General features: G+C 39.7%; 1 protein-coding gene across 2 annotated transcripts; it reads left to right on the forward strand.

Moving 5' to 3' along the window:
- The first annotated feature begins 12,914 nt into the window (after positions 1-12,914).
- Positions 12,915-47,684, forward strand: LPL (lipoprotein lipase). Of its 2 annotated transcripts, XM_066350989.1 has the most exons (10): positions 12,916-13,229; positions 22,853-23,022; positions 33,301-33,480; positions 34,745-34,856; positions 35,631-35,864; positions 37,375-37,617; positions 39,459-39,579; positions 40,298-40,480; positions 42,627-42,731; positions 45,730-47,684. In XM_066350989.1, coding segments are annotated over exons 1-10 (1,434 nt in total). In that variant the 5' UTR covers positions 12,916-13,144; the 3' UTR covers positions 45,731-47,684. The 2 variants fall into 2 exon arrangements, with proteins under 2 accessions (XP_066207078.1, XP_066207086.1); XM_066350981.1 differs by lacking the exon at positions 45,730-47,684 and having other exon boundaries at positions 12,915-13,229; positions 42,627-42,735.
- Positions 47,685-72,089: the final 24,405 nt, after the last annotated feature.

Below are 72,089 nucleotides of genomic sequence, written 5' to 3' on the forward strand. Positions count from 1 at the left end.
TGCTCTGCCCATCCTGGGCGTCGCCATATTGCGACCAGAGCCACTCTAGCGCTTGAGGCAGAGGCCACAGAGCCATGCCCAGCGCCCGGGCCATCTTTGCTCCAATGGAGCCTTGGCTGCGGGAGGGGAAGAGAGAGACAGAGAGGAAAGCGCGGCGGAGGGGTGGAGAAGCAAATGGGCGCTTCTCCCATGTGCCCTGGCCGGGAATCGAACCCGGGTCCTCCGCACGCTAGGCCAAGTTTTTGCTTTCTTAAAAAAAGGTAAAGAGACCTAATCCAATTGTCATTTTTAATGTTAGGTCAGTATATGATTTTTATAGTAACTATAAAGGAATTCTAAGAACAAAATGACATTAGTATTATAAAAATGTCTCCATTTCTACATATTTAGTCATATGAAAAAAGGGTTCTTAAGGCTTATATATATAAAATTTAAAATAAAAATATAATTGAAAATAAACCTTGAATCATTCTAGCAATAACTGACCTTTAATTCATATATATGTAAATTAAAATTTAAAAGACCCATCCATTCATTAAAAACTGTTTTCCAATAAAGTTGTATTTTTACTTTTACTATCTATTAACATTTGTAATATCTTTTATTAATTTTGTAATTATATTTTAATTAAAATAACAATTTTAACTCTTGGACTCTTACTCTCTCCAGAAATTAAGAATATCTTAATTTTAAGTATATATGAAAAGTGATCAATAAAATCCCCATATAAATCTCTTTTAAGTCCTTTGCTGATTTCTGAGCAAGGGACAAGAGTTCAAACAACACAGAGGAAAGATGAGAGCTGGGAGGCATGAAGAACAGTGCTAAACAGACCCCCAGGAGATCTAGGTATTGAAAATAACAGAGAAAGATTTAAAAATAACGATGAAAAACATGTTTAAAACTCTGCAGAGAGAGATGGGTGTATGTGGATAGAGTAAAGAGTATCAGGGGCATAAGACAACTGTAATAAAGGACTAAAAATTTTTTTTTTTTCTTCATTTTTCTGAAGCTGGAAACGGGGAGGCAGTCAGACAGACTCCCGCATGCACCCGACCGGGATCCACCCGGCATGCCCACCAGGGGGTGATGCTTTGCCCATCCGGGGCGTCGCTCCGTTGTGTCCAGAGCCATTCTAGCGCCTGAGGCAGAGGCCACAGAGCCATCCCCAGCACCTGGGCCATCCCTGCTCCAATGGAGCCTCGCTGCGGGAGGGAAAGAGAGAGACAGAGAGGAAGGAGAGGGGGAGGGGTGGAGAAGCAAATGGGCGCCTCTCCTGTGTGCCCTGGCCGGGAATCGAACCTGGGACTCCTGCACGCCAGGCCGACGCTCTACCATTGAGCCAACTGGCCAGGGCCTAAAAATTTTTATATAGGAAAAGTACAGTCTCTTAGATTAAAAAATTGATTAGAGGGGATTAATAAAAGATTTTATATAAAGAACAAAAGATAAATAAACTTGAAAATGGAAAACCAGGAAGGTTTTTCAAGATGTTAAATCATCATAATATACAGAAATTAAAACTATATATGATGTAGACATCTACTGAACACTTTATTCAACAATAGCAGAATTATTCATTGTTCTTCATTCTTCTCAGGTGCACATGGAATACTCTACAGGACAGACCATATGCTAGCTAGACCATGACATAAGTGTTAGTAAATTGAAAAGAATCTAAATTATACAAAGTATATTTTCTGATCACAATGGGATAAAATTGGAAATCAATAACATGTGTAAATTAAAGGGACCCAGATAACCAAAGCAATGTTAAAAGAAAGAACAAAGTTAGAAGATTCTCTTTTCCTGATTTCAAACTTAGTACAAAACCATAGCAATCAAGATAGCGTGATACAGGCAAAAAAGTAGAAGTGTAGGAATAGAATCAAGAGTCCATAAATACATCTTTGCACTCATGATCAAGTGACTTTGGACAGTGTTGGGAAAAGAATAGTCTTTTCAACAAATGGTACTGGGATGCAGGATATCCATGGCCAAAAGAATAAATGTAGACCTCTATGCCACAGTATACATAAAAATGAACTCAAAATGAATTGCAGATGTAAATGCAAGAGTTAGAACTAGAAGAATACAAGGGTAAATCATTGTGACCTTGGAGCAGGCCATATCAAATTCTTAGATATGATACCAAAAGCACACACTATAAAAAGTATATATAAATTAGACTTCATCAAAATATAAAAACTTTTGTGCTTCAAAGGATACCATCAAGAATGTAAAGAGACAATTCACAGAACTGGAAAAAAATTTTCACATCATACATCTGATAAGGAATTTGTATCTGGAATACCTAAAAAAATTTTACAACTCAATAATAAAAGACAAATAATCCAACTAAAAAATAAACAATAGATCTGAACATACATTTCTTTAAAGAAAATATACAAATGGCCAGGACACACATGCACATACATTGCTTAATATCATTAACTATTAGGTAAATGTAAATGAAAATCACAATGAGATACCACCAACTAGGCTGTCTATAATCCAAAAATACAGATAATGAAAAGTGTTGGTGGGGATTTGGAGAAGTTGGCACCCTCATACACTGCTGGTAGAAATGTAAAAATGGTGCAGCCACTTTGGAAAATAGTCTGACAGTTCTTCAAATAATTACAGTGCGTCCGTAAAGTCATGGTGCACTTTTGACCGGTCACAGGAAAGCAACAAAAGACGATAGAAATGTGAAATCTGCACCAAATAAAAAGAAATCCCTCTCAGTTTCTGCAGGATGATGTGGCAGCATGTGCACATGCACAGATGATGATGTAACACTGTGTATACGGTGAAACAGCCCACGGCCATGCCAGTTGAGATATGGATGGTACAGAGGAAAGTTCAATGTGTTCTGTGGCTCGCTAAATTTGAATCCATGACCAAAGTGCAATGTGAATATCAGCGCATTTATAACGAAGCGCCACTACATAGGAATAACATTACTCGGTGGGATAAGCAGTTGAAGGAAACTGGCAGTTTGGTGGAGAAACCCCGTTCTGGTAGGCCATCAGTCAGTGACGAGTCTGTAGAGGCTATACGGATAGCTACCTAAGGAGCCCTAAAAATCTGTGCGTGAACCCACATCGAACTGCACTGAATAGGTATGAAACTGGGGGAGTTTTCCTTTTATTTGGTGCAGATTTCACATTTCTATCGTCTTTTGTTGCTTTCCTGTGACCGGTCAAAAGTGCACCATGACTTTACAGACACACTGTATAGGGCTTCATAAAGGCCCAAGGAGAAGAATAAGAAACGAAGGGCTACCACTGAACTCTGCAATTCTACTCCTAGCTGAAAGCACATGTTCCCACAAAACCTTATACTTCTAAATGTTTATAACAGCATTGTTCAAAATAGCCAAAAGAGTGGGAACAACCCAAATGTCCATCAACCGAAAAATGGATAAATAAAATTTGTCATATCTATATAGTGGAATATTATTCAACATGATCATAAAAGATCACATAGGATATAATTCCATTCATATTCAATATTGAGAATAAAATATATGGAAACAGAAAGTAAATTAGTATTTACCTAGGGCTGGGGAGCTTGGGAAAAACTAAGATTATTTTTTAAGGTGATGAAAATGTCTGAACATTGCTTGTGGTGATGGTTGTGGAACTCGGTGAATATGCTAAAGGCCATTGAATTTATACTTTAAATGAATGAATTGTATGATATGTGAATTATATCTCAATAAAGCTGTTTTTTTAAAAGATATTTGCAGAGGTGGGTTGAGGTTGGTTGCATGTAGCAGAATATCTCCAAAATAGGTTGAAAGAGGCAATGAGACCAAGTCATGGGGAGGTGCGCAAGGCTACAATATTAGTAGATATGGCTGATGCAGAAGAAGCAACAAGAGTTTATGTGTGAAGTGCCTGCAAAGTTAATTTTTTAATACATGGGCATTTTAATAGGGAAGGAGAGAGTAATAACCGGGATGGTCACTTCCATCATGGGGAATCTATTTTGGTTTTAATGAGTATGGCCTATCAAGAATCTCTACTTTCTCAAGGTAGACTCCAAGGTTTCTCAACCTCAGCAATATTGACGCTGGGGGATGGAGAATTCTTTGTTATTCAGGGTTGTAGTAAGATGTTTAACAGCATCTCTGACTTCTACATACTAGATGACAATAACAACTTCTACTTCCTCCCATTTGTGACAACCCAAAATGTCTCCAGACATTTGCCTGAAGGTCAAATTCACTCCTGGTTGAGACCCACTGATTTATATGTAGGTTTTTATAGGGTAGGAATAATAATTATTTACTGGTAAATAGTTGACAGCCAACTGTCTTGGGGAAAAGGTCTTAGCTTGTACTCTTAGCCAATTTCCATGGTGTAAATACTCCCTTAGTGGCTTCTTTCAAGTTATAAATGCCATTAACCAGCTTGCAAAACTGCTAAAGATTTAACAATCAGCTTTTAGCAAGTCGATATATGCTAGTTTCAGCACATTGCAGAGCGAGATTTACAGTGCTTGAGAGTGAACACAGCATTTCATCTCAGGTATCTAAGACTGCTGAGGTCAAAGTGATCCCTGAGGCCAGAACCGAGCAACCAGGAACAGGCCCAGAGCTCCAACATTCATTGTGGACCTTGCCACATATTCTCAATCTTCTCTATCAAGTTCTAAGGAGATTTGCTTTCCTTGGAACTCCCCAGTGTAGTTGCTAGAGCTGAAGTCTGAGATGAGAACATGTTTCTCATTCAGGCAGGACTGAGCCCAGAAGGCTGCCTATTTTCTCCTGGCCAGTCAAGCAGACAAATTGGGTTCAAGGCCTCTAGAATAGCTTTTATAATGTAGACTCAAGGTCCTGGCAGATTTGTGCTCCTCTTACATTGCTATTAGGTAATAAGTCAACTGGGTTGAACTTCTGTATCTTAAAATGGTCTAAAGAGTGAATCTAGGGTAGGATACATGCCATAGGGTTAAGATGGCTGTGTAGAGTTTTGGACAAGGGTCAATCAAATCCCTGTTTAGTGAGAGGAAATATAATGATTGACATATGAAGGCAGAAAATAGAGGTTTTAGAAAGAATTCCAAAAATCAATTTGTGTGCTGATCTTCCCAAGGGTTCTTTGAGAATCAGCCCAGGTCTGAGTAAATTCTTAGTTCTGAGTATTAGGCCTTAACCTTTACAGCTGTGAAGTGTGCTAGTGGGTGACATGTTGTGTTATCATTAGACTTTAAATATCTTGAATGGAAGGTATTGGAATATAGAGATAAGTTTTTGATAAAATAGTACTATAATGTTAGCAGTAATGACAAAAAATAGCAATTAGTTACACTAAAATATCAAGTAGGAGAAAAAATCACCTATAGAAAATATCAATTGCTATAACATATCAAAGTCAAATTATAAAAGTAGAAGCACTACCTATAATCACAGATATTTAGGACAATGCAACTCAGACCTGGAGTCTTCTGATTTGGTTCTGACTTCTGGCATTTACACTTACTTTCTTTGTGAATAGCAGCACCAGTGTCATGCTCATTTATACATAAACTTCTTTAAGACTTCAAAGCTTTCAATTTATCTTTTTAATTCTGTTTACTTAACTGTTTTGACAAGAAAAGTAGAAAATAAGATTTGAGATCAGTACCTTGCCAATTTTCTCCTTTCCTTTCCTTTCCTTTCCTTTCCTTTCCTTTCCTTTCCTTTCCTTTCCTTTCCTTTCCTTTCCTTTCCTTTCCTTTCCTTTCCTTTCCTTTCCTTTCCTTTCCTTTCCTTCTTTCCTTCCATTCTTTCCTTCCTTCTATTCCTTCCTTCCTTCCTTTTCTTGTCTTCTTTCCTTCCTTCCTATCATTTGTTCACATAGATATTTGAGTATCTACTCTGGTACCAAGCTCTAGGTTTGGTGCTAAGGATATAGAGGCTATAAATGGTTTCACCCCCAACTTTGTGAGTATAATAATCAAGAAATGAACACTAATTTGCAATGGTAGGAGGTGGTGCCAAACTGTTAGAAGGAAATCTGGTAAACTATAAAGAAGAAGATACTTAACAGCCTGGCAGTTCTTTAAAGATTTAAACATAGTTACCATATGACACAGCAAGTCTATCCTCCATGCATACCCAAGAGAATTAAAAGTATTTTGTCCACATAAAAACCGTGTACACAAATGTTCATAGAAGCATTCATTATTCACAGTAGCCCAAAAGTGAGAACAACCCAGATATACATCAACTGATAAATGGATAAATAAAATGTGTTATACCCATGCAATGAAATATTATTTGGCAATAGAAAGAAATATACTGACTCATGCTTTAACATGGATTAACTTGAAAACATTATGCTAAGTGGAAAAAGCCAGTCAGAGAAAGCACATATTATATAATTCCATGCATATGAAATGTCTAGAATACGTAAATTTATAGAGACAGAAAGTAGCCCAGGACTGGGGAAGGGGGAAAGAGGTAAGAGGAATGATAGCTAAAGAGCTCCTTTGGCTGTAAGGAAAATGTTCTAAAATTATTCATGTTTACACAGCCCTGTGAACATACTAAAAACAATTTATTTGTATACCTTAAATGAAAGTTTTGTGTGATATGTAAGTTATATCTTAATAGAACTGTTTTATATTACATTAATCATATATGTTAAATTCTTGGAACAATGCCTGGCGAATCGCAAGTACTATATGAGAGTCAGCAGCTATTATTATTATTTATAATGAAATTAAAACAAGAGAACTGTTTTTACTTTCCACATTGGCAGAGATTAAATAGTTTAGTAATATACAGTCATGGCCTGGATGTACACGATCACTCAGCTGTTCTACACTCTAAGTAGACATATAAATTTATGCATATTCTTTAGAGAAACTAGTGAATTTACTTATTAAAATGATAAATATTTATACTTTTTGACTCAATAATTTCAAAGAATTTGTCTTTGTTCATTATAACATGGTTTATATTACCAGAAGACCTAAATAACTATTTCCCCCCCCCCAAATAACTACTAATAGATGTCTAGTTTAAGAAATAATGGTACAACTATAGAAGAGAATCCTCCATAGTTCTAAAAAGAAAGAAAAAAAAAAGGAGCCCTTCTGCCTGGCCAGGCGGTAGTTCAGTGGATAGAGTGTCGACCTGGGATGCTGAGGACCCAGGTTTGAAACCTTGAGGTTGCTGGATTGAGTGCGGACTCATCTGGCCTGAGCACAGGCCCACCAGCTTGAGCACAGCATTGCTGTCTTGAGCATGGGATCATAGACATGACCCCACGGTTGCTGGCTTGAGCAAGGGGTCATTGGCTTGGCTGAAGCCCCAATGTCAAGGCACATATGAGAAAGCATTCAGTAAACAACTAAAGTGCCACAATTACAAGTTGATGTATCTCATCTCTTTCTCTTCCTGTCTGTTGGTTTCTATCTTTTTTGCTAAAAAAAGAGCTCAGCTCTAAGGTAAAAAAAAATGCAGAACAGCACTTATGGTATGTTGACATTACTGTAAAAATTAAGTTGTAAATGTGTGGATGAATATATATTTATGCTTGTAAATGCATAAACTTTTCTAGAAAATACACCAGAAAGGGAACTAGTTGCTCCTGGAAAGAGAATAGAGCATTGAAAGTCTGCAGTTAGAGAAGGACTTCTGTTTGATTGCACACACTTCTGTAGTGCTTGAAATTTTGTCTTTTGTGGTTTTAATTTGGTTAAGAGTATATTAATTAAAAAATTTAAAATTATTGATTTAGATAGAGTGAGAAAGAAACATTGATTTGTTGCTCCACTCATTTATGCATTCATTGGTTGACTCATATGTGCCCTGATGGGGGATGGAACCCATAACCTTGGCATATAGGACGATGCTCTAACCAACTGAGCCACTCAGCCAGGGCAAGAGTATATTAATTTTTAGTGAAAAAGTTAATTAAAAAGAAGAAGAGAAATATATGCAGCCAGCACAAAGCTACAGTTAAATGAAGTTATCGTCCGTATTACTAACCAGATAGATTTGGTCTAAGTAGACTAGATTATGACAAGGGGGATATGTGTGTTTGTGCCCGCATGCACACACATTCAAGTTTCATAATTACTAAAGCTCATGAAAATTTAAAATAAAAAATACTCTGATTCCTCCCCCACTTAGCACTGGATCATCTTTTACTCAGTGTTATTCATTCACCTAACAACTATTAACTAGGAGCCTCCTAACTTCCCAGCTGGACGCTGTAGGAAGTACCACAGAGGTGAGAAGAGCAAACCATTCTTCTTTCATGGTTACATGTAATTTAACAAAAGAAACAAGAAAAACTCCAATACCAATACAAGAGCTTAATGATTATTCGTCAATGGTTTCAAGCCTCTGAAAAAGCCTTTCTGAGATGTTTCACCAGGAAGTCAGCAGGGGGCACTTCAAACATATCTGTGTGAAGTCAGGCTCAGCGCATTGTTAGTCCCGGGCTTTGATGAGTCATTTGAGGTCATCTTAGAATAGGAAGCCCTCAGCAACATACATTTGTGGTCTTGCAAATTCAAGTCATCAAGTAGGTCTCATGGAATGTATCCTTTGATTTCCTACATAGACTTAAGTGTTTAGGTTTTGAATTTTTTTGTTGTTGTTTGTTTTAAAAAGGGGAAAGAAACTACAAGGGGTCCTCAGGTTATGAACAGTTCCATTTCTACGGCAGTGACCTAACACGATTTTTGGTGTAGGCAGAAACACACCCTAGTCTGAGTCATTTACCTATCCTAGCACAGTTGTAAAATCATAATCTAGAACATAAAAAAACATAAAAAGCCACAGAAAAAGGAAAAGAACATAAATATACTGTACTGTACACTGTACTGTAGTAACAGACAAAATGACAAAAAACAAGTAAGCCGAAACACTCACATCTCAATTTTTTAAAGGTTTTATAAGAGTGAGTGTTGTAAACTCAAAACACCATATATTGAGACTGTAGTGACCCGAGGACCCCTTGCATTTATAAATAAACGTGTTATATGTTTATCTTGTGGGTTATTTGTGGGCCATTCTTTTTAGTTTGTCTGAGCCATGTCCTAGGACAGGCCTGCATCCTTTCCCCCTCTGTCTCTTGCAGCTCCTCTGTGACAGCGCCTGTCTCTCTGGGGTGTTCTGATGTGTCCCCCTCACCATAATGCCTTGTCTTAGCACAGGGCATTGCAATACATTGACAGTTTTAAAAAATGCAGTTTTTGAATAAAAAGTCTTTTATTTCTCTTAACTTTATTTAATCAAATTTTTTAATGCTGATATTCAAATATTTCTTTCTCCTTGTTTTTTTGTTTCTTTTCTTTTGCTTTTTGGAAGAGGGGAGAAGAGGAATAGTCCCAAACCAAGAAAACTAAAATCCATAAAATATAGTTGGATTATTTAACACCACACTTTTGTCATTTGCAACAATTCTCTTCACACCCAACAATTCCTTCACCCCCAGAGCTAAGGGCAGTAAACCTGATCCCTTTTCTCAGGCATAGTGAAGGAAGGCAACAGTAACAAATTGGCTAAATAGAATATTTAGTTTTATTTTAACTTTTCCAGAACATGATTCCCAACTTTACCAATGGAGAACTATATCCTGTTTGGGTTAATTTTTTTGAATTGCTAATTGAAATTTCTTAATATAGCTCCACTGGGTAAGGAATCACAGAAGAGGTCTGCAAGACCAGCATCTCCACTGAACAGCACAGTAGGGGCAGCTTCTCCTCAGGCACCAGATCCCAGAGTCACGGCTTCGCCTCATTCTCCCTCACTGCTACATTCCCGTCTCTGTCCAGATGCATCTGCTGTTCCTCCCTGTCTACAGTTTGATGTTGGGATATGATTGAGTAGCAGTGGAAAGTCATTTATGGCAATTTTTAGTAAACATCTTGGTTTTTTGAAATTAAAAATCATTCGATTATAAAATATTTTCATATTTATGATTTTGTATTTGTAAATTTGATTTGTATTAGCCATACTTTTTTTACATGAAATATAATTTTGTGACAAACACCAGATCCACTTCAGTACTGATGATCTTTTAAATCCCAGACATTTTATTATAATTTAGCAAAAGGCCACAAAATAAAATCTGCACTGAACCATGCATGTACAAAAAACATCTACTTTCCACACTTTTCCAGTTTGCAACTATAACAACATTAAATATAACACATCAAATACATTCCTTTTTTTCTTGGGGTCACCAAACATAAAACACTTGATGATTTGTGGTTACTGTTATTTAATATTTTTTGCATCTTCTCTTCCTTCATCTATGCAATGGGAATTTGTACTGATTAAATACAGAAAGGGATGAAAAGTGCCCAGTGTGTGCAAAGAGAGGTCCTCTATCTAAATAATAGACAGATAGATAGATGATAGACAATAGATAGAACTTCCCTATATGTGGAGTTCTGGAGTTTTTGGTTGTTTCTTTAGGTATGATCATTTAACATTTTACTTATGTCATTTTAAACTTATGTTATTTCCCCATGTATAACATGCACCCTTTTTTGAAAAAATTGGGGTCTAAAAACTGGGTGTGACTTATAAAGTGGTTATAGATTTTTCTACTTGCATTTCCCACCTTTTCTTGCTTGTTGTCTTTGTGCTCATCGTTTCGCACTTGTTACCAGACGAGGCAATATATGAAGACAGTGATACATCATCAGACACAGATGAGGACAAACTAATGGATAGGAGTTTTGACAGTGATGAGGAGTTGTATGAATTTTATGATGAGTAAAACTTGAGTCCAATAACTTTATGTAATACATTTTTTTTCCAAGTTTCAGGCCCCCAAATTAAGGTGCATCTTATACATGGGAGCGTCTTATACATGGGGAAATTCAGTATACTAGGAGCAAGTGCCCTGCCGTGAGTACTGATTTGTTAAACGTTTATATAAAGCTTAGCTTCTTTTAACCTGAAGCTTTTAAAGTTTGTTATAAAGGAAAAGTCAATTCTGGAAAACGTCAACCCTCATGCTATTGGTGATCAAATAACCTTGCTGAATTCTGGTGGAGACGCCTCACTAACGCACATGCAGTCTGGGCTTGGAGATCATGTGAACCTCAGCCCCAGAACGCAGGCACCTGTCCGCTCAGAGAGCAGCCAATCAGGAGAGCGCATTACCACCACACCCACCTGCCCACCGCCAATCTCGGGATTGGCGCCAATCTGTCTGCTTTTCTAGCAAGCTGAGCTACTATGAGTTAATTTTTCCTGGAAATCTCTGCAACCCTAATGGGTATGGAGTGTAACACTACAGGCTACTCCAAAACTGGTTTCATATTAACAAAACAACAAAATATAACTGAGTACATGCAATGGAATTGTATTCATCTTGTGTCACTTTTTAAAACGAGAATGTACTATATAATTTTTGGAGCACTGCCACATCATAATTATTCATTCTCTGCATGGTCTGTTCTCTACTTATAAAGTTCTTCTGAAGGGTTTAATTCTTGGCAGGTTTCAAAATTCCTCCATGTACTTTGTAGGATAGAAGGAATATTCACAAGGTATTGTTTTAAAATCTCAACACAGGCAATTTATGGTGTTGTGCCATTTAATGCATCAACTTAAAAATAGAACTCTAGTCTTCAGAATAAAATACTTTGAATGATTTGAATGTTATCAGGTTTATTTCATTTTGAGATAAATTTTAAATGCGAGCCTAGTTTAAATAGTATGGTCTTACATCCTTCTAACATACAAATGTAGATTGTATTTGTGTGTGTGTGTGTGTGTGTGTGTGTGTGTGTGTGTGTGTGTGTGTGAGGGGGGAGATGGAAGGAGAGATGGGCAGAAAGCATTAAAGATATTCAGAGAAATAATCCATTATAAGACAGTGAATTAGAGGTTTTGATTTTTGAGCCCATTTCTCAGATATAAAGTGGAGAGGATAGAGTTAATTGTTCTTTCTGGCTAATGCAAATCCTTTATACTTAAAAGGATATTTGATAGTATTCTGGACATTTTGGCAAAAAATACAATTTTCAGTGTGTTTTCATTCTTCTTATTTAACTGCATACCTCAATACATCTTTGTTAATAAATTTATTAAGATATAAATTATATACCATAAAATCACTGACTTAAAGTGTTCAAATCAATTTTTAAGTATATTAACCCAATTGTACAACAGTCACCATACTGTAATTTAAAACACTTTTTATCACCATTCCCCCAAATTTCTCCATACCCCCATTTCCTATTCCCCTGCTCCAGGGAACCCACTAATCTACTTTCTATAAGATTTGCTTATTTGTGGATATTTTACAATATGTATCTTTCGTGACTGGGTTCTTTCACTTGGCATAACAATAGTTTTAGATTATTTGGCCTCAATATTCTGCCTCTGAGGATAAAATCTTATACTTGCATTTTTTAATGAGTTTGGCATGAGGAAAAAAATTAGAAACTAGTTAGAGCAAAAGGGCTTTCCTCCACCAAATCTGCTAGTCCATTTTGTCAATGTTAAAATACCAGATTGTTCAGGCACAAGCTACAGAGCCGTGTGTGTTTAGGGGTCCCTAAATTGACACTGTCCTGGAGAATTTTGGGAAAAATAAACCCTGCTAGTTACAAACAGGACCCATCAAAAGAGGAGTGGGTTTAAGTTCGGATCAAACGTAGTTTAATAGTTTAACTTCCTCGCCTTGAACAACTGTTGATTGCGGAGTATTTGATAAAAATCCATATAAACCTCTGTTTGGTGCTTGTACAGGGGGCCCTAGAGAGCTAGACCCTTAGGAAAAGCGAATAGTAAGCTCACAGAGAAAGCTAATTTCCCTTCTGCCCTTTCACCCTCTTCTCGCTGGCAAGGTTGATCTTCATTGCAGTTTGCTCAAACATTTGGAAGTGAATTTAGAGCCCTCCCTCCAACTTATGATATTATAGCCAATAGGTGATGAGGTTTATTTGCATATTTCCAGTCACATAAGCAGCCATGGAGTGGAAAGTGTCACACTCGATTCCACTTCCTCCGAGGAAACCGGCTTCTTCTAAGCTGCCCGGCTCTTCCTTTTAAAAGGCGACTTGCCCCGCGCAGGACCGAGGCTCCAGCCCGCTCCGGCCTCCGGTTCCATCAGTGCGTCCGCGCTCGCGACCGTGCCCTTGTAGCTCCTGCGGAGGGACAAGCCCCGAGATGGAGAGAAAAGCGCTGCTTCTGGTGGCTCTGGGCGTGTGGCTCCAGAGTCTGACTGCCTCCCGAGGAGTGGTGGCCGCCGACAGTAAGTTTTGCGCGCAGACTCCCCTCCACCTGCAGACTCGGCTCAGGGGCCGCTCCTACGCATCGGGAGGATGGGAAGGAGGACATCAGAATGGGATGCGAATGCGCACCGGGTACTCCCAGAGCCCGAGAGCTGCCCGGGGAAGTCACCGGGCCGGGATCCGGGAGTGGCTGGGAGGGATTTCTCCTTCTGATCTCGCAGTTCCCGCTCTCCTGGGTTCCCGCGCTGTCCCCTCCGCTCCCGCTGAGGCCGTGTTCCAAGGCGCCCAGGCTCAGCCGAGACGGGAAGGGGGAGTGGGAGGGGCAGGACGAGGGAGGCGGGAGAAAGGGCCCAGATGGCTGTGACACGCAGTAACAGCTTGGCTTGGGGATGGAGGGGGGCGGGGCCCTGGAACGAAAGGCACGCGGGCCAAGGTGACCCTCTCTTGGCCGCGGCTACAGCTCAGTCTCAGCCTGTGGGAGCGCGGGCAGAAGAAAGTGGTCCGTCTGGAGAAGCCGGCCCAGGGCGGGGGGAAGGGTTTTCTACATCCCAGGACACTCTTCACTCTATGCGTCGAGGTGGGAGTAGGGATCGGGATCGCGCAACGCGAGGCCCGGGGACGCGGCATCATGCAAGCGTTCAGACCAAGAAGCTCTCCAGCGGCTACTCTCGCACGCTCGGCTTTTCTTAGCGTCCAGCAAATCGAGCGAAGGGGTGACTCTCCTGAAATCGCGGACTTGGCGATTGCCAGGTTTGCATCGGCTATCCTTACTGTCCTCTGAGCTGAGCCTCGTTTTGGGCGCCGCCGGTAGGCCGTGCTTGATCCCCAGTCACTGCCCGGGAGCCTTCCGCTGGTAAGGGTTAAGGCGTTGGAGGCCAGATGCGAATTTCTTTATTGCGACGGGGGTGCGCGTAGGGTTCTGGGAAGCAGCGCCCAGCCCCAGACTTGTGGATCACAGAGGCAGCCTGCTTAACTTGAACCTTGGTTCAGGTAACCTACAACAGCAACTGAAAAGGATGAACTATTCGGTCTTACTGAAGCCAACACAGAACTTGCTGCTGTTTTCCTTTAATGAAATAAAATACTTACAGAAAAAAAAGAAAAAAGGCAACTGAAGCAGATCATGAAGGGAGGCTGCGTTTTCCTCATCTTCCTGGTGGGATTGCAGCCACCGCGGTGTCGCCAGGTGGCATACTTTCAGTGGAAGTTGCGCCGTAGAGTCTAGTTTGTCTAGGACTTCTTTCTATTGCAGCTGAAAGTTTATTTCAGTACTGAAGTGTGTGAAAGAACATTTTTAATAGGTTAATAAAATGTAGATTGCATCAAAGCTAAATTGGATAAAAAGATGACAAGTATCTTCTCTCCCAAATCAGTTTGAGAACACTAGAGGTCAATTAGAAAGTCTTAAACATCTCGGGTGGTAACATGTTTCTCTTAACAGAGTTTAACACTATCCAAAAAGATAGTAGGAACAAACTCTGAATTCTTGTTTTAAAAAGTACACCATAGTGTAGTATTACTTTTACCATAAAACACACACAGATATGTGTCATCTAGAGTTTAAGTTTTTGCTAGGCTCCCTTAGAAGTTCAGGACCCTAAATTCCTGAGCTAATCAATGTCACCTCTCAAGGTTTATCTTTCTCAACTCTAAAAGACGAATCTGGACCAGACTCAAATTTCTCTTAGGACCCTCTAATTCTTACTCTTTGATTTAAATGAACACTTAAGTGATTAATGAATTAAACTGGGTTTTAACCAGCAGATGGTTTTCCTGGCTGTACATGTAACGAGGAATCTCATTTTTAAGTAGACTTGAAATTAGTCCCTCTCATCCTCCTCTCTCACTCTCTCATTCCACCCACCCCCTTTATATTATGCCTCTCCTGGCACAGCCACTTGCCCTCCCCCCCCCCTTTCTCCTCCAAATGAATTCATCTAAGAATGTTGCATTTTCAGAGTAGAAAGACACAGGCGAGGCAATGTTAAGCAGCACCTCCTCTGGGCTCGGACTTTACTTACTCATTCTAGAGTTAATTCTCAGAATATGAGGATAGGAGGCACTGCCCCATTTCGTTGTTCTGGGAGCCACCTTAGTCTCTGTGTGCCTCATCAGGAAACTTGAAAAACTAGGAGATGAGCATTTGGGTCTGTGCTCAGTAGCTGAAGTTCTTTTTCTTTCTTTTTTTGAAATATTTTTTTTATTAAAAAGTATTTTTTATTTATTGGTTTTTAGAGAGAAACATCAGTTTGTTGTTTCACTTACTTATGCATTTCTTGATTGATTCAATTTTTTTATCCTTTGGGGTATTTTTTTAAATTTAGAAATTAAATTTAATGGTGTGACATTGGTCCACAAGATCACAAAGGTTTCAGGTAAACATCTCCATAGAATTTGAACTGTTAATTGCGTTGTGTGCTCATCACCCAAAGTCATTTTCCATCACCGTATATTTTGTCCTCTTTACTCCCCTGCACCTGACACACTCCCTCTGGTAACCATTTCACTTTTGTCTATGCCAGGGGTCCCCAAACTACGACCCGCCGCATGTGGCCCCCTGAGGCCATTTATCCGGCCCCCGCTACACTTCCGGAAGGGGCACCTCTTTCATTGGTGGTCAGTGAGAGGAGCACATTGACCATCTCATTAGCCTAAAGCAGGCCCATAGTTCCCATTGAAATACTGGTCAGTTTATTGACTTAAATTTACTTGTTCTTTATTTTAAATATTGTATTTGTTCCCATTTTGTTTTTTTACTTTAAAATAAGATATGTGCAGTGTGCATAGGGATTTGTTCATAGTTTTTTTTTTATAGTCCGGCCCTCCAACGGTCTGAGGGACAGTGAACTGGCCCCCTGTGTAAAAAGTTTGGGGACCCCTGGTCTATGTCCAGATTGATTTTTGTGTGTGCCCTGTCCAGGGACCTTGGAGCTTTGTGTGCTCCTTTTAGTATTGGAATCACACTCTATAACCAACTGAGCTACTGGGCCGGGACTGAAGTTCTATTTGTCCAGTCATAGTGAATTTCCAGGCTAATATCTGAATTAAACATGTTGGATAATGACAGCAAAATAGCAGATACCACTTGGAATGCAGCAGAGCTGGATTGATTGATTAATAGCTGTATTAAAGGGTGGGAGTCAGGCACTGGGGAAGAGTTACAACGGAAAATGTTCATTTTCAGGCCGTGTATTTTTAGCTCAGCCCTCCTTTCTTGCTTTTATTTTTGGAAGAGAAATTGGGCTATACAGTTTTCTACCTCCATTTTTACAAACATATTTTTCCTATAGAAATGAAAAGCAAATCTGATTGTTACGTAAGTGAGGAGCATTGTCAGCATTGGAATATCTGAAAAGACCAATCAATTCAGTCAGATAACAATATTGATTTTCCCCCCTCACCAAAGTTTTTTTTTTTTTTTTTTTTAACAGAGACAGAAAGAGAGTCAGAGAGAGGGATAGACAGGGACAGACAGGAACAGAGAGATGAGAAGCATCAATCATTAGTTTTTCGTTGCGCGTTGCAACACTTTAATTGTTCATTGATTGCTTTCTCATACATGCCTTGACTGTGGGCCTTCAGCAGACCAAGTAACCCCTTGCTTGAGCCAGTGACCTTGGGCTCAAGCTGGTAAGCTTTTGCTCAAACCAGTTGAGTCCACGCTCAAGCTGGCGACCTCAGGGTCTCGAACCTGGGTCCTCTGCATCTCAGTCCGACGCTCTATCCACTGCGCCACCGCCCGGTCAGGCCAAAGATGTTTTTTGTTTTCACCAATTCAACTTGTTTTTTGGCATTCTATAGAAGCTGCCTTAATCAATAATTGGGATCATCAGTCTTAAGAGAGCAGTGAATTACTGTTGAGGTCCTTTAGGAGTGTGTGCGTGCGTATGTGTGTGAATGTGAGTGAGAGAGAGAAAGAGAAAGTAGAAACTTCAGAGCAAATTGCATTATAATTGCGCTCTTGTACCTCATGTCTTCTTATAAATGCCAGTTAAATTCATCTGATAACTGTGAGCTGCCTTTAGAATATCTTTTCTGGGATGCTCCATGCATTTCCTTTTCTAGCAATAATAATGTGCCCTCTCTAAATTTATCCTTAAAGTGCATTGACTTCTCAGCCTATTTTCACCTCTGTGAGTTATTATTCACATTAGATAAGTTCCTTGTCTTTACATACACACTTAAATTTTTAGCTATCTATTTAGGAAATTAGTAATAAAGATTACATAGTCACAAAATGTATTAATGTGTCATTTGTCCGGCACCCCAAAATTTCCCCTAAGTGTTTAATAAGGACATGTCTGATCGGGATTGGTTGGCTTGGTAATACTGATAATGATAAGCTGAATTCAAGATGGGGTTCTTTTTTTTTTTTTTTTTTTTTTTTGTATTTTTCTGAAGCTGGAAATGGGGAGAGACAGTCAGACAGACTCCCACATGCGCCCGACCGGGATCCACCCGGCACGCCCACCAGGGGCTCTGCCGCGACCAGAGCCACTCTAGCGCCTGGGGCAGAGGCCAAGGAGCCATCCCCAGTGCCCGGGCCATCTTTGCTCCAGTGGAGCCTTGGCTGTGGGAGGGGAAGAGAGAGACAGAGAGGAAGGAGGGGGGGTGGTGGAGAAGCAGATGGGCGCTTCTCCTGGCCAGGAATTGAACCCAGGTCCCCCGCGTGCCAGGCCGACGCTCTACCACTGAGCCAACCGGCCAGGGCCAAGATGGGGTTCTTATAAAGAAATATACCTTAGGTAACAACCCCCCTGCCCCTTTTTGTTACTTTTTTTAAGATGGCTTTTATTTCTAAGGGGACCTGGTAAAAGGTCCTTATCCTCTTAAAAGGATAAGTGCAGAGTCACTAATATCATTTAAGAAAGTAGTAAGTTCCTTAGTAACAATGAAGTCATATTAGTTCATCTGCCAGCCAGCTGCAATCCCATCGTATGCTGGACAACTACACATATCGACAGCTCACCATCAAGACCCACATTTCTCCCTATCTCTACGTGGCCTAAGTCTGTCACATGAGGGCTGATACAGGTTTATAAAGTGCATTTGTCTTTAGGATGCTGAGACATCCTTTAGGGATTACAAACACCTGTAGTGTGAAGATTCCTATCAGGACATCAGAGAGAAGGTAAGGCTTACATTTATGATTTCATCTATAGAACTGACATAGAATTGAGTGCATCCCTAGCATATACAGTGGTAGTGTTTTCCTGTCCAAGGCTTCATTATGTTTTCTGTTACTTAAAATGAAAAATAATTTCCTTAGAAAGTGAAATAAAGGTCTTCAAATACAAATTTGCTTGGGAATATATGAATTTCCTATTATTTTTCTTTGCAAGCTATATAGCCAACATTAAATCTTGGTTGTGGGAAATTGGAGCTCTCCGTGAGCTATACGATAAATGGACTGAATAGACGTGTGTGTGTGTGTGTGTGTGTGTGTGTGTGTGTTTAAATGTACAGAGCTAGTCTTAATAATTACAAAGAAAATTCTTAATGATTTCAAAATTACCAGCAACACCAGGGCCAGCATGTTGCATAATTCCAGAGAAAAAAAGACAAAAAATGAATGGGTCTTCTGGAGTTGTGCCAGGCAGGAGTCTCCAATATCAGTTTGGCAAATAGGTGGTGGGTGATATCTATCATCCAGGTTGTTCAGATTATTCCTGCTTTAAAAAGACCGCTTATTGAACATATTAAAATAAGACCATTAGAGGCCTTATCTGTGGTGGTGCAGTGGATAAAGTGTCAACCTGGAACACTGAGGTCAACAGTTTGAAACCCTGGGCTTGCCTGGTCATGGTACATATGGGAGTTGATGTTTCCTGCTCCTCCCCTCCCTTCTCTTCCTCTCTCTTCTCTCTAAAATGAATAATCTTAAAAAAAATGGCCCTGGCAGGTTGGGTCAGCAGTAGAGCGTTGGCCTGGCATGCGGGGGACCTGGGTTCGATTCCCGGCCAGGGCACATAGGAGAAGCGCCCATTTGCTTCTCCACCCACCCCTCCTTCCTCTCTGTCTCTCTCTTCCCCTCCCGCAGCCAAGGCTCCATTGGAGCAAAGATGGCCCGGGCGCTGGGGATGGCTCCTTGGCCTCTGCCCCAGGCACTAGAGTGGCTCTGGTCACAGCAGAGCAACGCCCCGGAGGGGCAGAGCATCGCCCCCTGGTGGGCAGAGCGTAGCCCCTGGTGGGCGTGCTGGGTGGATCCCAGTCGGGCAGATCCCGGTCGGGCGCATGTGGGAGTCTGTCTGACTGTCTCTCCCCGTTTCCAGCTTCAGAAAAATACAAAAAAATACAAAAAAAAAAAAAAAGACCATTAGATTAGAGAAAGACAAATACCCTTTGACCTCACTTATATGTGGAATCTAATGAACAAAATAAACTGAGTAACAAAATAGAAACAGAGGCAGAGTCACATGGAACAGATGGACCACTGTCAGAGGGGAGGGTGTTGGGGAATGGATGAAAGCAAATGAAGGGATTAAGCAAAAACAAAAACAACAACAACAAAATGTCACACACACATATATATACAACACATAGACACAGACAACAGTGTGGTGGGAGCCAGAGGGAAAGGAGGATTGGAGGAGAAGGTGGAGGTGAGCAAAGGAGGGAAAATAAGGCTGGAAAGAGACTCTGCTTGGGGCAGTGGGCGCACAATGCAGTGTGCAGCTGATGTTTTAGTGAGTTGCACACTTGAAACCTATGTGGCTTTGCAAACCAATGTCACCCCAATACATTCAATAAAATAAGTAAAAGAAATTACATGAACAAATTCTTCAACAGAAAATTTACAGCATTCCTTTTTCTCCTTGAACTGGTATTTCCACTCATTTCCCCCCATGAAATTTTATACTAATATAATACATATTAGGCTTAAAAGCATTTTCCTTATCATCTTACGATAATTATTTGCAACAATAAAAATGTACTCAATCAAAAAAAATAAGATTGTTAGAGAGGAGGCATGCGTTATTTGATGTGGAGAGATGTGGGAGAAGGAAACTAATTTAGTTTTAAAATTTTTAAAGCACTTTCTAACAATAAGAGAAATTCTTGAATATTGAAAGCAAAATCAGATTAAAAATCTACAATATACTCTCCACTGTCAGGTAAATAATAAGGTCTCCAGAGTGCTTTCTGGTAGGAAAGAAAAGGAAGACCTGCATCTTCATGTAAGATGAGAAGCAGAGTGGGTTCTTGATGGATGAGTGCATTCTAAGAATATTACTGTATGAAATGAGAAAAAAAAAGCTTTAAATATCAATCTCTTATTTTAATAAATTATCTTAGAATGTTTAGGTCCTAGAGATTGTGTGTGTGTGATCAACTTGTTACATATAATGAATCACTTGGCGAGAAGTCATCACAATATATTTTTAAAAGATTTTATTTATTGATTTTACAGAGAGGAGGAGAGGGGAAGTGAGAGGTATCAACTCATTGTTGCTTCACTTTAGTTGTTCATTGATCACTTGTTATATGTGCCTTGATCAGGCAAGCCCAGGGTTTCCAACAGATGACTTCAGTGTTCCAGGTCAATGCCCTATCCACTGTGCTACCACAGACCAGGCTAACCACAATATTGTTTAAGGAATTTTGAAAAATAATTGAAAAGGAAAATGTTGGCCAGTCCTTGGATAAATCTATGACAAATTTGGTTCAGATGCTTGTTTTTCTGTGTACGATATTATTCTTATTTTTATTTTTGGCCTCACTTTAGCAATGTCATTTATTTTTATTTTTTATTTTTATTTTTTGTGACAGTCAGAGAGAGACACAGATAGGGACAAACAGACAAGAAGGGAGAGAGATGAGAAGCATCAATTCCTCATTGTGGCACCTTAGTTGTTTATTGATTGCTTTCTCATATGTGCCTTGACCGGGGGTCTACAGCAGAATGAGTGACCCCTTGCTCGAGCCAGTGACCTTGGGTTCAAGCTGGTGAGCCTTGCTCAAACTAGATGAGACCGTGCTTAAGCTGGCGACCTCGGGGTTTCAAACCTGGGTCCTCTGTGTCCCAGTCTGACACTGTATCCACTGTGCCACCACCTGGTCAGGCAGCAGTGTTATTTAAAATGACAGATTTTCAGCTTTTGAGTTGTGTAACGAGAGTAAGTTTAAATGAAGAAATCATAAGTATTTCTAAGCAACCTCAGTTATTTATTTTCTGAAAGTTTTAAATAGTGAAATCTGAACTCTATAAGTTATTACCTTAAATAGACATTTTTTTTCCTTAAGTGAGAAGCTGGGAGGCAGAGAGACAGACTCCCACATGCATCCTGACTCCACCCGACAAACCCTCTATGGGGTAATGCTTTGCCCATCTGGGGCTGTTGCTCCGTTGCTTGGCAACTGAACTATTTTAGCGCCTGAGGCAAGGCCATGGAGCCATCCTCAGTGCCCAGGGCTAAGTTGCTCTAACCGAGCCATGGCTGCATGAGGGGAAGAGAGAAAGAGAGAGAGAGAGAGAGAGAGAGAGAGAGAGAAGGGAGAGGGGGAGGGGTGGAGTAGCAGATAATCACTTCTCCTGTGTGCCCTGAGCAGGAATCGAACCTGGGACATACACATGCTGGGCTGAGGCTCTACCACTGAGCCAACTGGCTAGGGCCATCAGGTTATTTTTGATTTGACAAGAAATTAAATATTTTCCCTTAATATGATTTCCTTTTGACTGTGTTTGCTTTGTATAACAGTCTGATTTTATCTGCAATACAGTTTACTTCAAGTGTTCAGTGTGATGTGATAGGTACTGTTTACAAATACTCTGAAGGTTTATCAACATTTAGATTTATTGTCCAGGAAAAAGAGGTTAAAGTTCTCTTTCTCTTTTTGGGATTAATGATGAAGGACCAAAGTGGATTCTTTCTAAAAACAGCTTTGTGGCAGTTTTTTAAGTTTTGACTTTGTGGAAGACTACAGGCATAAGTGGAAAAAGAAATATTTGGGGAAAGAGTTAACTGTGGCTCATACATAGCACAGGTATTTCTGAACAACCCACTAAATGATTTTTAAAACTATCCTAAACTGATGTGTTCTGCCCTGAGAGGGAACTATTCCATACAAAAGCTTCCTCATGTTGCCAACTTTTCTCATTGCTAATAACTTAAAGAACTATACTGGCAAAAAGGAAACAATCTTCCCTCAAACAAGTTTTATTGTATCCTATTGTGGGAAAACCTTCAGAGATTCAAGAAGCGTGAAATAACATGAAATAAGTGGAACTATTCAACTCGAGAGCCACGAGTCAATATTTTGAAACAGAATCAAGAGACCTGAGTTCCAGTCCCCACTCTCTTGCCTGTTATTAGCATCACGACCTTGGCCAGTTCGCATTTTGAGAGAAGATTGAATTAACTAAGAAATTTTAAATTGCAGTCATACACATACATCCTGACTGAAGGAGAGAATGGAAGAGAGGAGAGATTAATATTGCTTTACTCAGTTATGTTAAAGCCGTCTCTGTCAACTTTGATCACCTTGGAGAATCAGTCAGTCTCTTACAATCCATTTTCATTTTTTAAAAACTTTACAAACAAAAATAGTATCATGCTGGTTGCTTGTGAACCTAAAACATACTGACCTTTCCATCAAAAAAGATAACCTCCAATTCACCTTCTATCCATTTTTTCCTTTTCAGAAATTATAGGAGGAACAGATTTTACAGACATTGAAAGTAAATTTGCTCTAAGGACCCCTGAAGACACAGCTGAGGACACTTGCCACCTCATTCCTGGAGTAACAGAGACTGTGGCTAACTGCCACTTCAACCACAGCAGCAAAACCTTTGTGGTGATCCACGGTTGGACGGTAAGAGAAGCTCTTTAGGAAGGGGTGGGTCCTGCATCCTGACCTTTCCCTAGTTGCTGGGAACCCAATGATGGGTCTCCACATCCCATATTTCTCCTGCTTTCCAATGGTTTTGCTTTACAATTGAGTAAAGGTAATTCTGGCTCAAGCTGGGGATTGTGGAATATAAAGTCACAGACTCATAAGCACTTCCCATAGATAGTGCCGACCTTCATTTTACTTTGGTACCTAGTGGGTGCCCTTGAACCAGCGATTCCTGTGAGGTGGAAAATGAGGCTTTGTTCAATTACAGAGCAGAACGTAAGTTATCATTTTGGGGAGCTAGTGGAAACCTGCATGATCCTGGTTTATTCAGCACATCTCCTTAGGTCCTTTGTTTTGTTTTCTTTTTTGTATTTTTCTGAAGTTGGAAACGGGGAGGCAGTCAGACAGACTCCCTCATGCGCCCGACTGGGGTCCACCCAGCACGCCCACCAGGGGGCGATGCTCTGCCCATCTGGGGCATTGCTCTGTTGCAACCAGAGCCATTCTAGCACCTGAGGCAGAGGCCACAGAGCCATCCTCAGCGTCCGGGCCAACTTTGCTCCAATGGAGCCTTGGCTGCGGGAGGGGAAGAGAGAGACAGAGAGGAAGGAGAGGGGGAGGGGTGGAGAAGCAGATGGGCACTTCTCCTGTGTGCCCTGGCCGGGAATCGAACCCGGGACTCCTGCACGCCAGGCCGACACTCTACCACTGAGCCAACCGGCCAGGGCCTCCTTAGGTCCTTTCTTAAGGAAGACAACCTGTAACAGTGAAGAGAAGGCTGGAGTGGAGTGAGGAGGTGTTGGTTCCAGTCCTGGTTTTGCTGTTCTTCTGCTCTGTGATGTGGATCAAGCCTTTTCCCATCTTTGGGCCTCAATTTACTGAACCGTAAAACAAACAGGTTGGACTAGACATCCTTCCACTTCCAACATTCTTCACTTACAAAGTTTAGGAAGCTTTTCTAGAGACAAAAGAGGTCTAACCAGGAGACTGTCATGCAAGATGATTAGAAAAATAAAAACCTCAGTTAAACTTACTTTTAAAGAATATGAATAAAGTAGTTTTCTCTAAATATGCCAGATAGTCATTCTACATGGTGCAGTTCTTACTTAAATACTTCAATTTGTTCTTAATATTTTAAATCCCTAGTGAGAAGATTTCATTGTTTATTAAAAAGGACTTAAATAAAATGGATGGTTGAGAAAAATTGTCTTTCCATTATGTCAGAGTGGTAATAGGTACTCAGTTCTAATGAGATGAATAGCTAATGATTGACATATTTCTAGTCCCAACTGCTATTTGACAATTGCTAAAACTTTTATGGAGATGAAGGCAACTTCTAATAGAATTTACATGAATGTTCATTTTAATAAAAATAATATCTGTTTACTAGAGTTAATATAGTGAATTACATAGCTTTTGATAAATATACAGATACAAATTTCTAACATAATTCTTCTTTTTTTTTTTTGTATCTCAAAAGATTTAGATAGGAAAAAGAATCTTTGGTGGTTTTAGGCACATTTTGGTTGTATTTAGAACTTGGAATTTAATACTTTTCAAAAAAGTTGAAACTTAATAAATATTTATATGACAGGAATTGACTATCTTACACATCTTATCCCTGAAAGAATTTTATACTTTAGGAATTAAAAAAAACCATGTTTGGCCCTGGCTGGTGGCTCAGTGGATAGAGCGTCAGCCTGGCATGTGAATGTCCAGGGCTCAATTCCCAGTCAAGGAACATAGGAGAGGCAGCCATCTACTTTTCCTTCCCCTCTCTCTCCCCCTTCTCTCTCTCTTCTCCTGCAGCCAGTGGCTCGATTGGTTTGAGCATGGCCTGGGGAGCTGGGGATAGCGCTGTTGGAGTGCATCAGCCTCAGGTGCTAAAAATAGCTCAGTATTCGAGCATCAGCCCCAAACAAGGTTGCCAGTGGATCTGGGTTGGGGTGCATGCGGGATTCTGCCTTGCTATCTCCCCTCCTCTCACCTAAAAAAATGTCAAAAAACAAAAAAAAACCAAACATGTTTTTTTCTCATCCTGAGATGACACCACAAACCCAGTATCAGAGATGATCCTCATTTCTACCACTGGTTCTGCTGCCCACCATGCCCATCTGTGTTCTTTCCATCATGGTCCCGACATTTTGAGAGCCCGGGCTCAGGGGCTTGGTCATGGCTGGGGGGCTGGGTTTCACCGCATAGAGCTGCGTGGGCTGCACCATCCAACCATGCGATTGTGACCTCAGCTCATCTCCTCAGGTCCCTGGCTGGTTCAATTGTACTCCCAGGTACAGGTGGCAAAACGGGCTTCAGTTCAGCTGTGTGTCTGATGATGAAACATTTAAAAAATTGGTACTACCTGACCAGCGGTGGCGCAGTGGATAGATCATTGGTTTGGGATGCAGAAGACCCAGGTTTGAAACCCGGAGGTTGCCGGCTTGAGGGTGTGGGGGACTCACCAGGGTACTCACCAGCTTGAGCGTGGGGTTGCTGGCTTGAGCGTGGTATTATAGAAATGACCCCATGGTCGCCGGCTTCAGCCCAAAGGTCGCTGGCTTGAACAAGGGGTCACTCATTCTGCTATAAATACCCCCCCCCCCAGGTCAAGGCACATATGAGAAAGCAATCAATGAACAAGCAATCAACAAACAACTAAGATACTGCAAAGAAGAATTGATGCTTCTCATCTCTCTTCCTTCCTGTCTGTCTGTCTCTCTCTGACTGTCTCTGTAAAAAAAAAAAAAATTGGTACTGACTTAAGGGGCCTCAAAAGAAAAACATAGAACATTATACCTTCCCAGAGCTGCAGAAGGTGGGCACTTAACTTGGATTTTCCACCCTTTGGGGTCAGTTACAGTATATGTGTTAAAATTTTTTTTTTTTTTAATTTTTTTTTTTTTTTTTTTTTCACTTTTCTGAAGCTGGAAACGGGGAGAGACAGTCAGACAGACTCCCGCATGCGCCCGACCGGGATCCACCCGGCACGCCCACCATGGGGCGACGCTCTGCCCATCAGGGGGCGATGCTCTGCCCATCCTGGGCGTCGCCATATTGCGACCAGAGCCACTCTAGCGCTTGGGGCAGAGGCCACAGAGCCATCCCCAGCGCCCAGGCCATCTTTGCTCCAATGGAGCCTTGGCTGCGGGAGGGGAAGAGAGAGACAGAGAGGAAAGTGCGGCGGAGGGGTGGAGAAGCAAATGGGCGCCTCTCCTGTGTGCCCTGGACAGGAATCGAACCGGGTCCTCCGCACGCTAGGCCGACGCTCTACCGCTGAGCCAACCAGCCAGGGCTATGTGTTAAATTTTAAAAGGAATGATTAGTTTAGTTGATGGGAAGTTCATACCAGTATCAGTCACGGTAGGAGGAAGTTGGGTTATTGCTCTTTGACAGGTTGCCTCACTTGGAAACATCCATAATACAGAAAATCTTATAGTAAGGCCTTAGAGCAAACACAATTTGCTGCCTCATTTGAGGAAAACTGCTTGGCCACTCAAGGGTTGAGGACTAAGGAGAGGGAGGGGTTCTGCAGCTTTGTCACGGGAAACCCAAAGGAAGGCTTGGCGTGAATGTGCATGGGGCACATCTCAGAGGGCAGTTCCGGTGCAGCTGTGCTGGAGTGTTGCCACTTGCTTGGTTTTCACAGACCCGGGCTGCAAGCACAGGGTTCTCATGGTAATGTGGGGGGTCCTTGATCCTGGCTGAAAGGAGGAACAATTCACATTGCTTTCTGAAGGAATGACATCCTCCTTGAGAGGCAGCTGCACAGGGTGACCCTTCATCTCGAACAGAGAAGGGGGCCGGGACCAGTTGCTCAGGGTGCCGAATGAGGTGGGTATTCCCGCTGGTTCCTGCCAAGGCCCAGGCTGTGCTAGACTGGCGCAGACTCACTGAGACACTCTCAGAGATGTACTGAAGCTCCTAATGGGCAAACATCACTTTTGTACTTTTTCTTCTTTGTTTTCTCCTCAGGCTTAAAATAGCTATAGAGTTGGGATTTCATCACTGCAACTGGCTTTGAAACCAGAAGGGTCCCAAGAAGAAGTTTATGAGAGCACCCAAGTCTGACCCCTTTGTTCCGTAGGTGGCCTAGTAAGGTTACAGCAGTGCCTACGTTGGTCATAGAAGTAGTGAGTGGAAGATCTGGGGTTGGAACCAAGGTCTTCTGATTCTCAGGCCTGCTTTTTCATACCACAGAGCACAGCAATGCGGTGAAAAATTGTGCAGTTTGTTAGTTTCAGGAGTGAAGCAAGTGATCATATTTTGAAAGTGTGGTTTAGAAAACAGACCAAACAGAATGGAAGCATAAATCTGAAAAAAAACCCCCACCATATAACTCAAAGTTCTAAATGAAGTTTCTTGGTTTGGCAATTCAAGAGTCCTGTTTATTTCTATTCGAATGAACTTAGAAGAGGAAAGGTTTTACAAGCCTCCCTAAAAAGCTGCCTTACACACAGACTGTAGAATCTTGGTTGAGTACCTGGTGACTAACCTTTACTGTGGCTGTGTTTGACCTGCTCTCAGCCCCTAGGGAGGGTGGGTGGATTTGGGGATTTAAATCAGGTTGTTGTTATGTACGAGTTTATGGCAGGATGGTGTGTGATTTCATAACCCGCAGTTTATAAACGTGTTTCTATTATTTTCAAGTGTGCATCTTTGCACAGGTGTCCAATGTCTCCTCTCTGAAAATGTGAATGAAAATTCTACATAGAGAGAGTTAATTTGAGGACCCCATAGTTCTTTTGAGTTTGAGTTTTGGGGACTTTATTAACCAGAAGCAAAGGATTACTGTTGGCAGTCTGCTTATCTCCAGACAGGACAGGTCTAATAAATAGGGAAATGCGACCTTAAACCTCATTAATTTCCACACTGATAATAAATAATTTGAGAGTCTTGTGAAAAAGTCTGAGCTGAAGTTGATTATTTTCTTATGTATTAAGAAAGAGATTGCTAAGCAGATACCTTCTGTTAAGAGAAAATAGTATGTTTAAAACTTCTTTTTTTCCATCAGCACATCAAATGTTGTATGTAACCTTTTTATAAGGAAAAAAGCACACTTATAGGCCCCCAAATAATTCCATTGGGAAACATTCATTAGCCTAATTGATAGTATTTTTTTAAATTAATTTTACTAGGGTGACATCAATAAATCAGGGTACATATGTTCAAAGAAAACATGTCCAGGTTATCTTGTCAATTAATTATATTGCATTCCCATCACCCAATGTCAGATTGTCCTCTGTCACCCTCTATCTAGTTTTCTTTGTGCCCCTCCCCCTCCCCTTTTCCCCTCTCCCTTTCCCTCTCCCCCCCACCCCCGTAACTACCACACTCTTGTCAATGTCTCTTAGTCCCTTTTTTATGTCCCACCGACGTATGGAATAATGCAGTTCTTGTTTTTTTCTGATTTACTTATTTCACTTTGTATAATGTTATCAAGATCCCACCATTTTGTTGTAAATGATCAGATGTCATCATTTCTTATGGCTGAGTAGTATTCCATAGTGTATATGTGCCACATCTTCTTTATCCAGTCTTCTATTGAAGGGCTTTTTGGTTGTTTCCATGTCCTGGCCACTGTGAACAATGCTGCAATGAACATGGGGCTGCATGTGTCTTTATGTATCAATGTTTCTGAGTTTTTGGAGTATATACCCAGTAGAGGGATTGCTGGGTCATAAGGTAGTTAGTTCTATTTTCAGTTTTTTGAGGAACCACCATACTTTCTTCCATAATGGTTGTACTATTTTACATTCCCACCAACAGTGAATGAGGGTTCCTTTTTCTCCACAGCCTCTCCAACATTTGCTATTATCTATCTTGTTAATAATAGCTAATCTAACAGGTGTGAGGTGGTATCTCATTGCAGTTTTGATTTGCATTTCTCTAATAACTAATGAAGATGAGCATCTTTTCATATATCTGTTGGCCATTTGTATTTCTTCCTGGGAGAAGTGTCTGTTCATGTCCTCTTCCCATTTTTTTATTGGATTGTTTGTTTGTTTGTTGTTGAGTTTTATGAGTTCTTTGTATATTTTGGATATTAGGCCCTTATCTGAGCTGCTGTTTGAAAAGATCATTTCCCATCTAGTTGGCTGTCTGTTTATTTTGTTGTCAGTTTCTCTTGCTGAGCGAAAACTTCTTAGTCTGATGTAGTCCCATTCATTTATTTTTGCTTTCATTTCCGTTGCCTTTGGAGTCAAATTCATAAAATGCTCCTTAAGACCAAGGTCCGTGAGTTTAGAACCTATGTCTTCTTCTATGTACTTTATTGTTTCAGGTCTTATATTTAGGTCTTTGATCCATTTTGAATTAACTTTAGCACAAGGGACAAACTATAGTCAAGTTTCATTCTTTTGCATGTGGCTTTCCAGTTCTCCCAGCACCATTTGTTGAAGAGGCTTTCTTTTCTCCATTGTGTGTTGTTGGCCCCTTTATCAAAAATTATTTGACAATATATATGTGGTTTTATTTCTGGACTTTCTATTCTGTTCCATTGGTCTGAGTGTCTATTTTTCTGCCAATACCATGCTGTTTTGATTGTCATGGCTCTATAATATAGTTTGAAGTCAGGTATTATAATGCCCCCAGCTTCATTCTTTTTCTTTAAGATTGCTTTAGCTATTTGGGGTTTTTTATACTTCCATATAAATCTGATGATTTTTTGTTTCATTTCTTTAAAAAATGTCATTGGGATTTTGATGGGAATTGCATTAAATTTGTATATTGCTTTGGGTAATATGGCCACCTTGATTATATTTATTCTTCCTATCCAAACACAAGGAATATTTTTCCATCTCATTGTATCTTTTTTGATTTCCTTTAACAATGCTTTGTAGTTTTCATTATATAGATCCTTTACATTCTTTGTTATGTTTATTCCTAGGTATTTTATTTTTTTGTTGCAATCGTGAAGGGGATTATTTTTTTGAGTTTGTTCTCAAATGTTTCATTGTTGGCATATAGAAAGGTTATGGACTTTTGTATGTTAATTTTGTATCCTGCGACCTTACTGTATTGGCTTATTGTTTCTAGTAATCTTTTTGTAGATTCTTTGGGGTTTTTGATGTATAGGATCATGTCATCTGCAAAAAGTGATATCTTTACTTCTTCTTTTCCGATATGGATGCCTTTTATTTCTTTGTCTTGTCTGATTGCTCTGGCTAGAACCTCTAGCACCACATTAAATAAGAGTGGAGAGAGTGGACAACCCTGTCTTGTTCCTGATTTAAGGGGGAAAGCCTTCAGTTTAGTGCCATTTAATATGATGTTAGCTGATGGTTTATCATATATGGCCTTTATCATGTTGAGATATTTTCCTTCTATACCTATTTTGTTGAGAGTCTTAAACATAAAATTGTGTTGTATTTGATCAAATGACTTTTCTGCATCTATTGATAAGATCATGTGATTTTTGTTCTTTGTTTTGTTGATATGGTGTATTACGTTAACCGTTTTACATATGTTGAACCTTCCTTGAGATTCTGGGATGAATCCCACTTGATCGTGATGTATTATTTTTTTAATATGTTGTTGTATTCGATTTGCTAGTATTTTGTTTAGTATTTTAGCATCTGTATTCATTAGAGATATTGGTCTGTAGTTTTCTTTTTTTGTGCTGTCCTTGCCTGGTTTCGGTATGAGGGTTATGTTGACCTCATAAAATGTGTTTGGAAGTATTGCTTCTTCTTCAATTTTTTGGAAGACTTTGAGTAGAATAGGAACCAAGTCTTCTTTGAATGTTTGATAGAATTCACTAGTATAACCGTCTGGGCCTGGACTTTTATTTTTGGGGAGGTTTTTAATAGTTTTTTCTATTTCTTCCCTAATAATTGGTCTGTTTAGGCTTTCTGCTTCTTCTTGACTCAGTCTAGGAAGGTTGTATTGTTCTAGGAATTTATCCATTTCTCCTAGATTGTTGAATTTAGTGGCATAAAGTTTTTCATAGTATTCTACAATAATTCTTTGTATATCTACGGTGTCCATGGTGATTTCTCCTCTTTTATTTTGGATTTTGTTTATATGAGTCCTTTCTCTTTTTTCTTTGGTAAGTCCTGCCAAGGGTTTGTCAATTTTGTTGATCTTTTCAAAGAACCAGTTCCTTGTTCTATTAATTTTTTCTATAGTTTTTCTGTTCTCTATTTTATTTATTTCTGCTATGATTTTTATTATCTCCTTTCTTTGGCTAGTTTTGGGTTGTCATTGTTCTTCTTTTTCCAGTTCCTTAAGGTGTGAAGTTAAGTGGTTCACTTGGGCTTTCTCTTGTTTGTTCATATAGGCCTGAAGTGATATGAACTTCCCTCTTATTACTGCTTTTGCTGCATCCCATAGATTCTGATATGTCATATTGTCATTTTCATTTGTCTATATATATCTTTTGATCTCTGCACTTATTTCTTCTTTGACCCATTCATTTTTTAAAAGTATGTTGTTTAGTTTCCAAATTTTTGAGGGTTTTCTTATTATTTCCCTTTTTTTCCCTCACTCCTCTCCTCTCCCCTCCTTCTTAAGAAAATCTTGTGGTGAACTGTGAATTATATTGTGCTAAATAGAACAAAAACTACCTATAATGGAGGACCTGAGTTGGAGAGAAGTGATAAAGGGGCAAAAATGGGGTATGGACCCACAAAATGCAAAAAAGGAAAAAATTTGGGTCAAGAATAAAATGATTTGCTTTTAGGTGATGGTTAACTAAGAGATATAATGAGAGGAATAAGAGGGAAACAGGAAAAATGGAAAAAAATATTTAAAAATTACTATTGTATTTAGTGGAGCAAAAACTAGATAAAATGGAGAGCCAGGGTTGGGAGCACTGCTAGTGAGTTAAAAAAGTGAAGTAACAAACCCCAAAGCTCCACAAAGAAAAATTTTAGTCCTAAATAAAATAATTTGTTTGTGATTGAGGATTGAATGAGAGGAAAAGTAAAAAAGAAAAGAAGAAACTAATATAGAGGGAGAAAAAAAGAAAGAGGAAAACACAAAAAGAAGAAAAAAGAAAAAAGAACAAAAGGAGAGAGAGAGAGAGAGAGTTAAGGGTTTTGGAGTGCAACCCTCATAGAGAGAAAGGAAGAGGAAAAGAATGATAATGGGAGATGTAACACTTATGGGTAGTGTAGTTCAAGGAGAGGAGAGAGTAAGACTGGCAGAGAATTAAACAGCCAAATTGGAAGAGGAAGAAAATAAGACAAGAAAATAAGAGAAACAAACAAACAAATATAATAAAATGAGATAGGTTATAAAGTCTGCGGATTATTCTTGATTTTGAAAGGTTATCTTCTTGCTCTTTCTTTTCTCTCCCTCTTCCTGGTCAGTGACTCTGTACCCCAGGTTCTGCCCCTGTGGCATGCTTAGGTAGAGGTTTGCAGTTGATAAGTCTCTACGGCGATGTCATATATTGGGCTTCAGTCTCTTTGGCAGTCGAAGCTCATTAGCATTTGCAGGCTCCGACAATGAGAGAGTCCGTTTTCCCAGAGCCTCTCTCCTAGTCTTTCCTTCCTGAATTAGCAGCCTGATGATCCAGCTATGGGGTTGCTGCTACCTCTGCCTTTGTGTTTAGTGTGGAACTTCTGGAGGCTCCAAGGATAGATTTTTCTGTCTCTGGTTGAAGACCTTGTTGAATTTTTGGGGAGATTTATTGGTATCACTCCTTACAGCACCATTTCTCTGACATCCTAATTGATAGTATTGAAACTGGTATTTAAAATATCGTCTGCTGCAAAATTTTATCTTGTTCACATTAATTTTTTTTAAGTAATATTGATATTTTACTGAATTCATAAAATGTACTTTTATTTTATTTTATTGAAAGAGAGAGACAGACAGGAAGGGAGAGAGAGAGAGAATGAGGAGAGAGATGAGAAGCATCAACTCATACTGTTACGTTAGTTATTTGTTGATTACTTCTCATATGTGCCTTACTGGGAGGTTCAAGCTGGTGAGCTTGTGCTCAAGCCAGCACCCTTGGATTTTGAACCTGGGTCCTCAGTGTCCCAGGTTGATGCTCTATCCACTGGACCACCACTGTTCAGACTATATAATGTGCTTCTAAAATTGAGGGTATGATAAGCCACAGTATGCCATCCTTCTTTGGGCATGTCTTAAGAAGGGCAGCCACAAGTCCTAAACAGTTTTTTGTGTGGTTTGATTCTCTTGTCTGGACCTATGGGTTTCCTTGTGGGTTTGATTTTCCACTTATTGGGCTGATATATCTGTGACAAGTTGTAGGGGGGTATTCTAAGAAAGCTGTGTCCTCTTCAGGTGACAGGAATGTATGAGAGTTGGGTGCCCAAACTGGTGGCTGCCTTGTACAAGAGGGAACCCGACTCCAACGTCATCGTGGTGGACTGGCTGTCACGGGCCCAGCAGCACTATCCAGTGTCTGCGGGTTACACCAAGCTGGTGGGAAAGGATGTGGCCACATTTATCAACTGGATGGCGGTAAGACTGGGAGAAGAAGCCATATGTGTCCAAAACAGAGTTCTTGGTTAGAACTGGACAGATTTCTGATCTTTGTTCCTTTTCAATTAGATATAGGTATTTTGTGGGGCAATTCAAACTTTAGGATCAGTGTTGCCATCATTTTTTATCCAAAAGCAGCATTATGATAAGAATGATAAAACTGTAAAACCAAGACATCATCCTTCCCTGCTCTATCCTTTGATATTTTCATAGTAAATAGATGTGTTGACACCAAGAACTGAGTGGCCAGAACAAGGAAAAGTGTTATTTTTGGGCTTAAGGAAGATGTCACGTTCAGGCTCTTCCTTTCCTACCAATTGGCTGGCACATGAAATCTTATCCTGGCTTTGACCTGTTAAGATACTGATCTCCTTAATAAAAATATTAATAGTACTTATTCTTTAGTGTGGATTAAGGGTCTAGATTTCTGTTGGAGTTGAGCTAAGAAGAACATGGCAGGGATAGTCTGTAGAATGTGAGGTGACTAGGGTCAGGAGTTTCAACTTAGCTGCCAGTTTTATCCACACATCTCTCTGAGGCCATTCTTTGAAAATATCCTTTGAAAAGTTTCTTAGAGTTGAAAAGAAGCTAATTCTCTGACAGGGCCACATTGCTTAAATCACATGATTGGAGGTAAACAGTAAACTATGTTTATGGGACTGACCATTAAAAGGTTGACTATTGACTCTTGTTAACCAAGAGAGTGAACTTGGACAAATCGAATCACCTCCTTGGGCCTCAGGCTTCTCATCTGTTGAATGAGGAGGAGATTGGACCATATGTGTCTGCTCCTTTCCTCCATAATATTTTCTGATTTTTAGTCATTGCTTGGCTAATCTTAAAGTATAATGTGGTGTATTTAGAGTAGGGAATAATGGGTTAAAGTTAAATCTGTATGTGTGTGTACCTATATGTGTACATATGTGAGTATCTATACACATATATGTCTATATATAAATCTACACATGCATAGACATGCAGACATATATTTTCAGATGTATGGAAATTAAGGCTTCCATACATTTAATTTCAGATGTATTAAAAAGCTTTCTAATTAAAATATACTGTTAATGAAAAAAAATTTCAACATAGTATATATGTCTTTCTCATCTGTAACACAAAGTTAAAAAAAGAGAATTAGTTTTCAGATTTGAAAACAATGTTTATATTCATTTTATTTCTTTTAGCTTTGCTCTTTCACAAAGAACTGTAAGAACCTTTTTTTTCTTTCTCTCTTCCAAAGGAGGAATTTAATTATCCTCTGGACAATGTTCATCTCTTAGGATACAGCCTTGGAGCCCATGCTGCTGGTGTTGCAGGAAGCTTGACCAATAGGAAGGTCAACAGAATTACTGGTAAGACAGCAGTGCCATTCATTTTATAACAAAAGAGTTGAGATGCCTGTCATTCTGAAAGAGAATGACAATGCTTGTCAAATGCCCATAGGTGTGTGTGTTCTTCTGGGTCTGGCAGGGCAGACCCAGAAGAACACACACACCTCCATTCTTTCCTGGGAGGGCTCTTTTTCTAGAGTGAGATCAAATGTAGGCCCTCACTCTCATGGCCAGATTGTTTACTGGCTGAAGAGAAACAGAGGGGAGTTGAGCACAGAGAATTCACTAGTGTCCCTCATCCCTTCCTCCTGGGCTTTGGCGGTGTGCTGCCCATATGTCACTCTTTACATCACTACTGGGAAAATGGAAAAGGACCAACCCCATTTGGAAAAATGAAAACATTCAGTTGAGCCAGTGGTAACAGACGGCCTGGCACATGCAGCACGGAAGGATCACCACTGGTTAAGGTCCCCTCACCAGCTTAAAAAATGATTTACAAAAGGAACTCAAGTCATTCTGAGTGAAAATGACTAATTCATGGCTAGTGCAAGAGACTCAAAGTCCATTTTAGAAGTTGAGCCTACTTTCTGACTCTTAGTAATTTAAATAATTACTCAGTAATTTAAATAATTTCAATAGTGACCCAATCACTATTGAATAGGAGCTAATAAGAATCTGTGTGGCTGCCGGTTATATTCAAATGGTGAGTGATGGAGTGCTAAGTAATACTGATGGAGACCAAAAACAAAAGGAATTAAAAAATTGATAAGGCCTTTCTTCCCCACTCCCATTAAGGCCTAGATCCAGCTGGACCTAACTTTGAGTATGCAGAAGCTCCAAGCCGCCTCTCTCCGGATGACGCAGATTTTGTAGATGTCCTACACACATTTACCAGAGGGTCGCCTGGCCGGAGTATTGGAATCCAGAAACCAGTAGGGCATGTTGACATTTATCCTAATGGAGGCACTTTTCAACCAGGCTGTAACATCGGGGAAGCTATTCGTGTGATTGCAGAGAGAGGCCTCGGAGGTAAATATGATTTAGAAGTTAGTTAAACATAAGTTGTGTTCTTTTCATTTCTCTATTTTTCTTCAGTGAGAGGAGGGAAGGCAGAGACAGATTCCCGCATGCGCTGGACCAGGATCCACCCTGCAAGTCCACTAAGGGGGGATGTGCTGCCCATCTGGGGCATTGCTCCATTGCCCAGCAACTGAGCTCTTGTTAGAGCCTGAGGCAGAGGCCATAGAGCCATCCTTAGTACCCAGGGCCGTGAGAGAGAGAAGTGAGAGGGGGAGGGGTTGAGAAGCAGATGGGCTCTTCTCCTGAGTGCCCTGACTAAGAATCAAACCTGGGACATCTGCACATCTGGCTGATGTTCTAAGAGCCGTAAGTTATATTCTTAACTCTTATCTTATTGCCCCTGTGTTCTGCCATTTCCACGAATATGTTATTTTAATATCCACATTGAGCCAAAGTTACGTTCCTGGGGAAGTGTCATGCTCAGTATGATTGCCTTCCTGTAGTCAGACCTTTATCTTTCATGAGCTATGACCTAGATGACATTGACTATGTCACTTACAGTAACAAAAGACAAAAAATGTAAGGTTTAGACAAGGATACTCTACTGCCTTTGATAATAGCAACGTAAGATGTTATCTGGCTATGCGTTATCAAACTTTGAATGCAGTGGCAACAGCGGTAGAGTTATTGTGACTTTTACAGAAAGTAAAAAGAGCGTTCATTAGTCCACATTTCTTTTGTCAGCATTTTAAAGAGATGCACTAATCAGAAGCCAATCCCCATTCCCTAACAACACACACTCCAAAATTTTAAGAAGAAAATATAATTTTGGCTTAATATTTACTTTAATAATTATGCTCACTTGTGTTGTTTATTATGTGTTTTAAGGGAACTTTGCATACTTTATGCACAATGGGACATACCTGTAGATAATGTGCTCAAGACTTCTGTGCACATTAGAAAACTTCTAGCATAATATTACTATTTTCAATAATTATAAGAGTTTATGGTAATAGATACTTTCTTATGACTTTGGTGATTATTTCTATAATTCATTTAAATGTAAAAATCATTAGTAGTAACAAAGCCCTTGAATTTTACATAGCATCTATGATAAAGAGCTATTTATTTAATAACTATGCTCTTATGATATGGTTTCTAGAAGCAACTGAAAATAGATGCTTTAAATATAAGATTAAGATATAATAAACTGGGAAAAATCAACTTTTACCTTGGATATCTCTTATTATAGCTTCCTTAACATACTTACAAACATAAGACAGCAGTAAAATCTAAAGTTCCCTATAAATGTGCAACTTTGACATTATTGGAGCTAGGTGAGAAGCTGCCACCAAGAACAACCCCTTAAATAGGATATGAAGTCAAAAAGCCATAGGCCCTAGATCTTGAGGTCATTCTATTCCTAACATCACACCTAAACTCTCTCACACATGCTAGATGAGACACTCATTGAGGATCTCTACAAAGTTGGAATTTTCTTTGCTTTCTTTCCCCACAGATGTGGACCAGCTTGTGAAGTGCTCCCATGAGCGCTCCATTCATCTCTTCATCGATTCTCTGTTGAATGAAGAAAACCCCAGCAAGGCCTACCGGTGCAATTCAAAGGAGGCCTTTGAGAAAGGGCTCTGCCTGAGTTGCAGAAAGAACCGGTGCAACAATGTGGGCTATGAGATCAATAAGGTCAGAGCCAAAAGAAGCAGTAAAATGTACCTGAAGACTCGTTCTCAGATGCCCTACAAAGGTAAGCTCAAGACAGCTTTAGTTAAGGAAAATCAGTTTGATCCTGTTTTTTGTCCCTGCTTATTGCATCACATGTACCGATTCTGTTCATTGCAACAGAGATGACCAAATGATGTCACTAAGCACTGAGCCCTCACTCGTGTTTGTTGGTAGAAAGGGAGTTGTACTGATTCACTTTACTGAAGCTCCGAGTTCCCATTGCCAATAAGGCCCAGTACAGCAGCCCTGCTGGCCACCCTCCTCTGTAACTGTGGCCATTAGTATGAACCAGCCCATTAGCACCAGACTCAGAGCTAATTGGAAACCTTCCATTCAGGGTCAGCATCCTATGGCCCATGGACCATATCCAGCTACCACCTGCTTTTGAAAATAAAGTTTTATTAGAATAAAGTCACATGCATTTGTTTCTGTATTGACTAAGGCTGCTTTCCTGCCAGCGCAGCAGACTTGAGTAGTTGGGACAGAGACTTTTTTATCTAGAAAGCCTCAAATATTTACTATCTGGCCCTTTGCAGAAAAAGTTTGCCAGCTTTAAGGTGTGCTTTAAGTGAAAGCAAGAACCACCTATATTTTAAAATACTGTACAGTTATTCCTGAGAGGGTAGAATATACCAAAACTGGTAAGGTATTTCCATTTCATTATGAAGCTGTTCACACTTGAATTTCAAACTTGGCATCTTGTTTAGAGAAAAACCTACAGGAACTGAAGGGAGATAGAGAGACAGACTCCTGCATGTGCCCTGACTGGGATACACCTGGCAATCCCGTCTAGGGCCGATGGTCTGCCCATCTGGGACCATGTTTGATACCCAGCTATTTTTAGTACCTGAGGTGGAGGCTACATGGAATTATCCTCAGTGATCAGGGGCCAATGTGCTCAAACCAATGTAGCCATGGCTGTGGGAGGGGAAAGAAAGAGAAAGAGAGAGGAGAGGGAGGGGTGGAGAAGCAGATGGCCGCTTCTCCTATGTGCCCTGACTGGGAATTGAACCTGGGACATCCACACACTGGACTGACACTCTACCACTGAGCCAAAAAGCCAGGGATTCAAATTCTGTTTATCTTTACCCTATAGTAGCTGTGTGATAAGCTTGCTGCCTTTCCTATCCCCTTACTTTCTCCCCATCCCATCTCCTTGGGGTTTTTGGTAGAGATGGGGTAGAGCAGGGAGAGGTTCAAGTTCAGGTACCTGCCTCCAGATGCTGTCTTTAACACAGGATGCTTCAGGAACCTGCAGTCTTTACAGCATCACTGGTGATTCAATGAAACAAGTTTTATAGTGAGAATGCCATACATCTACCTCATCCTAGATGATGTGGGAACAGAGAATAAACATGAGCCTCTGACCTGAAAGAGCTTAAACATAAGGTAGGGAGGTTAGACATACCAATGAAACATGAAGAAATGCAGTCACATACACTGACACAGTAATAAATGCCAGCGAGGCTTGGTATAGTTGCTAAGGGACAAGATGGCCAAGAAAGAGGTAGAGTTCATGGAGAAAGCATCCTGGGTAATTTGGCCTCTTGATTTAGTCTCCAGTACCCCACCAAAGATGACTGCTTTCTAGGACTGCCTGGCAATTCAGATACACCTGGATTTTACCTATCTACAACAACTATACTTGTCTGAAAGGGAATAGAATTCAAAGTTTGGATTTTCTAGTGGCCATCTCTGCACAGACATGAAGAAATCTTTTTAAGCCACACTGATAATCATGTGTGAGTGCTTCTGGTTAGATCACTAGTGAAATCCGGTCTGTGGTTCTGAAGTGCGGGCTTTTTGGTGGGCTGTGGTGTTTCCACAAAGACTAATCAGCACTTGTCGATTTTTTCTTTACAGTCTTCCATTACCAAGTAAAGATACATTTTTCTGGGACTGAGAGTGACAAACAGACCAACCAGCCCTTCGAGATCTCTCTGTATGGCACTGTGGCTGAGAGTGAGAACATCCCTTTCACCTTGTGAGTAGCTGCATGACATGACCTCCTGCATGTGGCACTGCCACCTGCCATGGCACTGCTACTTGCCACAACCATTGGTCTGAGGAACATAAGAAGACTAAGATACCTAGAAAACGAAATAGTAAAAAGAATGAAAAAAAAAAAGCTATATGGCAAAAAAAAAAAAGTTTTTTACAGTGGTACATATAATTAGACACAAATTAAGTGTCCAATGTTGAGGCCATGGTTAAGTGAATTGTGACTTAACAAATCAACAAAATCAATCTGGCCTTTAAAAGCTATAATTATATAAAACTAGGTGAAACATGGCAAAAGTGGAAGTTAAAATATGAAGTGAACAAATAAAGAAGACAGAATGGCACACCCATGGAGACTATTAAAAATTAAATGTTCACATATCAGTACAAATGGAAAGCATGCGTGAAAATGAAAATAATATCTCTGAATAATTGGCTAGTGGATTTTTTCTCTTAAAACTGTATTAAATAGTTTATATTGTTAGGATAAAAATTGGAATTGATTAAAGGGGTGGAGATATCTTTTGAAATACATTAAATGCCATTGACATTAATCTTAGGTATTTTGTTGGACATTTTTTGCATTTTTAAATACCCCCCCTAAACAATAAAGCATTTACATCTCAGGGGGAAGAAAAGGGGAAACAACAGCAACAACTGGATTCCCAGAACTAACCAAATATGTTGATTTTTGCATTTAGGCCCGAAGTTTCCGCAAATAAGACATACTCCTTCCTCATTTACACGGAGGTGGACATTGGGGAACTGCTGATGATGAAACTCAAATGGAACAGTGACTCGTACTTCAGCTGGTCCGACTGGTGGAGCAGTCCTGGCTTTGCCATTGAGAAGATCAGAGTAAAAGCAGGAGAGACTCAAAAGAAGTAATTTCATTTATTTTTCTTCATTCCTTAGACTTATTCTAATGTCATTACCTAGAGGTTGTATTTTTGGCGCCATCAACACTCATGAAATTTTAGTAAGCTTTGTCTTTATAACTATATCAGCTAGTTAGTGAAATAAGTCAGACAGAGAAAGACGAATACCTTATGATTTCACTTATATGTGGGATTTAAAGAACAAAATAAACAAAACAGAAACAGACTCATGGATACAGAGAACAAACTAATGGCTGACAGATGGGAGAAGGACTAGGGGACTGAGTGAAAAGGGGGAAGGGATTGAGAAGTACAAATTGGCAGTTACAAAATAGTTATAGGGATGTAAAGTATAGCGTGGGCCATGTTTTTCAGTTGCTGGGGTGTGGACTGGCCCACCAGAAATTTCATGCCGTTCCATGAAAGAGTTAACCACCCTGTTGTTGTATGAAGATTATTTACCCAATATGCTCAGGGTGATTTCTGCCATAGCAGTCCCTGAAATAATTCTCTTATTTTCACCGGTCCCCAAGTATAAAAAGGTTGAAAACCACTGGCATAAGAAATATAGCCAATAATATTTAATAACTACGTATGATGCCAGGTGGGTACTAGACTTAACAGGGCAGTTACTTTTTTTTTTTTTGCATTTTTCTGAAGCTGGAAACAGGGAGAGACAGCAGTCAGACAGACTCCCGCATGCACCCGACCGGGATCCACCGGGCACGCCCACCAGGGGGCGACGCTCTGCCCATCCTGGGCGTCGCCATGTTGCGACCAGAGCCACTCTAGCGCCTGAGGCAGAGGCCACAGAGCCATCCCCAGCGCCCGGGCCATCTTTGCTCCAATGGAGCCTTGGCTGCGGGAGGGGAAGAGAGAGACAGAGAGGAAGGTGCGGTGGAGGGGTGGAGAAGCAAATGGGCGCTTCTCCTGTGTGCCCTGGACGGGAATCGAACCCGGGTCCTCCGCACACTAGGCCGACACTCAGGGCAGTTACTTCTTAAGCGATATGTCCAACCACTGTACTATACACCTGAAACTAATGGAATATTGAATGCCAACTATAATTGAAAAATAAAAACTATATAGCTATATAATTACACTTTTAAGTTTTGGGGAAAGTGTTCCTTAATTATCATACCTAGGAAGTAATAGTATTTCTGACTTTTATGGAAAGACAATGTAAGCCCCCATGGTCACTGTTAATGAGAGCTGAGAAGTCAGGAATCTCAGCTTCACGTTTTGCACTACTTCTTGCAAACACAAAACGATTATGGGGAGAATCTCGGAGATGTTACTTTGACATTCACAGATTAGAACCAACCTCTTCAAGAAGGACGGGATGCTGAGGTAAACCTCACCCAGTCCTTATACTCACCCAACACATACTTAGAAAATGAATTGCCTAGAGAGTCCTGTAGGATTGGAAATGTTTATACTAAATGTACAGAGATTTTGCAAACTCCAGTGTTAATATAATATTGTTAATAAAAATATGACTTCTTAAATTAGGATTGACAAGTTATTATTTCTCTTCGGTCATTTTCTTTCATTAAAAAAAAAAGATAGGTCCAGTTGGAGGTTGGTTTATGAATTCCCTAAGGCAGACTCAGAGGCCCTGAAGTTGATCTTGTATTATTTCTTAGTGAAAACCTTGTGATTTTAAGGCTACTCCAGGCTGATTGTGTGCCTTCTAGATCCATTAACTGGCTTTATTGCTGAAGAGTGGGTTGGGCCCTCAAATAACCCTCTGATTCAGATGTGTTGCTGACCACAATTAATGTAAACAGTTAATTATTGGAAATATCAAAACAATTAATCAGATCAATCTGATGGGATTTAAACAGCCCTGATCCAACCACACATTTAAAAATTTTTTTTCCCCATTAATATTGAGAATGAGAGGCAGGGGAAGGGAGAGAGAAAGAGAGAGAGAAGCAGCAAGTCATTGTTTCACTTAGTTGTTCCATTTAGTTGTGCACTTACTGACTGCTTCTTGTATGTGCCCTGACCAGGGATCGAACCCATGACTTTGACCCATTGGGACGACACTCTGTCCACTGACCCATCTGGCCAGGTCCCCAACCATACATTTTTGAACAGTTTTTCACTGTTGCATATGGCATGTTCACATCTCTTTTTCCCCCCACAGGGTGATCTTCTGCTCCAGGGAGAAAGTGTCTCATCTGCAGAAAGGAAAGGGATCTGTGGTGTTTGTCAAGTGCCACGACAAGTCTCTGAATAAGAAGTCTGGCTGGTGAGCATCATGGGCCGAGCTCCATGGAGACTCTGAGCTCCTGTCCTGAGGGGTGCTGCTGCCTGCTGTGCTCTTCGCCCCGGAACTACAGGCCTGCACTGATCCTTGTGATCAGAACCCTACAGTGGTCTTTAGCCCTTCCCTACACAACTGACACTGGTCCAGTTGATCTGGGCAGTACTTTCTTTTTTTATCTGTCTCTTTCTGTTCTTTCTGCTAGCTCTGACCTTCAGCCCTGGCACGCTTTTTAGATTTTATTTAACTTCTTGAACAACTATGAAATCTTTAGCTGTGCTTTTCTTTGTACTGCATCCCTGCTACCTTACAACCCCACGTGCAGAGTGCACAGCAGTGCGTGGTCATGTGGCTGTGCGTGACGCTCCTCCCAGGAGGTACTCAGGACAGTGAAACACTGGCTGTGGCCACACCGTCCTTGCTCTAAGTGCCAGTCGACTCAGGGAGAGAAAGCCAAAAGGGCAGCCACCAAGCATACAAAGGTGGGGGGTTAATGGAGTCAGAGTGCAGGAGACTGTTCTCTTTCCATCCCAAAACAACTCCCTAGTTCTTTCCTAACCTTTAAAGCTAATCCACGTGACAACTGGCAGCTGAGTCTTTCCATAGTGTCATTCCTCAGTGGAGACTAAGCATGTGACCTCCCCAGCCCTCCCTGAATTCCTGCACTGAGCCGCTTTCATTCCTCATTCTTTCCCTTGCCAGATGCCTAGTGCTACTGAGAGGCAGGAATAAAGAGGAGAAAGCTTAGCCTGACCTGTGGTGGCACAGTGGGTAAAGCATTGACCTGGAATGCTGAGGTCACCGGTTTGAAACCCTGGGCTTGCCTGGTCAAGGCACATATGGGAGGTGATGCTTCCAGCTCCTCTCCCCCCTTCTCTCTCTCTCTCTTCTCTCTAAAATGAGTAAGTAAAAATCTTAAAAAAAAAAAAAAGGAGAACCTTAGAGCATGTCTGACAAGCCAGTGACACAAGAAACAATGGGAAATGCTGGTGACAATGTCATCTGGATACAGAAAAAGCAATTGCATTTGGCTTGTCTTCTCACAGTTACATTTGTAGACAACAGAATAAAAATTGCCTAGTCAGAAAAAAACATTAAAGACTCTTTATGGAATATCTCTATTATTTTTAATTTTTAGTTTATAGTGTAATTTGTCCATGGATGATTATGGATTATGGCTAGATTAGAAAGATGCAAAAAGGAAATAAAATCACTGGGACTCTATCACCCAGGGACATCCCCTAATTAACATTTTACTATATAGGCAGACCTCGCTTTATTGTGCTTCCCAGATATTGCATTTGTAATAGACTGAAGGTTTGTGGCAACCTTGCATCAAACAAGTCTATCAGTTCTGTTTTTCCAGCAGGCTCGGATGATGGTTAAAATTTTTTAACAATAAAGTATTATTTAAATTAACATATGTGCATTGTTTAGACATAATGCTATTTTTTTCTTAAGTGAGAAGTGAGGAGGCAGCACTCTGCCTCCCACATGTGTCCCAACTGGCATCTACCTGGCAAGTCCTCTACTGGGCAGTGGTGCTCTGCCCACCTGGAGCTGTTGCTTTGTTGCTCGGCAACTGAACTATTCTAGTGCCTGAGGTGAGGCCATGGAGCCATCCTCAGCGCCCAGGGCCAACTTGCTCCATTCGAGCCATGGCTGCAAGAAGAGAAGAGGGAGAGAGAAGGGAGGGGGGGTGTGGAGAAGCAGATGGTAGCTACTCCTGTGTGCCCTGACCGGGAATCGAATCCGGGATGTCCATATGCCGGGCTGACGTTCTACCACTGAGCCAACTGTCCAGGGCCAACATAATGCTGTTACACACTTAATAGACCAAAGTAGAGTATAAATTTTTTATGCCCTGGGAAATCAAACACTTTGTGTGACTTACTTCATTGTGACACTTGCTTTATTGCATTGGTCTGGAACTGAACCTGCAATATCTCAGACATGCCTGTATATATTTTAGACTTTCTCTATGCATATATAATATTTATATATTTTTATTATTTTGAAAAAATAAAATTATGACATAATGTACTTTGAGTGGCAAGGTGAACCCATCTGGATTAAAAGCATTAATGTAAGTCTCTCAAGGTAAACTTGAATGGAGACTAGTTACTGACATTGATCCAGGCAGGGTAACTGACTTATTATCTAAGTGGAGATTGTTTTACTAAGAGGTTCATTGCTTTGTTTTTCTTTATCACAAATTTGAGGCAATTTCACATTTACTTTAACTCTTGGAAACGGCTCTTATATGAAGTTTTATACATAAATTTATGTCACATAAAAACATATACAAATACACATGGACACATACATTCTCCCAAAATTATTCACAACTTTAAATCTATATGTGAATTTAAAATAAATTCCAAATTAGGAAATAACTCCATCTGTTTATAAGGTATTTCTGGTTATATTACTTATCAGTTACAAGAATTTACCTGAGAAAGTCTAATGACACATTCCTCGTCTGATTATAGCATTAGTGAGACAACAGGTAACATAGGCAGCTTTTTAAAAATGCATTTGAACTTTATCTAGGAGGTAATTATGAATCAGACTAATGACCCTCTGCATTGTTCTTTATGATTAAATTAATTAAACAAAAGTTTCTCTTTCTCTCATATACATCTTTGGAAGTCTCCTATCACAAGAAAAAAATAGGGATTTCATTTGGCAAGTTTTAGAAATAAGACATCTTCCTAAATTTCCAAACCATGTGGTCAGTCTTTTGAAAATGATACTGCTTATTGGGACTTGGCTAAGTAAATGTTAGAGTGCCTTTCCTTTCCAGGAACCTGCCGCTTTCTCTGACCTGTTATCCAGATCTCCCTTGGGTTTGTTCTCACAACTTTTGTTCTGAATTTCCAGATGAAATCTTTTTCATCCTGAAGGTGGTGGTGGAGGGAAGAAAGTTGTAAAACAGTAAGCAGATCATAAATCGCCTCTTTCTCTCCTTTTTTCCCCTCAGAAACTGGGCACATCTACAGAAGAGAAAAACAGCACATGAATTCTGTGAAGAATGAAGTAACTTTTACAAAAGATACCCAGAGCTTTGGGTGGTTAAAAGTGAATTTTCCTGAGTATTAATCCCAGCTTCCCTGTTAGTTATTTTAAGAGACAGTCTCAAATTCTAAAAAGTGGCTAATTCAATTTGAGGAGTACAGTGGTCAAATGCATCTTCCAACATTAAAAAAACAGCAGATACGAAAAGCACTGCATTTTGTCCTTTGAGGAAAAGATAAGAATTGTTTGGGCTGGAGGTAAAATAATAAAGCTTCGCTATGTAGTGAGTCTAACCATAGCCTACAATTAATCAGAACCTCATGTTTTCATTGGGATTCTGCATTTTCTGGATTGACACATTCTCAAAGTTTATGCTAAATCTGAAGGCAGAAAATAATTTTTTTTTGGCCCGAGTCTGAAGTGATTGGGAATCAGACTGACTACTGGCCGAAACACCTGCCTTTTTTTGGAATGGCTTCCCTCTTGCCATTGGATGTAGCCCAGGAGTGAACCATGAACCAGTGACTGGGCGCGAGGAATGGAGAATAAAATAGAATTGAACCTTTAGATACTCCTTATGGCTGGTGGCATAATAACTAAGTTACAGATGAAAGGAGATAAAAAACTTAGAACAATTAAGTATTAATAGGCTTATTTACAGTTTATTGCTTCGTCTCCTCTCCTTTTCTTGCTTTATTTCAAAGTTACATTTTAACAGTGTTCCCTGGGTAGGTGTTAAAATAAGCTTGTCATACTCAGCTGACATGAAATTTTAACTATGGAGAAAGAAATTGATCCTATAATTTTAGTATCAGATTTTTAAAACTATATTCATTCATTGGAAGTAATTTACTAACCACTGGTTTCTATTCAGTTTGAGGCTTATCTCTGCCATACTTTGAGCATGTCTCTTTTTTCCCTGGTTTTGATAAGAAAACGTGTTCAAAGTTAAATTTTGCATTGGGCAAATGCCTACATATTTTAGACAAGGACAATTTTTACTAAGTAGAGAGATGGAAACATCACTGGGATATATTCATAAACAGTGCTTCAAACCACTGAGGGTGGTAAAAAGAGTCTTCAGTTGCCATAGCCACATGAAATGTCATGAGCGCTGTTGTTTTTAACAACAGTCAGGAAGGAGTGAGCGATTATTTATACACTAGATCTCCTGTGTTCAGAGTGCTTTTCTATATATTAATATAACGTGATAAAGAAGTCAGTCTCAGAGGCTATTTCTGGGAATCCAAACTGTGAACCTGTGTGAGCACCTGAACATGTACATACTCACATATGAAGCCCTGCGTGTATGTGAATTATTCAGGGTGCTTGGAAGGTCAATGATCAAAAGGCGTATTGGAATTTGTTGGTGTAGAAATTGTTCCCGAGGAGTCAGGGTCAGTCCTTCATCTGAGAAATATGACTGCCTACACAGAGTGGGACGGGTGTTGTGATTGATATTGGCCAGCTTGGCATGAATTCTCTCTAAAAATAAAATGTTGTGCGATTGCTGGTTGGCATCCCCCTTTGTCACTAATTCATTAATTTTCTGGATTTGGGTTTTGAGCAAAGGTGCATAAACTTAACATATGAATCATATCATTGTATGGCCCTGGGAACTCTGGCTTCCATAGAATTCACGATCTATTATATATTAACAATGCTTTGGCTTTAAGCGTTATTTATTAGCTGTAAATATATGTGTGTATGTGTAAATGGGGGTTGTACATAAAGGGGCTGTGGCTGTCTGCATTTATTGATGTGTGGTGCTGACTTTGTACACGTCTTGATTCAGTGACAGTCTCACCGAGCCAACTTGCTCTGATGAATTAATACAATAAAATGGGCTTTAAGAAAAACAAACGTACTTAACTCTGTGAAGTTTTAATAAAATTGACAAAATTTTATTACAACACTAAATCCCTATTTTGTATCATTTTAGTTCCCTAAAAGAGAAATGTATTCTTAGGGCAGATTCATCCAACAACTTTTTACTCAGTAACCACTATATTTAGTCAAAGTGTGGCTTCTAAAAATAATATTCACATTATGTATATATTTTTATATTTACATTTGTACAAGGCCTTACTTCGAGATTCTTCATTTATTTATTTTCAACAAATGACAGCCCGTGGGTCATACAAATCTACTGTGATCTATTTTTACATGGCCCACAAACTAAAAACTTGTTTAAAATATATTTTTTATTTTTCAATTAACATTGACATGCAATATTATATTCGTTTCGGGTGTACAATATGGTGATGAGACATTTATATAACTCACAGTGACCCCCCTGAGAAGTCTAGTACCCATCTGACACCATACAGGGTTATTATAATATATTGCTCACAAACATTAGGGGATATTTCAAAAATGAATTTGAAGCAATAAAATATCCCCTAATGTTTGTGAGCAGTATATTGACTCTACTACCTATGCTGAACTTTATATCCCATGACTATTTTTGTAATTGTCAATAAGTACTTTTTAATTCCTTCACCCTTTTCATCTATTCCCCAACCCCCAACCATCAAAATGTTCTCTGTATCTATAAGTTTATTTCCATCTTGTTTGTTGATTTATTTTTATTTTTTACTTTTTTAAAGAGTCCACATGTAAGTGAAATCATATAGTATTTGTCTTTCACTTACCATATTACTATCTAGGTCCATCCATGTCTTAAAGATCCTTTAAATTAACTACAGAAGAAAATGATATAGAATTTTTCCTAAATAAAACACATAGGGCTTTTCTTGCCTGCAGGATACCTTTTCATAAGTAAAATGTTAGGTTAATATAAAAATACCTTTGATCATTTTATGGATCTACAAGGAGATTGGCATTTACGCAATAAAAGGAATTAATTGAGATGGGAGGTGTATTTTTTAGAACTTTGCTTTGGGTTGTCTTGATAGTGAAAAGAACATACAAGACCACCCACACAACTAAGTGGGAACCACTTTGTACAATCAAAAACAATTGTGTCAGTGGTCACTGACCCACAATTTCATTGTCAGTTAGCCATAAGGTCTTCTGGCACTGGGGTCCCCCCGGCAGGGAGAGACTCCCCAGTCTACACTTTCCTTACTGCCCATCAATACTTGTTGGTAGAATAAAAAAGACATCTAATAGAGGATTTGTCAAAGGATGTGGAGACACATAGATCTGCACATGCTGCTGATAGCAATGTGAAATGGTTTAGTCTCTCTGGAAAATAGTTTGATAGTGTTTTGAAAAATTAATTATAAGGTTTAGCCCATATGACCCAGCAATTCCATTACTTAGGTATATACCTGTAAGAAATGATAACATGTCCACAAAGATTTGACAGAAATGTTCACAGCAGCATTATTCATAACAGACCCAAAGTGGAAGCAACCCAATGGTCCAAACATTAGTGAAGAGATAAACAAAATTATACAAATGAATATTATTCTAAAATTAAAAGAACACACTGCTGATGCATGCTACAATGTTGATGCACCTTAAATACCTTTTGCTGTATGAAAAGCCAAAATGCAAAAGACTATTGTATGATGCCATTTGTATGAAATTTCCAGAGAAGGCAATTTATAGAGACAGTAGATTTAGTGGTTGCCGGGGATAGAAGTTAAAAGAACAACTGACAATTAATGGATATAAGGGATCTTGTGTGAATGATGGACAGTAGATTGTGATTATGATTGCACACACTTGAAATAGGTGAATTTTATGGCATATAAATTGTGCCTCAATAAGGGTCTTAAAAATGTATATACCTAGAGCTGTGGGGATAGGCATGACATGCTGCATATGTGACCTATGGAAACTATACTTTGGGGATATCTCTCTGGCCCCTGTGGGAGGAAGCTCTGCAGTGCCTATCCCCCCCCCCCCATCCTCTGACGCCAGCCTTGAGTATCCCAGGGTCGCACACAGCAGTGGGTTATAAGTGAGTGGTGTCAATAATCTTGTTCTATTAAAAATGTCTTATTTTACCACTGTTGGTAAAAAAAAAAAAGTCTTATTTTAAAATGCCCTGATTCAATTAGATTACAGGCCCATTTGTGACACATTTGTCTTATTGTAGAAATATTATTGTCTAGAAAAATGTACTCTGAAATGTATCTTATTAGAAATTTCTCATAATTAGAACATCATTAAATGATCATTTTTAGAAGTAGCAAAATAGTTAGAAGTCATCTAACAGAACACACTCATTCTGAGTTGATATAATCAGCTCAGAGTGGTTAAGTGACTTGCCCAACGTTGCAGTTCCAGTCAGTGACACATGGACTTAGAACTCATTTCTACTGATGAATGCTCCATGTATCCACATTCGTTTACCTCATTCTGTCTGTTAAATACATTAGAAACTATGAGCTTAATTATGAGTTTGCTTCACATACAAACACAACACAATTCACTTACCATTAGAAGGTGCACACCTTGGACTTCTAATAGGATAAATGAATTTGCATTAAAACTACCACGTCATCTCATTAAAAATAATTTTAAAAAATTAAAAAAAAAGATAACATAAGCTAGTGCCTCTGGGTTCAAATTCTGGCTCTTCCACTAACTGTGTGACCTTGGGTCAGTTACATAACCTCTCTGGGCTTCTCATCAGTACAATGGGGACTATGCCTTCTTCAGGTTATGAAAATTAAATGTAAAAATACATAAAAGTGTTTTGTTTGAATCGAAAAAAAACAAAAACAACTACCACGTGTTGCCTGACCAGGCAGTGGCTCAGTGGATAGAGTGTCAAACTGGAACATGGAGGACTCGGGTTTGAAACCCTGAGGGCACTGGCTTGAGTGCAGGCTCACCAGCTTGAGCGTGGGATCGCTGGCTTGAGCATGGGATCATAGACGTGACCTCATGGTTGCTAGCTTGAGCCCAAAGGTCACTGTCTTCAAGCCTAAGGTCACTGGCTTGAGTAAGGGGTCACTCACTCTGCTGTAGCCCCCCCAGTCCAGGCACATATAAGAAAGCAATCAGTGAACAACTAAGGTACCGCAATGAAGAATTGATGTTTCTCTTCTCTCTCCCTTCCTGCCTGTCTGTTCCTATCTCTCCCTCTCTCTGACTCTTTCTCTGTCTCTGTCAAAAACAAAACAAAACAGCAAACACACACCAACCCCCACCCCCCAAAAAACCTCTATCACATGTCTGTGTGACCAGTGACTAGTGTATAGTGGTAAAAGACTACCTCTGAGGCACTCTGTCCTGTGGATACCAATCAGTTCATCACACCTCTAATCTTTGTCACCACAGTATTCTTCTTTTTTAAAAATTTTTTCTTAAGTGAGAAGTGGGGAGGCAGATAGACTTCCACAGTGCTTCAACCAGGATCCACGTGATCCACCTGGCAAGCCCCCTACCAAGCAATGCTCTGCCCATCTGGTACCATTGTTCTATTGCTTGACAACCAAGCTATTTTAGTGCCTGAGGCAAGGCCATGGAGCCATTATCAGTGCTCAGGGCCAACTTGCTCCAACTGAGCCATGGCTGTAGGAGGGGAAGAGAGAGACAGAGAGAGAGAAGGGAGAAGAGGAAGGGTGGGGAAGCAGATGGGTGCTTCTCCTGTGTGCCCTAACTGGGAATCAAGCCTGGGATATCCACATGCCAGGCTGATGCTCTACCACTGAGTCAACCAGCCAGGGTTATCACGACAGTGTTCCAGACAGACAAACTATGTGGTAGCTGACCAAATGTGTAGAGCAACTGGAATAGTGTAGTAACCAGCCATCAACTTGGTCCCAAAGATCTTCACTCTTAGTATTTGTGTGCTTGGGAAGTCTCCTCCCACACAGATCTGTGTGATCAATACCACACAGCAGTGATGGTTATAACAGGACCATGACTTGTATTTTGGTTGTTGTGCCATCTCTCTTGGGTCACTTGCTCTGGGGGAAGACATTCTGTGAGCAAGTCTATGGAGAGGCCCATAGTGAAAGACTAACACCTCCCAGCAACAACCACAGGAAGCTCAGAAGTGGCTCCACAAGACCCAGGCAGGCGTTGGAGTCAGCAGCCTCATCAATAGCTGGTCTGCAACCTCATGAGACATCCAACGAAACACTCCCAAACCTCTGACCCACAAAACCTGTGAAATAATGTTTATTGTTTGAAGCTGCTAAATCTAGGAGTATTTTGTTGTAAAGCAATAAATAACCAATAAATACCTTTACCTGAGGTGACCCTTTATCAGTTATTTATAAATTGAAAATTGAGAAAACCATGTTTCAGAAGAACCAGGGAAGGTTACATTTTGAAAGAACCCTCTCTTCTTCCCTCTCGCCTTTCTTTGAAGGCAAACGATCATAGGGATCAGCTCTTTGATTTCTACTTCTGTCGTGTTTCACTTCTGTTTTTAAAAAATTGTACACTTTCTCCACATAATAGGATTATTTATAGTCATATCCGATGAGATTTGGGGCTAAGAATAACCAAGTAATTTACCAACTAAATTCCTTCTTTCCTTCTCACGGCATTGCCTTCCAGAACACTGGTGTCACACAAAAAATCTTGTGAGATTCCTGTGGCTTAGAAATTCTTTGTGTTTGAAGGAGTTATCCTCCTTGGCCATATCAGTCTTTTCCCAGTAGCATGACTGTTGGTCAGTATGTGGTCTCCCTTCTGCTACCACTCCCTTCCATTCAGGAACTAGGAGCTTTCTGAAGAGGCATGCCAAGTCTTTGTCATGATCTCTCCGAGAAAATCAAGGTGAAGGGACAAAAGAGCCAGTCAGCATTTGCCTCACAGGTGCTAACTATGAGTACTAAATACCTTTTCGTGTTCCAGGTACATGGAACTATGCTACATGTGGTAAATATTTTCTCCCTGAGAGCCTGGCTGCCCCAGAGATGGGGGGCAACCTAGAGCAAAGCTGAGCAGGTCTCAGGCTCACAGCTATGCAGAAACCTAGACTTGGAATGTAAAGAGCGAGTGAGAAGAGATTAACTTAAAAATTGGTGCATTGGCTGGGTGGGTTTTCCCCATGTCCGTGCACATGCTAGCACATGACCTCCACAATTCTGGCTACAATGCCGCTAAGCACATTACAGCATGTTTCCTGTTGCCTGGGACAGGCTGCTGATTCCTGCACCAATTTCTAGACCAGGGATTTCTCACCTGGGACTCAGATTAGCTTCCTCTTGGTTTGATTTCCTAATCTATACTTTCTTCATTTAAAGTGTTATGCCCCCTCCCAAAATGTTATGAACCATATATTTTATTTTCCTAGTTACCTTAAACTAAAATAAGGAAGGTTTTATAAAATCTGTAATGATTTCTTAAGATATTTAGAGTCAGTTACTAATGCTCTAAAAACAGCCTCTCTTCTTCTCATTAGCGAAAGACTTTTGGAAAACAAAGAATTATTATAATTGAATGACACCATTTCATAAACTACTTATCAGTTATACTTAGAAGCTACTTCTGGGATTACCCAAGCCTCCCACCTACCTTATTAGCATTCAAATCATGCTGACTGAATTTCAGAAATGCAAGATCTGTGCCTGATTGTTCTCATTTCACTCTTCAAATTACTCCAGCTGCTTTGGGGCCTTGCTTATTCTGGTTGAGGAACTAGAATTTGGTGAAGCCTTGCAATACATTTCCAATTTAGCATTTCAACAACAAAAAATATTTTTCCATTGATTTTTCTCAATTGTCTCACCAGAAGATGTGCGGTAATAAGCCTGTGTATGGCCAGTAGCCGCAGCCACCATCACAGCTGTCTGGCCAATGCAGGCTCCCATTTAATTCGGACAGACGGTAATGAAACAATGGGGCCAAGAACTGGTGGGCCATCCTTTATTCCTGCTCACAACTGATGGGCAAGAAAAATACACACAATAGGAAACCACTTCTCTTTCCATTCAGGGCTCCCAAAGCCACTGAATTTCTCTGGTTTTTGCTAGAATTAAAGGCCTCACCAGCTTCACTCAGTCCCCTCTGCATGCTGATGGCAGGAACCGAGCGAGAGAGCCCCCGGTCTGCTTTATCTTATAGTGTAGAAAATTAAAGTCTTTAAGCCAATATACAAATAAGGAAGTCTTTGATACAAAGCCACTTATCTGAGGCATAAATGGGATTCCTCATAAGAGTGCACAATCCCCCACAATGCAATAGGCAAGGGTGTGGGGAAAGCTTAGTTTTGAGAAGATCTTAGTATTAGAAGGAAATTAAAAAGATCTTAGTATTAAAAGAGTGGGGAAGGCTTAATCTTAAAACTAAGCCTTAGGCTATAAGGACTTTGCCAGTTTACCACCTGTCCCCTACACTTAGTGCAAACTATAAGCGAGCAAACATATACATCATATTTACAAACTTATTTGACCAACAGCCTGTAAATAGAAAACCACTCTCTACAGTATACTTAAGGTAAAAGTTATCTTTAGAAAGAGTCATATTTGGGGAGGCTTCACACATAGGAAGACCTGGGCTTCAAACAGCTCAGCCTGGCTATGTCTCCTGAAGCAAGTTTCTCATTAGCGACCAGTGTTCTCACTTAAATGCAGGCATTGCCTGCTAGGTGGTGGCATGGTGTAGTGGACTGGGATGCAGAGGATGCAGGTTCGAAACCCCGAGGTTGCCGGCTTGAGCGCTGGGTCACCAACTTGAGCGCGTGATCACTGGTTTTGGCTTGAGCGTGGAATCATAGACATGACTCCATGGTCTCTGGCTTGTAGCCCAAGGTCGCTGGCTTGCTGGCTTGAGCCCAAAATTGCTGGCTTGAGCAATGGGTCACTTGCTTGGCTGTAGCTCTCCTCCCCAACCCACCACGGGGTCAAGGCACATATAAGAAAGCAATCAATGAACAACTAAGGAGCTGCAATAAAGAATTGATGCCTTTCATCTTTCTCCCTTCTTCTGTCTGTCCCTATTTGTCCCTCTCTATCTCTGTCACACACACACACACACAAATGCAGGCCTTCAGGTTTCAAATTCTATCTGCTCTCCCTCATTGTCTTTGAGGAAGTATAGATGCTGGTCATGATTTCAGGTGGTGGCAGATGTGTGTGCACAGGGTGGAGCATTTGGGAGTTGTGTGTGTTGCTGTCTAGGGCTACTGAACACTGCACTCTGGAGCATCCATCATCTTCCTAAAAGTTAGAGCAAATCCCAGGAGTTAAGCTTTGTCTGACAGGACCACTTCACACTTTGCTAACTGATCAGAGGGTTTTAATCTCAATCAATTGTCAAATGATGAATCTGATAACTCCAGGAAAAGTACATGGTAAGATAAAAGAAAAGGAAAGAATTGGAGGAAGGGAGGAAAGGAGAGAAGTTAGTTTGTAGATGACAATTCTGTTCTCAATTGAGAATCTTTTTACCATCTTGAGGAGGGAGCAAGCCTCTCTTCTACCCTGAGAGGGGAAAACCCAGAAGAATACAAGGGAAAGGAGCCAGCAGGGATAACTGAGTCAGCCAGTTATAAATTAACTACATTCCGTAGTTCTCTAAATCAGTGGTAGTCAACCTGGTCCCTACTACCCACTAGTGGGCGTTCCAGCTTTCATGGTGGGTGGTAGCGGAGCAACCAAAGTATAAATAAAAAGATAGATTTAACTATAGTAAGTTGTTTTATAAAGATTTATTCTGCCAAACTTAGCGAAAATCCAACATAAAGTACTTGGTAAGTAATTATTGTTATATGCTTTAACTTGTTGTGACTCTGCTTTATAAATTTTATAAAGTAAAGTTACTTTCCTACTTTATAAATCACCATTACTGTGGAACTGGTGGCGGTTAGAAAATTTTACTACTAATAGAGATACAAAAGTGGGTGGTAGGTATAAAAAGGTTGACTACCCCTGCTCTAAATGGTTGCTTAGAGCTGCTTGCAACACAAAGCAAGAGAAGCAGGATCTGTACAGAGGTTGATTTAACAGCGGGCACACTGGGCACGCACCCTGGGCCCCGACTTCTGAAGGACCCCACAAAATACCAATTGTATATTTTTTTCTAATGTTAGGGGCCCAATATTTTCTTTTGTGCCCTGGGCCTCAGCTGACCTTAATTCGCCTCTGGATCTGTATGTAGCTATGACCAGTGATCTGGAAACCTTTTTCTCCTTGCTTACCGCACCGAAAGTCCCCTCCTCCTCTCCTTGAGTCCTGGGAAACCTTAAACAAAGAAATCATGAGCGCATTGCTTAGATACTGTAAAGGAATATAACCTCTGAGAAAATCTAATTCTGGAAGCTTGTGCTTTGGTGCTATTAGTCTCATGTGCTCTGCCGGCTACTAATAAATTCTCTTCCCTCTGTTAATTAAGTTTGTCTGAGTGTCTTATCCTTTGTTCGGGTCACTCCTGCAACAATTTAACCTTTGAGTTTCACAATATTGGTATTTTTGTTGGACTAGAGTCACTAACTTAGACTCCGATATCAAATGTGGCCTAAATAACTCACTTTCAGGGGTAAGAAGCATAGCGGTCTAAAGAATGTGGGCTTTGGTAAAAGACACGCCTGGATTTGAATCTAACGCCTGTTATTTACTGCTTGTAATCTTAGGCAATTTACTTAGTCTCTGTTTCAGTTTCCTCATTCACAGTATCAGGATTCAGAGAGAGTGATATTGAAAGGTCACTGTGAGTCATGAACATCTTCCTCCAGGGACCAAACTTTGTTTACCAGAGATTCCTTAACAAGTTTTAAAGCATGGACTTTGTTACAAAGAGATGTCTTCAGACTTCCACTTCCAAATAAGATGAGGTAATAGATAATAGAGACTAAAACAAAAGACAAAAACAGACAAATGTAAGAAGCAATGGGTTACAAGTCAATGGACATTAAACAAAGGGCATTGATCCCCAAGACAAGGGAAACAAATGATGTAAACCCTCCAATTATCCCAGGTTAATATCTGAGGGGATTTTAAGGCTGCAGTGGGGGAGAAGGGACCCAGCTTGAGTCTGGAAACAGGCATTGAGTGTCTAGGGAGCAGCTAGAACTTACCTGGAAGAGTACATACTGGACATGAGGCAGAGAGTCAGAGAGGGAGTTCTAGCATTCTGCTGAGGGTTTCCTTGACTCTTCAGTTATCCTATAGATCAGTAGGTGTGTGTGTGTGTGTGTGTGTGTGTGTGTGTGTGTGTGTGTGTGAGAGAGAGAGAGAGAGAGAGAGAGAGAGAGAGAGGAAGAGTGAGAGAGAGAGAGAGAAAAAGAATGAACTACCAAACATTCAAAAAAGAATAGTTTAGGAGGAATAGAGAAAATAGTACCCACTAGCTCACACAGAAATAAAATATTGTCTGTCTTCAATTCACAGACTAGAAAACCTCATAATTAATAGGTTATCAAGTAGAAAACACAAAAGGGTTTTGCCTCAGTTATTTAATAATATTCACTGTAAAATAAACACTTTTTTTCAATAAGAAATATTCTGCCTTCCTTATCTTTCTTCCTCTGTGTGCATCTATCTTCTGCCTTCAGCTGCTTAAACACTTCCCTGCCAACACAGCTTAAAGCAAGACCCAAAAGGCTCAAACTATTTTCAAGAAACTGTGTGCCAGCCTGACCAGGCGGTGGCACAGTGGATAGAGCATTGGACTGGGATGCGGAGGACCCAGGTTCAAGATCCTGAGGTCGCCAGCTTGAGTGCAGGCTCATCTGGCTTGAGCCAAAAGCTCACCAGCTTGGACCCAAGGTTGCTGGCTTGAGCAAGGGGTTACTCGGTCTGCTGAAGGCCCACGGTCAAGGGACATATGAGAAAGCAATCAATGAACAACTAAGGTGTCGCAACAAAAAACTGATTGATGCTCCTCATCTCTCTCCTTTCCTGTCTGTCCGTCCCTATCTATCCCTCTCTATGACTCTCTCTCTGTCTCTGTAAAAAAAAAAAAAACCACACAAAAAAAACCAAACAAAAAAACTGCATGCCAGAACAAAGTTAAAGAATATTTTTGTAAGAATAAGAATTTTGAGTACCCATCAAAGTAAAATTCACAATGTATTCAATCAAAAATTATCAGGAATGTAATAAGCAGAAACATGTGACCCATAACTAAAAAGAAAAAAAGAACCCAATTAGTCACAACCAAACTAGAAATATCACAGTTGATAGAATCAGTAGACTAAGCCATTAAAACTGTTATAATAATCCTGTTTCACCTATTCTAAGAGGTAGAGATGAGACTGAGTATGTTACGTAGAAAGAAACATGGACGTTATTTAAAAAACATAAACAGGCCCTGGCCGGTTGGCTCAGTGGTAGAGCGTCGGCCTGGCGTGCAGAAGTCCCGGGTTCGATTTCCGGCCAGGGCACACAGGAGAAGCGCCCATCTGCTTCTCCACCCCTCCCCCTCTCCTTCCTCTCTGTCTCTCTCTTCCCCTCCCGCAGCGGAGGCTCCATTGGAGCAAGGATGGCCCCGGCGCTGGAGATGGCTCCTTGGCCTCTGCCCCAGGCACTAGAGTGGCTCTGGTCGCAACAGAGCGACGCCCTGGAGGGGCAGAGCGTCGCCCCCTGGTGGGCAGAGCGTGGCCCCCTGGTGGGCGTGCCGGGTGGATCCCGGTCGGGCTCATGCGGGAGTCTGTCTGACTGTCTCTCCCCGTTTCTAGCTTCAGAAAAATACAAAAAAAAAAAAAAAAAAAGAAAGAAAGAAAGAAAGAAAAAAAAAAGGGAAAGAAAATAAAGGTTTAAAAAAAAACAAAAAAAACCACAAAAAAACCATAAACATTTGGGCATGAAAACTACAATGTTTGAGATAAAAAATAAACTGAATCAAATTAATGGCAGACTAGGCATTGCAGAAAAAATGATTAATAAACTGAAGATATATATACAAAGTTAAAAGAAAGTAAAAAGTGTCAAAATGAAACAAATCATCAGTGAGCTGTGGGACAACTTGAAGTGTCCTGTGGGGATGTGTAATTAGAGACCTTGAATGAGAGGAGGGGTTTTTGAGGAACAGAAAAAAATATGTAATGAAAAAATGGTGAAAATACTTCAAATCTGATGAGAATGATAACTCCATGGATAAGGGTGGCAGAATATTTCTTGTTGAAAAAGTGCACTAGAATACTAATAAGCAGCATCTTTGAAATACTTGAAAAAAACTCTAACAGAATTCTGTACCCAGTAATAATATCTTTCAAAAACAAAAACTAAGAAAAACTTTTTTAGTTATATAAAAGGTGAAAGAATTCATTACCAGCAGATGCAGATTGCAAGAGATGTTAAAGAAATGGTCAATGTTCTTTAAGGTAGGAGAACAGTACCAGATGGAAATATGGATTTACACAACATAATAAAAACCACCGGAAATGGTAACTATTTGGGTAAATATACAAGATTTCTTTTTCTTATTACTTAAATGTGTTTAAACAATCACCTGTTTAAAGCAAAAGTAACAAAGAATCATGGGGTTTATCACACATGTAGGAGGAAATGGATGACAACCTGGACTAGAGGTTGGAGGGGAGAAATGAAAATATTCTATGGTAAAGACCCTATGCCAGTGTTTCCCAACCTTTTTTGTGCCATGCCCCACCTTAACCTTTCTAAAATTTTTATGTCTCCCCCTATGTAACATACATAATTTTTAACATTAAAAAATTGATTTGTTCACTTAATAAACATAAATGATAGGTTCTAGGAAGAAATCACTATGAAATTGTTAACAAAACACAGTAAGTAAAATTTTAAAACATATAATGAAAAACAGAAATTTAAATTCCAAATAATTTTAATACAGATTTTTCTATATTAATTTATTATTTTAATTTAGTGTGATCCTTGCGCTTGATGCTTGTTGCACAGAGATTTTATATTAGGTTCCAATTTGGTTAGCTTTAGTCTCAAGTCTCCACATTGTGTTATATCCAGCCGACTTCTTTTTTTTACCAGTAAATCATTTACAGCACTAAATCCACAATCACCTAAAAATGAAGATGGAAATGGTAGCAATAGTTTTCTTGCACATTTGGTTGAATTTGGGTATTTGATTTCTGTTTCCTCACAAAGCCATGCCATCGCTCCTTTGATATTAAATAAAGCTTTAACTGACTCATCATTTTGCAATTCTGCGAGTTCTTCTTGATACTGCATATTTGATATATCAGACAAATCCACTAACATTGGCTGCATCATCCATGTTGGGAAATCAATTTGTTTTAAATCAGAAAATCTTTCTTTTAAATCAGCTGATAGAATATTCAAATGATTGACAATAACAAGTAAAGCGGTATCAGTTACTTCACATTTTTGGAGCCAATGAAACTGTTTAAAGTTTTTGTTGTTAATATGTTTCTGACATAACTCAATATTGGTAATGAAACCAAATATCTTTGCTTTTGCATCGACAAGAGTTTTATTTGTTCCTTGAAGTTGCTTATTTAATATATTTAGTTTTTCAAAGATATCGGCTAAATAACTCACAAATGCTTTACCATCTATTGTTAACAGATACTTCATTTCAGGTTTGTCGCTTAAAAAATCACTAAGAGTATCAAACAGTTCCATAAATCTTTTCAAACAGTTTCCTTTAGATAGCCATCTTACTTCAGTATGAAGTAAAAGTCTCACATGGTCTTCATTTTGTTCTTCACAAAATAGCTTGAAAAGATGCTCACATTTAGCACTAGCTTTAATAGCATTAACACACTTTATTACTGTATGTAATACTTCATTCAGAACAGGCGAGATGTTTTTAGCTACCAAGTTTTCCCTATGAATAACACAATGCACAAGAATCATTTCTGGATTTGCATCTTTCATCAATTTTAAGCAGCCATTTTTCTTGCCCATCATATTGGGAGCACCATCTGCAGCACAAGATGTTATATTTTTCATTGGTATATCATTGACATCTAAGTAGTTTTTTAGCTTATTATATATATCTTTGGAGGTAGTGGTGCTTTCTAATCTTTTACAGAACAACATTTCTTCAGCAAAATGTCCTTTATCAATATATCTTACGTAAGTTATCAATACTGCCTCACTGTCTCTCAAAGTTGATTCATCCATTTGCAAGGAGAATTTTCTTGTTTTCAGCTTTTCAATAAGTTGTTTTTCAATATCCTCACTCATTTCGTCTATTCTTCTGCTAACAGTATTGTCACTGAGTAGCATAGCTTTTACATCTTTGTCATTTTTTTCAAGAACCGTTTTAAGAAATGCTGATATTGACGGTTTTATTAAATTCTTTCCTATAGTGTGTTTTTCTCCAGTTTTAGCGATGAATAAAGAAATTTGATAACTAGCCTCAAGAACACGATTACTAGTTGAAGTATGAGCAGTAAATAGAGACTTTAATGCTGTTCTTTTTTCAAAATTTTTCTTTAAAGTTTTAAAGTAACTCAAATCTGAATTAATATGAGCACTATGTTTCACCCTCAAATGCGCCTCAAGACGACCTAGTTTTATTGATTCGTTGGTCAAGCATTGCTGGCATAAAAGACAAAAAGGAATCCGCTCATTGTGAACAGCGGGTATGAACCCAAATTTTAAATATTCCTCTAAATATTGACGAGTTTTTTTCTTGCTTGCACCACTCATTTTACTATGGGCTATAAGAAATAAAAATAAGATCAATTAAAAACTAATATTAAAATATGTGTTAAAATATATTCAATGTGACATAGAGTAAGCGTATACTAAAAATTCATATTTATTTAAATGTATATAACACATTTACTACACTACCACCGCAAATCACAAGGTATCTATATTTTTTCCACTTGACAAAATTTTATGGAAAGTTATGCTTCTAAAATTAAAATTGTCGTGCATGCACTGTTATAGCCCCAATAATATTTATAAAATATTATTGCTTTCTAGCCCCGATGCAAGAAGTACTTAATAAAGAGTTTAATATTGATAAAAATAAAATCAAATACTTACCAATTATATCTATACAATATATATATGTATATTTATTAAATCAATGAGCTTTTACAACAGTTTTGACTGACACTTATTTCAAATTAACACCAACTGAATGATGTGAAACACTACAGAAGTTGCGATGGGCCAATTAGGTGAGAATAACTGCGTTGTTTAGCGAGTTTTTAAAACGTCCGGGGTTCCCCACGGCAGACGGCACGCTCCGCGGTGAACCCAGGACGAAGTTTACTTGACGACGCCAATCACCCAGTTGATATTTTGGTCTCGTCAAACGAAATTATACTTAATAATTATTTACCGCAATTATTTAAGAATTGCATTTTTTGTTAAATTTGGCACCGATATCTAGCATTGCATTTAAATGGCCCGGGGCGAAAGAGTTAAAGTCGTGTCGAGTCCATTTTCAAATTGCCCCCCTTAACTATTGAATTGCCCCCCTGTGGGGCATGGGCCCCACGTTGGGAAACACCGCCCTATGCTGTAAGTAAAGTTGCATCAAATAACATCATCAGGATGAAGACTCTGATAGGTTAAAGGTTTACACTATAAATGGTAAAGCAACAAATAACATAACAAAGCAGTCTGAGCTAATAAACCAAGAAAAGAGAGAAAAATGTCTAATAAAAAGAAAATTCTAAAAGAAGACAGAAAAAGAGGAAAAAGGGAACCAATAACAGATGGGAAAAATAAAAAACAATTAGCAAAATGATAAGTATGTCTATCCATATCAGTAATAACATGAACTGTAAATGTTATAAACGCACCCAAATAGAAGGCAGAAGTTGAGAGAGTAATAACAATATTGAGTAACTAGGACTCTCATATTATTAGTGAAAATGTGAACAAACATTCACTTTGGAAAACAGGGTGATAGATTCTTTAAAAAGTTAAACTTCCACCTATCTTATGATTCAGCTGTTTATTCCTAGATATTTACCAAAGGGAAATAAGACCATATGTGCATACAGACCTGTACATGCATGTTTATAGCAGATCTGTTTGTAATAGCTGTGCAATGGGAACAGCCCACATAACTCTCAATATGTAAATGTATAAACAAATTGTGGACTTTTTTTTGCATTAATACATTCAACAACATGGATAAATCTCAACATAATTACGCTGTGTGAAAGAAATCAGACAAAATAAGGGTGCATACTGTATTATTCCATTTATACAGACATTGAACAATTTCAAATTAATCTATAATGACATAGAAATGAATTAGTAATTGTCTAGAGACTGAAGAGAGGGAGGACAGAAGAGAGGTTTTATAAAAGATCATGAGTAAACATTGGAGAGATGTAAATATAAGTTCATTATCTTGATTGTGATGATGATTTTACTATCACATTTATTAAATTATGTACTTTAGAAATGAAGTCTGTTGTATATCAATGAGCTATAAAAAACAAAAGAGAAAAGAAGTTATATAATATTTTCCCATGGAGAGAGACAAGATGGTGATGGAGTAGGCAGACATACCAACTTCCACCTCCCAGAACCAATGTGGATTACAAACTAATTTTAAGAACCATCATCTGGAAAAACCAACTTTGGACTAAAATAAGAGGACTCTTCAACCAAAGAACACTGAAGAAGCCACACTGAGACTGGTAGGAAAAGCGGAAACGTGGAGAGGGCTGCCCAGCTGCCGGAGCGAATGGCAGCCGGGAGAGGCTCGAGTAGCAGGAAGTGAGTTTAGCAGAGAGAGGAGGGTCCTGAGTCCCAGGAACAAAGCCCCAGCCTGCAGCCCCAGAGCCTAGAAGAGGTGTATGGACAGTATTTAGCTGGAAACAAGTCAGGATACTGTTTGTGAGAAAGAGACTGATTTCTCAGACCCAGGATTCTTCTTAAAGGGACCGTGCAGAACACCTCTCTCACAACCACTCACCCGGGTCTCCGGGGGACGGGGAGAGAGGAGAGGACCGGAGTAGCAGGAAGAGAGTGTAATCTAGGAGGCACAGGGAGAAACATTTTAAGAGACAGCCACCCTAACCTCTGGGACGAGTCACTCCCCAAATCTGAAGCGAATATTTCCCCTGGAAACAGCAATACCAGCAAAGGGAAGCAGGACACCAGCCAAACAAGCTCTCCCACGGCATCAGAGCAGAGTTGCTTAGAAGGAGGGAGCTTTTGGGACTACAGTAGTGAGTCTTAGGGTCTGAGCTGCAGCACCCCCATCCACATGGCTGAGAGCTCGCCGGAGGGAGGGTGGTGGCAGGACATGGAAACGTGGTTCTGTCGGCAAGGGTGGATGCTGGCTGGCCACCACTGAGGCCCAGGTGTGAGTTCAGTCTTGCCTGGCTGGGGAGGAGGGGGCGTGCAAAAGTGGTCAAGCCCAGCTGTGGGCCATCTGTAATCCAGCCTGCGAGGGAAGGGCAAGAGCCCCGGAAGGGGTGGAGACCTGCCCTTGAGCAAGAGCGCAGGAGCATAGCCTTGCCCCACCCAGAAAACTGAGGCTTGTGGCCTGACGTAGGATCTGGCTCCTCCCATGGGGGTGGAGCCAAAAGCCCAGAACAGGTGGAGTCCCGCTACTGAGCATGGGCAGACAGTCCCACCCAGCCTGTGGAGCTAAGGCTGGCAGCCCTCCCATGAGCGGGCTCCTCCTGCAAGGGCTAAAGCCTAGAATCAGGCGGAGACCTGCAGCTGAGCAAAGGTGCTCACCCCTGCCCTCAGGGCCGAGCATAATGCCACCCGTGGAGGCAGGGTGAAGGTCAAAGCCACCGGAGCTTGTACACCCAAGCATGTGATCACAGCCACTCCCATGATGGAGAGGCGGAGACCACAGCAACAGCCCCAGGGGGCAGGCACCAACAACGCTCATACCTGAACACCCTAGGCAGCAGCAGCAGAGGGAGTGGTGGGCCTGCAGACAGACCACACCTAGGGAACACAGAGGCCACACCCAGTGGACTCCAGGGGTAACATCCTTCTTTTACACAGACAGAATGAGAAGGCAGAGAAATGCACCAGAAATGAATCAAGAGAAATCCCCAGAAAAAAATCTGAATGAGTCAGATATAAGCAAATTACAAGATGCAGAGTTTAAAATAATGATTGTTAGGATGCTAAAAGATATTAGAACAACAATAGATGGTCATTACAAACAACTAAATAAAGAGATAGCAAATATAAAAAAAAGGACATTGAAATAATAAAAAAGAATCAGTCAGAAATGACAAATACAATATCAGAAATGAAGAACACAATGGAAGGAATTAAAAGCAGGATGGATGAAGCAGAGAATCAAATCAGCGAGATAGAGGACAAGATAAATGAAGGCATGGAAGCAGAGCAGAAAAAAGAAGAGATTCAAAGAGTCTAAGGAAACTCTAAGAGAGCTCTGTGACAACATGAAGAGAAATAACATCCACATCATAGGGGTTCCTGAAGAAGAAGAGAAAGAACAAGGGATAGACTTTGTTCAATCATATCATAGCTGAAAACTTCCCTCAATTAAGGCAGGAAAACATCTCGCAAGTTCAAGAAGCACAGAGAACTCCATTAAAGAGAAACCCAAAGAAATCTACACCAAGACACATCATAATTAAAATACCAAAGGTAAGTGATAAAGAGAAAATATTAAAAGCTGCTAGAGAAAAAAAGACTATCACCTACAAAGGAGCCCCCATAAGAATGACTTCCAACTTCTCAACAGAAACACTTGAGGCCAGAAAGGAATGGCAAGAAATATTCAAAGTAATGCAGAACAAGAGCCTATAACCAAGACTACTTTATCCAGCAAGGCTATCGTTTAAAATTGAAGGAGAAATAAAAAGCTTCCCAGACAAAAAAAAACTCAAGGAATCCACTACAACCAAACCAAGGCTGCAATAAATGCTAAGGGGCCTGTTGTAAACATATCAAAGGAGAAAAAGAATATAGCAAAAGAGGAATCCAGTTTTAAAGAATAAAATGGCAATAAACAATTACATATCAATAATAACCTTAAATGTAAATGGATTAAATGATCCGATCAAAAGACATAGAGTAGCTGCATGAATAAGAAAACAGGACCCATACATATGCTGTCTATAAGAGATACACCCTAAAACAAAAGATGCACATAGACTGAAGATAAAAGGATGGAAAAAAATATTTCACGCAAATGGAAATGAAAAAAAAAAGCTGGGGTAGCAATACTTATATCAGACAAAATGGACTTTAAAACAAAGACTATAATAAGAGATAAAGAAGGTCACTACATAATGATAAAGGGAGCAATCCAACAGGAAGATATAACCATTAGAAATATCTATGCACCTAATATAGGAGCAACTAAATATATAAAGCAACTTTGATGAATTTAAAGGGTGAGATCAACAGCAATACTATAGTAGTAGGGGATTTCAATACCTCACTAACATCACTAGATAGATCCTCAAGAAAGAAAATTAACAAAGAAATAGCAGACTTAAAGGACATACTAGATCAACTTGATTTAATAGATATCTTCAGAACCTTTCACCCTAAAGCAGCAGAATATACATTCTTTTCAAGTGCTCATGGTACATTCTCTAGGATAGACCACATGTTAGGGCACAAAAGTGGTCTCAACAAATTTAAGAAGATTGAAATCATATCAAGCACTTTCTCTGATCACAATGGCATGAAACTAGAAATCAACCACAACAGAAAAACTCAAAAATACTCAAACACTGGGAAGCTAAATATCATGTTATTAAATAATGAATGGGTTAACAATGAGATCAAAGAAGGAATTAAAAAATTCCTAGAAACAAACGATAATGAGTATACATCAACTCACAATTTATGGGACACAGCAAAAGCAGTACTGAGAGGGAACTTCATAGCATTACAGGTATATCTCAAGAAGTTAGAAAAAGCTCAAATAAACAACTTGACCCTGCATCTAAAAGAACTAGAAAAAGAACAGCAAGTAAAGCCCAGAGGTAGTAGAAGGAAGGCAATAATAAAGATCAGAGCAGAAATAAATGACATAGAGGTTAAAGAAACAATACAGAGGATCAATGAAACCAGGAGCTGGTCTTTGAAAAGGTAAACAAGATCGATGAACCTTTAACTAGACTCACCAAGGAAAAAAGAGAGAGGACTCAAATAAATAAAATTAGAAATGAGAATGGAGAAATAACAACTGACACAACAGAAATACAAAATATTGTAAGAAAATACTATGAAGAACTGTATGCCAAAAAACTAGACAACCTAGATGAAATGGACAAATTCCTTGAAACATATAATCTTCCAAAAATTAATCTGGAAGAATCAGAAAACCTAAACAGACCAATTACAACAAATGAGATCAAAACAGTTATCCAAAAACTCCCAAAACAGAAAAGTCCTGGACCTGATGGCTTCACAAGTGATTTCTACCAAATATTCAAAGAAGAACTAACTCCTATCCTTCTCAAGCTATTTCAAAATATTCAAGAGGATGGAAGACTTCCAAGCTCCTTTTATGAAGCTAGTATAATTCTGATTCCAAAACCAGGCAAAGACAACACAAAGAAAGAAAATTATAAGTCAATATCCCTGATGAATTTAGATGCTAAAATCCTCAACAAAATATTAGTAAACCGGATCCAGCAATATATGAAAAAATCATACACCATGATCAAGTGGGATTTATTCTTGGGAGGTAAGGCTGGTACAATATTTGCAAATCAATCAATGTGATTCAGCACATAAACAAAAGGAAGGAGAAAAATCATATGATAATTTCAATAGATGCAGAAAAAGCATGTGATAAAATTCAGCACCCATTCATGATCAAAACTCTCAGCTAAGTGGGAATACAGGGAATATACCTCAACATGATAAAGGCCATCTATGACAAACCCACAGCCAACATTATACTCAACGGGCAAAAATTAAAAGCAATCCCCTTAAGATCAGGAACAAAGCAGGGGTGCCCCTTTTCACCACTCTTATTCAACATAGTTCTGGAAGTCCTAGCCACAGCAATCAGACAAGAAAAAGAAATAAAAGGCATCCAAATTGGAAAAGAAGAAGTAAAACTATCATTATTTGCAGATGATATGATATCGTATATAGAAAACCCCTAAAGTCTCAGTCAAAAAACTACTAGACCTGATAAATGAATTCAGCAAGGTGGCAGGATATAAAATTAATACTCAGAAATCAGAAGCATTTTTATACACTAACAATGAACTGTCAGAAAGAGAAATTAAGGAAGCAATCCTCTTTACCATTGCAACGAAGAAAATAAAGTACCTAGGAATAAATTTAACCAGGGAGATTAAAGACTTGTACTCGGAAAATTATAAAACATTGATAAAAGAAATCAGGGAAGATACAAACAAGTGGAAGCATATAACGTGCTCATGGTTAGGAAGAATAAACATCATTAAAATGTCTATATTACCCAAAGCAATTTATAAATTTAATGCAATACCAATTAAAATACCAATGACTTACTTCAAAGATATAGAACACATATTCCAAAAATTTATATGAAACCAAAAGAGAACACGAATAGCCTCAGCAATCTTGAAAAGGAAGGATAAAGTTGGAGGTATCACACTTCCAGATTCAAGTTATACTACAAGGCCATTGTACTCAAAACAGCCTGGTACTGGCATAAGAACAGGCATATAGATCAATGGAACAGAACTGAGAACCCAGAAATAAACCCACACTTCTATGGACAACTGATATTTGACAAAGGAGGTAAGAGCATACATTGGAGTAAAGACAGCCTCTTCAACAAATGGTGTTGGGAAAGTTGGACAGCTACCTGCAAAAAAATGAAACTAGACCACCAACTTACACCATTCACAAAAATAAACTCAAAATGGATAAAAGACTTAAATGTAAGCCATAAAACCATAGGCATCTTAGAAGAAAACATAGGCAGTAAGCTCTCTGACATCTCTCGCAGCGATATATTTGCTGATTCATCTCCACGGGCAAGTGAAATAAAAGACAGGATAAACAAATGGGACTATATCAAACTCAAAAGCTTCTGCACAGCTAAAGACAATAAGAACAGAATAAAAAGACAAACTACACAATGGGAGAATATATTTGACAAGACATCTGATAAGGGGTTAATAACCAAAATTTATAAAGAACCTGTAAAACTCAATACCAGGAAGACAAACAATCCAATCAAAAAATGGGCGAAAGAAATGAATAGACACTTCTCCAAAGAGGACATACAGATGGCCAATAGACATATGAAAAAATACTGAACATCACTAATCATTAGAGAAATGCAAATTAAAACCACAATGAGATATCACCTCACACCAGTCAGAATGGCGCTCAACAACAAAACAACACAGAATAAGTGCTGGCGAGGATGTGGAGAAAAGGGAACCCTCCTGCACTGCTGGTGGGAATGCAGACTGGTGCAGCCACTGTGGAAAACAGTATGGAGATTCCTCAAGAAATTAAAAATCAGACTTTCTTTTGACCCAACTATACCACTTTTAGGAATATACCCCAAGAACACCATAGCACTGTTTGATGGCAGCATTGTTCACAATAGCGAAGATCTGGAAGCAGCCCAAGTGTCCGTCAGTGGATGAGTGGCTTAAAAAGCTTTGGTACATATGTACTATGGAATACTACTCAGCCATAAGAAATGATGACATCAGATCCTTTACAATAACATGGATGTACCTTGATAACATTATACTGAGCGAAATAAGTAAATCAGAAAAAAACTAAGAACTATATGATTCCATACATAGGTAGGACATAAAAATGAGACTCAGAGACATGGACAAGAGTGTGGTGGTTATGGGGAGGGGAGGAGGAGAGGGAGGGGGTTAGAGGAGGGGAGGGGCACAAAGAAAACCAGTTAGAAGGTGACAGAAGACAATTGGACTTTGGGTGATAGAATGCAGCATATTCAAATGTCAAAATAACCTAGAGATGTTTTCTCTGAGCATATGTACCCTGATTTATCAATGTCACCCCATTAAAATTAATTAAAAAATATTTACCCATGGATATATTAAAGATCAATTTGTTTCTTATAGAGATCCCCATACTCCTGGGGCCACAACTGAAGAGTTTCACAAAACTCCACTTGCTTCAGTAAGAATACCTAGGAAATACTCTCCCCAATACTGGCAACTTTAATGTAATAACCTGTCTTCGAGACCATCATGCCTCAATTCCATCATGCTCACTAACTTTGTTTTCACTGTTCACTAAAGAAACTCAAGATTCTTAGGTCGTCATCTCCTGACTCTCATCCCCTTATGACTCTGCACATTCCTCAACCTTACTGTACCCATCCTCTACCCCACAACCCTTCCAGTTTCCTCTGGAATTCTTGATTTGTTATTAGCAATGTCCATGGTATACTCAGCCTCCTGTCTGATCATAATCTTTTCCTTCTTTCTCTGAGACTGGCTATTCCTTGAGAATACCTCTTCCTCTAGTTTTCTCTGATGGTAGATAGTCTCTTTCCCTTTTTTATCACTTGGCCTGAGGGTGGGGTAGCTATCTTTCTTGCTACTCCTTCTTAACTTTTAGAGCATTATTTTCTCCTCTCTCAACACCCAAGTTTGCTAAAGCTCATGTCAACAAACTCATTTTTGTCTATCCCTCTTTTTAAAATCTTATTTTAAATTTTTATTATTAAATGAGAGGCAGGGAGGCAGAGAGACAGATTCCTGCATGCACCTCGACTGGGATCCACCCAGCAAGCCCCTACTGAGCAATGCTCTGCCCATCTAGGGCTGCTGCTTCGTTGCTCAGCAACCAAGACATTTTAGCACCTGAGGCCATGAAGCCATTCTCAGCACCCAAGGCCAACCTGCTCAAACCATTTGAGCCATGGCTACAGGAGGGGGAAAGAGAAAGAAAGAGAAGGGAGATGGGTGGAAAAGCAGATGGACACTTCTCCTGTGTGCCCTGACCAGGAATCGAACTTGGGACTTCTACATGCCAGGCTGATGCTCTACCACTGAGCCAACTGGTCAGGGCCTGTCTATCTCTTCTTGTTGAGACACACACACACACACACACACACATACACACACACACATCTCTTCTGCAACTATCTCACTTTAAATTAGTCACCAACTCATTGAAATGATCCCTTATAGCTGCCCAGAAATCCTACTACATTTCCAAACACTCTTTTGCTCTCCCAGTTATTATTTCATCTCAACCTCCAATAACTCCTCACCTCTCCTCACTCTCAGCTGATGGCTTATCCTCTTATTTTACTGAGAATATAGTGGCAATTATAAAGAGAACTTCTATGTGCTCCAGTTCTAAGTTGACCAATCTCCCCATTACAATGTTCACATAGTCTGCTTTTCTCCTGATAAATGTTTTCCCTCTTCCTCTCTGAGCCAAATTTTCTACACATATCAAATTGTGTAGAAGAAATTCCTTCTCTCCTACTTAGTGCTATAAAACTGTGCATGTTCTCTACTGCCCTTCAATTTTTATTTCCTTTCTGAATAATTTTATCAGCCTACAAGGATACTATAATACTTCCTACTTAAAAACTCCTCACATGCATCACCAACTCTCATTCTATTTGTGTTCTTCTTTACTGAAAAATTGCCTGACTTGTGTCTACTCATTGTTTCCAGTTCCTCTCTCCATTCTCAAAGTCCAATCAGTCATTTTCACTCTACCAACCCTGCTCTTTTTAAGGTTATTGGTGACTTCCATGATGCGGAACCCAATGGTCAATTCTCCTTTCTCTTCTTACTTGACTTTCCAGCATAATTTGATCCAGCTGGTTGCTCTTTCCTTGAAACACTTTTTAACTGATTCCCAGAATCCCACTATTTCTATGTTCCTCTCTGATTGCTGACTCCTTTTAAATTTTGATGGTTGGTTCCTGCTCATCTTTTTGAACCTTAAAAGTGTGACTGCTCCAGAGCTGAGTCCCTGATCATCTATTCAAGGTGATCCTATTCACTTCCATGGCTTAAATACCAACTATCTAATGATGCACCAAAATTTACATCTTCATTTTTTTACCTCTTTTCTCAACTTAGACTTGTATATATCCAAGTGCCTACTAAATGTATCAACTTGGATACATTTAGTTGTAAGAAGTCCTAGAGATTTAATGTACAGCATGGTAACTATAGTGAATAAGGTGACCAATCGTCTTCCTTTAGGGAGGACAGTCCTTCTTTTGTAACTTCCGTCCTCCCTCAAAAAGTGTCCTCCTACATATCCTCCTTTTTGATATTGAAATACTAATCTGTAAATGTCTGTATTCAATCGATGCAGAGTCAATCCATTGCATGTGATTTGATGTATTTGTATCTAAATGAGCATTTTTTCTTACAATTATTATTAAAAATTAAGCATAAGCATAATTATATATAAAATATAAATGTTTTTATTATGCATTTATCATATTATAGTGTATTATTGTCACAATGAATAAAATATTTCTTTTATTTAAGATATTGTCTTCTTCAATTTATTTTTGTTCTTTTAATTGTAAAAAAGTTGGTCACTTTAATAGTGAATAACTTGAAAGTGC

Source organism: Saccopteryx leptura, chromosome 1 (assembly GCF_036850995.1).
Source record: "Saccopteryx leptura isolate mSacLep1 chromosome 1, mSacLep1_pri_phased_curated, whole genome shotgun sequence".
Lineage (NCBI taxonomy): Eukaryota > Metazoa > Chordata > Mammalia > Chiroptera > Emballonuridae > Saccopteryx > Saccopteryx leptura.

Coding starts and splice junctions, on each gene's coding strand:
- LPL (XM_066350981.1), top strand. CDS start 13,145: ATGGAGAGAAAAGCGCTGCTTCTGGTGGCTCTGGGCGTGTGGCTCCAG. Junction 39,580..40,297: donor GAGAACATCCCTTTCACCTT/GTGAGTAGCTGC, acceptor TTTTGCATTTAG/GCCCGAAGTTTCCGCAAATA. Junction 40,481..42,626: donor GCAGGAGAGACTCAAAAGAA/GTAATTTCATTT, acceptor TTCCCCCCACAG/GGTGATCTTCTGCTCCAGGG.